This window comes from Mirounga angustirostris, unplaced genomic scaffold (assembly GCF_029215605.1).
Source record: "Mirounga angustirostris isolate CCGP_5_RB_7025 unplaced genomic scaffold, mMirAng1.0.hap1 SCAF_5, whole genome shotgun sequence".
Lineage (NCBI taxonomy): Eukaryota > Metazoa > Chordata > Mammalia > Carnivora > Phocidae > Mirounga > Mirounga angustirostris.
In genome coordinates, this window is record NW_026991713.1 from 64,438,917 (window position 1) to 64,511,005 (window position 72,089).

The 72,089-nt window shown below is 38.7% G+C and overlaps 1 protein-coding gene and 1 pseudogene across 1 annotated transcript; one reads left to right on the top strand and one right to left on the bottom strand.

Annotated features, from left to right (window-relative positions):
- Window positions 1–4,683: 4,683 nt before the first annotated feature.
- On the bottom strand, window positions 4,684–42,057 carry LOC123839588 (glutamate dehydrogenase 1, mitochondrial-like; annotated as a pseudogene).
- Window positions 42,058–67,097: 25,040 nt separating this feature from the next.
- On the top strand, window positions 67,098–68,015 carry LOC123839100 (olfactory receptor 8S1-like). The gene has a single exon (XM_045868484.1). The coding sequence runs from the start codon at window positions 67,098–67,100 to the stop codon at window positions 68,013–68,015; it is 918 nt and encodes a 305-aa protein (XP_045724440.1).
- Window positions 68,016–72,089: the final 4,074 nt, after the last annotated feature.

The window sequence follows — 72,089 nt, forward strand, 5'->3', positions numbered from 1 at the left end:
ATATATATATATAGTGGATGTATATATTGGAATATACATACATATATGTATGTAAAAAAGAATGAAATCTTGCCGTTTGCAACAACATGGATGGAGCTAGAGAGTATAAAGCTAAGCAAAATGAGTCAGAGAAAGACAAATACCATATGATTTTACTCATATGTGGAATTTAAGAAACAAAACAAATGAGCAAAGGAAAAAAGAGACAAACCAAGAATCAGACTCTTTTTTTAAAAAGACTTATTTATTTATTTGAGAGAGAGAGAGAGCAAGTGTGGGGGGACAAAGGGCAGAGGGAGAGGGAGAGGGAGAGAATCTCCAGCAGACTCCCCACTGAGTGAGCAGCCTGATGCAGGGCTCAATCCCAGGACCCTGAGATCATGACCTGAGCCAAAATCAAGAGTTGGGATGCTTAAGTGACTGAGCCACCCAGACACCCCAAGAAACATACTCAACTATAGAGAACAAACTAATGGTTACCAGAGGGGAGGTGGGTGGGGGGATGTGTGAAATAGCTGAAGGGGATTAACATGATGAGCACTGAGTAATGTATAGAATTACTGAATCACTATATTTCACACCTGAAACTAATGTAATGCTGTATGTTAACTATACTGGAATTAAATTTTAAAAAAAGGAAAAGGCACAGGTAATTTTGCAGAATGGGCTGAACTGAAAGCAGCGCATACAGTAATACAAAAAGAACTAAATCTTGCTCTAGAACAAAGTCCTAACTAGTATAAAATGCTACATTAAAAAAGTGTGGGTATCACAAATTCTTAGTCCAGAGCCAATGGCCCAAGGGTATAGCTGATAAATGTTTAATGAATGAACAGGTAAAGACTACTGTAGGCGAGGAACACAACTGTGAAAGGTCTGTGGAATTTTATTTTATTATTTTTTTTAAGATATATTTATTTAGAGACAGCAAAAGCGAGTGGGGTCGGGAGGGGCAGAGGGAGAGCGAGAGAGAGAATCCCAAGCAGACACCCCACTGAGCATGGAGCCCAACAGGGGCTCAATCTCACGACCCTGAGATCACAACCCGAACCCAAACCAAGTCAGACACTTAACTGACTGCCCCACCCAGGCATGCTGGTCTGTGGAATTTTAGAAAGAAAATTAAAGTAGATCATATGGATGCTCACCAAAAAGAACCCAGTTACTGTCTCAGAGGAGAATCAGAATGCCAAGATGATGCCTTGGTCCACTGCCTGTAGGTAACCACTTGGATACATGAAATGAGCAGGCATGGTAGTGGCCAAACCATACAACAATGAATTTACAAAAACATATTCCACTGCCAACTACCAGTCACTAATGTGGAAATTACAAATGTAATTTCCTGAATGTTATCAAGAGAAAAACTACCTGAAATTGGCCTTGGGAAAATCCCCCAAGAACAAAGACTGACCCAAACCTGACAGGTGACTGACACAGGGATTAATGTCTCTGAAGGATTCAAAAGGATTTTAACAAAAATGACATACTTTCAGAAGACACTTACTCTTTCAGAAACAGCAGCTGAAACACCATCAAGGTCCTAGAAATAGGCATTTTATGTCAATTTGGAGCCATAACCAATATCTCATTGGATCAAGGAACATATTTCAAAACACATTAAAAAATGGGTTAAAAGAACCCTGAAAACCTATGGAGCAGTGACCTAATTGAACAATTAGAATGGGAAATTTAAATATTTTTATTGAAGACATGGTAAGATCATGAAGGGCTTCCTAGCTCATTTGGGTGAATGTATGCTTCACAAGAAAATGAAGAGTGGTAAATGTGGGAACCCCCCTTAAAAAAAAAAGATTTTATTTATTTATTTGTGTGATATAGAGTGAGTGAGAGAGAGCAGGAACAAGGGGCGGGGGTGGGGGTGGGGGTGGGCAGAGGCAGAGGGAGAAGCAGACTCCCTGACATGGGAGTCAATTCCAGGACTCAAGGATCATGACCTGAGCCGAAGGCAAATGCTTAATTGACTGAGCCACCCAGGTGTCCCAATAAAGAGATTTCTGGACATTGGAGGTTTTTGTTGTTTGTCGTGGTTCTTGTTATCAGCTCTGTATTCCAGGCCTGGGACTACATTTGCAAGTTTGAGTTAAAGGAAATGTGGCTTCTCAAAATACTATCTCTATTCTTTTGAATTAGACTGTATTTATTCCTGAGGCACCTCTGGGTTGAATATTGACCTTGCCTTATGCAGCCAAACTAGAATTGATTATAAGTGCCACCCTATGCTAATCTTATTATGGTCTACTTCCCCAACTCTAACATCTCTCTCTGGGAATGGACAAAGGAGAGGTGCTGACAAGGTTTCCATTGGCACTTTATGAGCTTTCGTTTTTCTTTTTTATCATTTATAAGATGGAACATGTCCTATCCTTTTACTGTCAACCTTTCTGTACCTGATATTTAAGGTATAATTCTTTTAAGTAGCATTTAGTTGATAAACTCTTAGTCAAAGAATTTAGTCTATTTACATTTAACATAACTACTGATGTAGTTGGATTTAACTTCCCACCTCACCACTGCCACACCTGTTCTATATTCCCTTTTTTCCCCTTTCTTGCCTTCTTTTGGATTAATCTTTTTTTAAAATCACTTCATTCTTTCCTTTCTATTAGGAGGCGATCTTTTATTCTTATTTTAGCTATTACCCTGGATATTACCACATGCATCCTATAAATTAGTACTTTTACCACTTCCTGGGCGATATAAGGATTTTAGCATAGTTTTAATGCTTTTTACCCCTCTCCAACTTTTTGTGCTGTTATTGTCATGTATTTTGATTATATATATGTGTGTATATACATATATACATGTATATATTTGTATGTGTATGTATAATCCTCAAGACATTATTTTACTATACAGATCAACATTCACTTAAACTTATATGATGGGTATTAAGGAGGGCACATAATGAGCACTGGGTGTTATGTTATATGCAACTAATGAATCATTGAACACTACATCAAAAACTAATGATGTACTATATGTTGGCTAATTGAACTTAATAAAAAAGATACAAATAAAAAATAAACTTACATGTTCAAACTTTTAGTTGCTCTTAATTCATCCCTCTATTTCAATGTTTCCATTTAGGAACATATTCCCTCTATATAAGGAAATCCTTTCAGTATTTCTGTTATGAAAGTACACTGGTGCTAAATGTCCTTAGCTGCTATTTGTCTGAAAATATTTCCCTTTCAATTTTTTTTTGAAAAGGCAGACTTTTAATAACTTTTTATTACCAGGTTAAGTCATGAAGTTACAAAGTAATTAGAATTGCTGAAAGAGTATTATTGTTTTTTAAAAAAGACTCATTCATTACATACCTAATGTCTAGTATTTCATTGGTATACCACTGTTCAAAAGGTCCTGGCCAAAAGAAAAAAATCTCAAACAAAACACTCAATCCAATGCTTTAAGCCCCACTTTGTTAATTAAGCTTGTGTGAATTTGAGCCCTCCAAAACAAAAGGGACATGGAATTAGGCAGGGCTGGAGACGTTGGCAATGCTTAAGCGGTCAGCCAGACTCCGCACAGCAAGACCAATAGTTTTTTTCTGGGCTACTCTACTTGAATTATTGTTCAATTACTCAGCATAATACATCTTTGAAGAAAGAAAAATTAACATGATAAGGAGGTTACTGCATTATTTGCACTACATGTCAGAATTATATTTAGCAAATTCAGATAGCCACAATAAAAATAGCCTCCATCATCTGTAGTTATGAAGATAATGATTATCCATCTGGCTTTTTATCTTTGCTGAACAATAATACAGAACTGATAAGCTATAAATGATACTATTTTATGTCATAAAATACGAGATTTTTTTTCATTTATTTATTTTTTTAAGATTTTATTTATTTATTTGACAGAGACAGTGAGAGCAGGAACACAAGCAGGGAGAGTGGGAGAGGGAGAAGCAGGCTTCCCGCTGAGCAGGGAGCCGGATGCAGGCCTCGATCCCAGGACCCTGGGATCATGACCTGAGCTGAAGGCAGCCGCTTAACGACTGAGCCACCCAGGCGCCCCTTTTTCATTTATGTTTATAAGCACTAACTGCTTGAGTCAAGGTTAGGCTTGTTAAATGATTAAAGGCAATTTTATTATAGCAACATGTACTTCTATCATTCTAAAAAATAAAATGCATATAAGAAACAGCTTTCATTTTTGTTTGCAACCTGGGAAATTGAGTTATTTTGCTGATGTGAAATAATAATAACTAATTTTAGGACAATACTACCTTCTGAAAATACCCCACACCTACTTCTTAAATGCATCAAATTTATAGCATGTCCCATCTCAGACTTGGCCAGAGCAAAATTATGCAAATGACTGATTGCTAAGCTGAAACAAAAGGTAATTAACATGTTGGGAACAGGCAAGGGAGCAAGGGAGCATATTGCTAGATAAAAAGACTTTTTATTTAAAGGCAAAAAATCCCAAGTGGCCCTCTGGCACAGGCAATTTCTACTTTCACACTCACCAACGTGTATGTGATCTCCCACCCTTAATTTCTTTGGACCCTTTATTTCTTTGATTTGGACAGACTTACTGAGAACGATGTCCATAAGAGAAAAATCTTTCTGTGGTTAAATTTAACATGTGATAAGTTTGCAGAAGTTACAGGTAAAGAGGATAGTGAAGAAGTCAGCTATGATCCATTTATTTGAAGGTCAAACCAGCTTCATTGTACACTCCGAAGACTTTCTCAGTGGTGCTTACATAGGTAGCTGTTCTCAGGTCCAAACCTAGGTTATACTTTCTGGCTGTGTACATGATTTGCCTGGTAGAAAACTCCATAGGGTAAGCGAAACCAGAAAGCACAATGTCTTTCTTGGATATTCTGTTTTGGAACCCTGCTGTGGATATAATGGGAGAAGTTTGACGGTGTTTTCTAAATTTTTTTTCCAAACTATCTTGAACAGACATGAGAAAACGGTGGTTAGAATCTCTTTCATACTTGAAGGTCAAATAGCCATAGCTGACATGATTTATACTCTTTAGCCACTCAAAGTAAGATACTATCACTCCCTCAGCATTCAAATATAGATCAGGAATAACCATAATGTTCCTCTTCAGAAAAATCTTATCAACTTCATTGGCAGTTTCAGCAATGATCTTGGCTTTGACTCTGGGTGCACTGGATTTGGTCACCTGCTTCTCATTGGCAATAGGGATGAATATGCCAGTTTGCTTGCAGGATGCTTCTTTCCGAGGGCTTTGCCTTGGAGAAATTCAGGATTGATCCATGTTGCAATCTGAATTCCATATGCTCCCATTAGATTCAGCAACACCAACACATTTAGCAAAATTACAATGTAAATATAGACTGCGAAATTGCCCAATCCCTAAAAAACATATTTTATCTCCAAACCCTGGTGTCATTCCTAAAATGCTCATGAAAGAGGCTTCATTAAGGAAGTTTTCAATCCCATGCAAAACACTACAGCCAGTAGCAGGGAGATGTGGGTGGATGCGACCCAGACTAATGGATTTACCAGGATGGCAGGCACGTGCATTAATTTACATGCCCTATGGTGCTGTTATAGGTGTCAGCAATCTAGGACATATCTTGCTCGCATGTGCCCATGCCTGGGGAAGGCACATCAACGCCAGCACCAATAAAACCCTTTTTTGTGAGTTCCATGGTGAATCCCCTTGTGATCTTTTCCAATTTATTACTGGTGTAATTCTTGGTATTAACACCAGCATTAGCACCCCAAATGGCACATCAACCACAGCACATTTAGACGTCACAAGGGAAGCCAAAACTTTTACTTACTTTACATTCACATCTTTGCTGTAACGGGAGCGTGCAGTGCCGGCTGTGCTGGGCCCCATAGCCCCGGATGACCTCCCTGGCGCTGCTGTCCTGCGGGATGGGGAAGCTCAGGCTCAGCAAGTGGTTGCAGGGCTTGAGGATTCGCAGGATGCCACGCACCCCGTTCCGCTTCTGCTCCTCACTCTCGCCGTTCTGGACGTGTGCCGCCAACTTGCCCTCCAGGATGCTGGCCGCGTGGTCGAAGCAGCTTTCCACCACCTTGAAGAAGAAGGGGCTGTCCTCCCAGCCCGCCGCCGCCCTGCTGTCCCGTGGCCAGGTTCCAGCGGCAGTGGCATTTCGTCCAGGCGGCGCCCGCTCTTGGAGGCCCTGAGGAGGGCTGCCTTTTAAACTTCGCGCCTTCCCCGCAGTCTTCTACCCTCACGCCACCCGCCACCTGATTGGGAACAGTCGGCTGCGCCGCCCAACGCCGTCTGGGACCGCCAGGCAGTACCGGCATCCCTTGCGCACCTGCGCACGGACGTCCTCTATGCCCCGCGCGGGGCGCGAGGTGCGGGGCGGCGGTGGAGCTCTCTCTCTGTTTTTGAGGTACATTTTCTTTAATTCTAAAGTATTTTTTGAGGTATAGAACTCTTGTCTGCATTTATTTTTCTTTCATCATTTCCAGAATATCAGCCCGTTGCCTTAAGGCTTCCGTCACGTCTGTTGGGAAGTTTTCAGTCAACTGGTTGTTCTTTCGAAGGCAGTCTCGCCCCTACTTCCTTCTCAGGCCACAAAACGGAGGCCCTTGACCCAAAGTTCTTTTTCTTTCTTTCTTTCTTTCTTTCTTTCTTTCTTTCTTTCTTTCTTTCGTTCTTTCTTTCGTTCTTTCTTTCGTTCTTTCGTTCTTTCTTTCGTTCTTTCTTTCTTCCGTTCTTTCTTTCTTTCTTTCTTTCTTTCTTTCTTTCTTTCTTTCTTTCTTTTCTTTCTTCTTTCCTTTCTTTCTTTCTTTCTTCTTTCTTTCTTTCTTTCTTTCTTCTTTCTTTCTTTCTTTTCTTTCTTCTTTTCTTTCTTTCTTTCTTTCTTTCTTCTTTCTTTCTTTCTTTCTTTCTTTCTTCTTTCTTTCTTTCTTTCTTTTTCTTTCTTTCTTTCTTTCTTTCTTCTTTCTTTCTTCTTTCTTTCTTTCTTTCCTTTCTTTCTTTCTCCTTTCTTTCTTTCTTTCTTTCTTTTTTCCTTTCCTTTCTTCTTTCCTTTCTTTCCTTTCTTCTTTTCTTTCTTTCTTTCTTTCTTCTTTCTTTCTTTCTTCTTTCTTCTTTCTTTCTTCCTTCCTTCCTTTCTTTCTTTTCTTTCTTTCTTTCTTCTTTCTTTCTAGATTTTATTTATTTATTTTTTGAGAGAGAGAGAATGAGAGACAGAGAGCAGGAGAGGGAGGAGGGTCAGAGGGAGAAGCAGACTCCCTGCCGAGCAGGGAGCCTGATGTGGGACTCGATCCCGGGACTCCAGGATCATGACCTGAGCCGAAGGCAGTCGCCAAGGTCCTTTCTTGTCCCACCTTTGGGTCGTTCCTGAATGGAGAGGGTGTCTGCATGCTTAAGGAATTCGGCCGGCACTGGCACGCTCCGGGCACACTCAGGCCTGGGGCGCGCACTCCGGCGGAAAGAGGGCTGTGCGGGCTGGAGGTGGACCCGAGGCTCTGTGGGCAGGGAATTCGAGGCCCCAGATGTTTGGACCCCAAGTTACAGAGTGTGCTGGCTGCGGGTGGGCGTATCAGCCAGACTGCAGGCCCCTCACCCTGTGGAGAGTGACAGGTGGGAAGGAAGCCAAACACGAACCCCCAAAGCACAAGTCCAGGCCAGGACCACAGTTGCGTGTGCCTAAAGGTGGTGCTGTTTAAAGGTATTTGTCTTTTGTCTCTGTCTGTTTTTAAATTTTTCTCTTTGTCTTTGGTTTTCAGTAGTTTATTATGAAGTGGTGAGCTGTGCTTTCTTTTGTATTTATCCTGCTGGAGGTTCATAGTTATTAAGCAGCTCTTCATCTTCAAACCCACCATTATGCTTTGTGATGCGCGGGTTCTGGGAAGTATATTTGGCAGCCGACTTCTCTTATGTTCTGGCACTAAAGGGATACTACTTGCTGTTTCTGTTAGCACCCCAGCAATAGGGTGCTATTTTTAGTGTACTATTTTAGGGTACTTTCCAGCTTTCTCTTAGCACTCCCAGAACTCTAGTCCCCTTATGCCCTCTTAGACATGGCAGCATCAAGAAAGTACCCCTTCTGGAAATCGGAGGGGGAGATGAACCATGAGAGACTATGGACTCTGAGAAACAAACAGGGTTTTAGAGGGGAGGAGGGATTGGTTAGCCTGGTGATGGCTATTAAGGAGGGCACGTACTGCATGGAGCACTGGGTGTTATGCACAAACAATGAATCATGGAACACTACATCAAAAACTAATGATATAATGTATGGTGATTAACATAACATAATTTTAAAAAATGGTTAAGATGGTAAAAAAAAAAAAAAAGAAGAAAGTTCCCCTTCCCAGTTCCACAGGGTCCCTCTTCTGAACTCCTCTGATAGCAACACAGATGTGCATCGTGCCTCTTCAGGGATCTGAGTCCCAGCTCACAGAGAATCTCCTGCAGGCTTCTAGTGGCTGGCCATCCAAATTCATCTTTTTGTTCCCCTAGCCCTAAGGATGGTAGCTACTTCCTGTAATTACTACCTCTACATCACCATAATGCCCCCTTTCTGCTTTTCGAATTTTTAAAAAAAATTCTTATTTAAATTCAATTAGTTAACATAGTGTATTATTAGTTTCAGAGGTAGAATTTAGTGATTCATCAATTGCATTCAATACCCAGTGCTCATATTATCAAGTGCCCTCTTTAATGCTCATCACCCAGTTACCTAATCCGTCACCCACCTCCCCTCCAGAAACTTCATCAAGGGAACAAACTGATTGGGACTTCATCAGTTTGTTCCCTATAATTATGAGTTTCTTATGGTTTGCCTCCCTCTCTGTTTTCATCTTATTTTATTTTTCCTTCCCTTCCCCGTTTCTTAAATTCCACATATTAGTGAAATCATATGGTATTTGTCTTTCTCTGACTGACTTTATTCTCTTAGCATAATACCATCTAGTTCCATCCACGTTGTTGCAAATGACAAGATTTCATTCTTTTGGGTGGCTGAGTAATACTCCATTGAATATATGTATACCATTTCATCTGTTGATGGACATCTGGGCTCTTTCCATATTGGCTATTGTGGACATTGGGGTGCATGTGCCCCTTTGAATCACTATGTTTGTAACCTTTGGAGAAATACCTAGTACTGCAATTGCTGGGTCGTAGGGTAGTTCTATTTTTAACTTTTTGAGGAACCTCCATACTGTACTCCAGAGTAGCTGCACCAGCTTGCATTCCCACTAACAGTGTAAGAGGTTTCCCCTTTCTTCACATCCTTGCCAACATCTTTTGTTTCCTGAGTGGTTAATTTTAGCCATTCTGACTGGTGTGAGGTGGTATCTCATTGTGGTTTTGATTTGTATTTCCCTGATGCCAAGTGATGTGGAGCATTTTTTCATGTAAATCTTCATTGGAGAAATGTCTGTTCATGTCTTCTGCCCATTTCTTGACTAAATTTTTTGTTTTGGGGGTGTTGAGTTTGATAAGTTCTTTGTACATCTTGGTTACTAGCCCTCTATCTGATAAGACATTTGCAAATATCTCCTCCCATTCTTCTGGTTGTCCTTTGGTTTTGTTGACTGTTTCCTCTGCTATGCAAAAAGCTTTTTATCTTTTTTTTTTTTTTTTTTAAAGATTTTGTTTATTTATTTGACAGAGGGAGAGACACAGCGAGAGAGAGAACACAAGCAGGGGGAGTGGGAGAGGGAGAAGCAGGCTTCCCGCAGAGCAGGGAGCCCGATGCGGGGCTCGATCCCAGGACCCCGGGATCATGACCTGAGCCGAAGGCAGACGCTTAATGACTGAGCCACCCAGGCGCCACCGCAAAAGCTTTTTACCTTGATGAAGTCCCAATAGTTCATTTTTGCTTTTGTTTCCCTTGCCTTTGGAAATGTGTCTTGCAAGAAGAAGTTGTTGTGACCGAGGTCAAAGAAATTGCTGCCTATGTTCTCCTGATGGATTCTGATGGATTCCTGTCTCACAGTTAGGTCTTTGATCCATTTTGAGTTTATTTTTGTGTATGGTGTAAGAAAGTGGTCCGGTTTCATTCTTCTGCACAGGGCTGTCCAATTTTCGCAGCACCATTTGTTGAAGAGACTGTCTTTTTTCCATTAGTTATTCTTTCCTGCTTTGTTGAAGATTAATTGACCATATAGTTGTGGGTTCATTTCTGGGTTTTCTGTTCTGTTCCATTGAAATATATGTCTATTTTTGTGCCAGTACCATGCTGTCTTGATGATTACAGCTTTGTAATACAGCTTGATGTCTGGAATTGTGATACCTCCAGCTTTGGTTTTCTTTTTCAACATTACATTGGCTATTCAGGGCCTTTTCTGACCTGAATACAAATTTTAGGATTGCTTTTCGAATTTTTCAACTTTTGTTTAACTATGTTTTCATATTAAATTATACTGCTCTGTCCCATTCTCTCCTTTCTTTCTGTGACTCTAAACATATGTTAGATCTTACCATTTCCCACAAGATTTTAATGATTTTATGCTGTATTTCCCATTTTTTGTCTGTATTTCAGTGAGAATATTTTCTATTGACCTCATACTAGTTTATTGTTTGTTCTGTTCCTAATGTGTTTAATCTTGGTTATTATATTTTTCAATTTTATCATTTATGTTTGATTCTATTTTATAGATTCCAGTTCTCTAGAGAAATTCTCCATTTTGCCATCTATTTACTTGAACACATTAATCAAAGTCATTTTAAAATGTATGTCTAAAGAGATCACAAGTGTTGCCAAGGATGTGGAGAAAAGAGAATCCTTGTGCACTGTTGGTGGGAATGTAAATAAGTACAGCCATTATAGAAAACAGTATGGGGAGTCATTAAAAAATTAAAAATAGAACTGACATATCCAGCAGTCCCACTTCTGGGTGTGTATTCAAAGGAATGAAATCACTACCTTGAAGAGATATGTGCACCCTCATGTTCATTGCAGCATTATTCACAATAGCTAAGACAAGGAAGCGACCTAAGTGTCTATCAACAAATGCATGGATATATATATATATATACACACATACAATGGAATAATGTTCAGCCATAAAAAAGAAGGAAATCCTGCCATTTGTGACAACATGGATGACCCCATGCTAAGTGGACAGACAGAAAAAGACAAATGCTGTATGATCTCACTTATGTGTAGAATCTAGAAAAGCCAAACTCATAGAAATAGAGACTAGATTGGTGGTTGCCAGGGGCTAGGGGTTGGGGAAAATGAAGAGATCTTGGTCAAAGAGTACAAACTTCCAATTATACATGAATAGTTCTGGGGATCTAATGTACAGCATGCTAACTATATTTAGCAATACTGTATTATATACTTTAAATTTGCTAAGACAGTAGACCATTAATGTTTTTACCACACACACAAAATGGTAACTATGTGAGGTGATGGATATGTTAACTAGCCTTCTTGTGATAATTATTTCACGAGATATACATATATCAAATCATCTTGTACACTTCAACTCACACAATTATCACGGTTATCACACAGTTCAATTATATCTTAACAAAGCTCGAGAAAGGCAAATGTTTGTTGAATAAATGCATGAATGAATGGATATGAGAAAAAGTTAAAATGCATATTTAATAACTTCAATATGTAGATCACCCATGAATATGTTTCTGTGGTCTTTTTTCTTCTTTTTTTGGGTCATTTGACATTTTTAGAAATAAAATTGAGACTCTGGCTGGTTTGATCTTACTCTAGAAAGAATGACTTTTGCTTTGTGTAGGCAGAGGCAAATTATCTTAATCCAATCTAGGATTGAGCTGTTTCAAAATTGTGTTGTGAGGACTGGTCTATTTCTTGTTCAATATTACTTCCTGAGTGTAGTGTTCCGTGACCTTCCATAGCTCTAACTAGAGAAGTCATTACCACTCACCTTGACAGACCCTGAGCTCCAATTTTGAACTACAGATCTTCTTGACTTCTCAGCCTCATAGGCACTACTTTTTGCTCATCTTCTTATATTCTTGTTATGTGCTACTTAGGAAATGGCAAATATCTCACGGGAAGAATTGATGCAGAACGTTAGCCTCACCTTAAAGCATTTTGCTTTTTCTGGGGATCTTGGCCCAACAAGTCCTGGCTGCCTTGGTAGCCCTGAATTTCAAGTTTTGTGTCTATATATCTATGAACTGTCAAAAGCTCAGCTGAGGTTCTCAGCCTCTTAGCTATCAGTTTCTGCTTGGCCATGCACCACTTACAAATAGACAAAGGCCTTGAGGATAACATAGAATAATACAGAATATCAAGCTCATTTCAGTACACTTCTCTTCCCTCTGAGGTTTTGGTCTCTGACTCTTGACACCCTTGTTAGACATTCCGGTACCTTGAAACAGATGCTTTTTCCATTTTATCTATCTTCTTCTAGTTCTCAAGAGAAATGTTGATCAGATATAAGCCAATCCTACATGATCAGAAGCGAGATGTCTATATTTTTTATGACTAAGAAAAAGTGAGATTTCTAGAATGATGGCCTAACTTTGAGGGTAAAGCTTTTACTTTCCAAAATGTCTTAGTGTGGGCTGTCTCAAATATTTCTCTAGCATTTGGCTCTTGATAATCTTTCTCTGGATGCTCTACCTTCATCTCAATGATATTTAGGTATTGTTATTTTATTGTTTTAAAGATTGATTTATTTATTTGGGAGAGAGAAAGTGTGTGTGTGTGTGTGTGTGTGTGTGTGTGTGTGTGTGAGCGGGGTGGGGGAAGGGCAGAGGGAGAGAGGAGAGAATCTTCAAGCGGACTCCCTGCTGAGCATGGAATCCGATGTGGGGTTCCATCCCAGGACCCTGAGATCATGACATGAGCCAAAATCAAGAGTCAGACACTTAACCAGATGAGCCACCCAGGCACCCCTAGGCATTGTTATTTTAATTTGCAGTTCCCAAATGACATTGATGTTGAGCATCTTTTCATATGCTTGTTATCTGTATATCATCATTAGTGAGGAATCTGTTATTTTGCCCATTTTTACTTTGGTGGTTCATTTTCTTATTGTTGATTTTTAAAGAGTTCTTTGTACATTTTGGTTTATCTGATGAATCTTTGTAAATATTTTCTTCCAATCCATGACTTGTCTTACTTTCTTGACTTTGAGAAGTAAAACTTTGAAGGTAACTCAATCAGTACCTTTTTTATTTTTTGGAAGTTTTGCCAATTCTAGATGTATTTTGCTATCTGTCAACCTCTATACATTTCTTACTGGAATTTTATATTTAACTGTTTTTGGAACTGGCAAAACCACTGAAAGTGGTTTTTAAAGATTTATTTATTTATTTGAAAGAGAGCAAGAGTGAGGGGGTTAGCTGAGGGAGAGGGAGAGAAATCCTCAAGCAGACTCCCCGCTGAGCACAGAGCCTGACATGGGGTTCAATCTCAGGACCCTGAGATCATAACTTTAGCTGAAATCAAGAGTCGACGTTTAACTGACTGAGTCACCCAGGTGCCCCCACTGAAGTGTTTTTAATACTGTTAACATGAAAATAGAAAGCATCCTTGTGTAGTTTTGTTTTCAGTACAACTCAAAAATCATGTGAAAAAAACTCCATTACTTTTGTAAAGTCTTAATTAAAAAATCAAAATTTGTGGGGCACCTGGCTAGCTTAGTTGGTAGAGCATGCAACTCATGATCTTGGGGTTCTGAGTTCAAGCCCCATGTTGGGTGTAGAGCTTACTTAAAAAAAAAAAATCAAAATTTGTATTTTAACACGTACCAAATCAACATCTAATGAGGTGATGGGTTTTTTAAAAAACATATTTTGTTGCTATAATGCATTCTGCTTATTTTATTGGTGTTATGATTAGTTTTCACTCCTGGGGTTAAATTCTGTTGTATAGTTTTTAGTATGTTATGTTCAGTTGTTTAGATTTTGTCTAGAAGGGAAAGAATTAAAAACTACTTTCCCTGTCATGTAATATGTGCATTTTTAAGTTCAAAGGTCACCATCTTTGATAAAATCCTAAATATTCCTTCCTTGTAGGAAATATTTTTGGATGAAATGGCTTTTTCACAGACTGGAGAATAGCTTTATGTTGGAATTGTAGACTGTAAGAATATTTAGATCACAGGATAATAAAAATGAAAGAAGCCTTAAGTATTTTCCAGTTATGCCTCATTATTTACAGGGGAGGAAACTGAGGCCCACAAAACAGAATAACTTAGACAAAGTCAAAATGGGTTTGTGATTTTATAATCCATATCTTTTCTTAATCTACAGTGCTGTTTTATGAACCAAACTTGGACATCCTTTTTTTTTTTTTTTAAAGACTTATTTATTTGACAGAGCGAGGGAGGCAACACAAGCAGGGGGAGTGGGAGAGGGAAAAGCAGGCTTCCTGTGGAGCAGGGAGCCCGATGTGGGGCTCGATCCCAGCCACCCCGGCGCGCCCAAACTTGGACATCCAATCACTATATTCTACTACTCAGTAAGAATCAATAAAGTAAATGTCTTTTATATCACATTTATTTTTATCAGTTGTTTGTTTGCTGGTTTCTTTGCTTGGCAGTTGTGATGTGCTTGGGGCTCATTCGATTTCCTGGTTCCCAGGTGCAGCCACAGATCCTGGTATCTCTGTCTATGAGTATCACTTTCTCTTCTGGGCAGTGGTGATGTCTGCCTAGTAACTTCTCTTTTTCAGGCAACCAAAGCTGTGCCCTAGATGTCATAGTCACATGAATAGAAATAAAAGAAATTTGGTTCACTAGGCAGGTGGCACTGCCTTCATGACCCTATCCCAAGATATCCAACATCAAGTAAGAGAGGAGATATGCTGGCTGTATACCATCTTTCTATGTAGTGTTCACTCTTTGCTATCCTACACTGCTGCCTATGTTGTATGAAGAGAAAAGAAGCTCCCTGCCTTAAATTCTGAACCAAATTGAATTTTGAATGATGACAGAGGTTTTGTAAATATATCTGTTCTTTCAGAAAGCTGTAATCTTTTTGCCAAAATATTGGAACATTTTGTGAATTTTGCTACTATATTGGGAATAAATAGGGGATAAAATATTTGAAAGGGGACTGTTCAAGAAAATACACAGTTACTGTACTTAGACACATGCAGATGAGCCCGCTTTTCTTCATCACCCATCACTCAGACTCTGTCTTGAAAGGAATTCCCAGTAAGTCGTAGGTCAGGCCATATAGAGAGTATGGCTAGCTTAGTATATGCCACAGGTGAGCACCTGAGACAGTCTTTTTTATATGGTATTAGGTGTCAGACAGAACTAGAGAGTAGGAAACTTTGTCATATACAAATGTCACTCAAGCAGTGCCTTTGAGGGCAGCACGCTCAAGTACTTTATTAATGAAAATCTTGACAATGGAGTCTATTATGGACCTACTGTGTTTAACTCTTGAGTCTGAATTAAGCCCCAAAGGTAATTTTCAAGTTTCCAGAGCACTTTCCAGAAGGGAATAATGGTCCTCACATTTCTTAGTGTGTTTTTAAACTTTCCTACCTTTCCATCTCTTTACCCCATACTTGTCTCTCCATGATTTTCCCTATATGGAACCATCCACACCTGACATACTCTGGCTCTTTGTATTGATCAAAGAGACCAAGAAATCATGGCTTGGCTCTGCCCTCAGCCTTCCACTCTCTTACGCCTTGACCCTTGTATTGGAGCACACCTGCTTGGTCTAGTGCTGCTGTTCCATGTTAGAGTGGGGACTCATGAGGCTTGGTTTCCTGACTATGGGCAGGGTGGAGCTCATGGGAAGGGCCATGTGGCTAAAACACCTGGCAGAAGCAGAAGAGGCCTTCCTCTCTTGGTTGTAGGGTTAGGGTCCAGGGTAGCAAGCTGATCAATCAGAGAACTATCTTCTTAGGTTGTGGGGCTGGACCCTTGATGGCTGCTCTCCAGTGCTTCTCAAATTTAGAGCCATCCCAGAATCTGGAGGCCTGACGCTTCTGTACCAAATAAGAGAAGGTTGTGAATATATGAAGGAGAGAGATCCATCCTCTCCCACCCTCCCTGCCCTGGCCTCCACTGTCCTTAAGGATTTTATTATCACATTCCACCAGGAATGGGCATCACTAGCTCTGGAAGTTGCAAATCTCTGATGATCATGTGGCCCACAGGAAATAGCCCTTGCTAGGTCTTAGGAAATGTAGTATCGTAGCTTATCAGAGCTTGTGTCTTCATCAGGAAGGTCAGGACAATTCCTCATGCTTGCCTCAGAGTAATATTAAAATTAGTAAAATCTTAGGTCGAATATGTTTTTTTTAAAGATTTATTTATTTGAGGGGTGCCTGGGTGGCTCAGTCATTAAGCGTCTGCCTTCGGCTCAGGTCATGATCCCAGGGTCCTGGGATCGAGCCCAGCATCGGGCTCCCTGCTCGGCAGGAGGCCTGCTTCTCCCTCTTCCACCCCCTCTGCTTGTGTTCCCTCTCTTGCTGTGTCTCTCTCTGTCTTTTTTAAAAAGATTTATTTATTAGAGAGAGAGAAAGAAAGAGAGAGACAGCGTATGGGGAGAGGCAGAGGAAGAGGGAGAGAAACAGACTCCACTAAGCGGGGAGCTCAGTGTAGGGCTTAATCCCATGACCCTGAGATCATGACCTGGGCCTAAACCAAAGTTCGGTGCCCAACCAACTGAGCCACCCCAAATATGGTTTTGACAAAACTAAAATGCTCCTCATATGTAAAGGTTTACAATAATTACATTTAAAATGTATGTAAGGAGGCGCCTGGGTGGCTCAATCATTAAGCATCTGCCTTTGGCTCAGGTTATGATGCCGGGGTCCTGGGATTGAGCCCTGCATTGGGTTCCCTGATCAGCGGGAAGCCTGCTTCTCCCTCTCCCACTCCCCCTGCTTGTGTTCCCTCTCTTGTGTTCTCTCTCTGTCAAATAAATAAAATCTTTAAAAAAATAAAAAATAAAATGTAAGTATGAGATTACCTGTCAGTTACTCCTTTCATGGTTTTAGCACTGATCAGTTTAAAGTATAATGATCTATCTCTTTAAGAGGAATTGTTTTTATTTCACTACAGCCAGCTGTCTAAAAAAGGACCAAAATAGTTCAAACAGGGATCAGCGAGGGAGTTCAGCTTCATTTCCTGGTTCATGAAGGACCATATCTGAAACGTATCAAACTGACTTTTAAAAAAGTATCTCTGAAGTCCTCTACAGAATATGATGCTGCCATCTTTCTTGACTATCCAGTCCTTTGTTTCTTAGTTGTCATTATTGGAGTTATTCCTACTGTCTAAGTTAAATCTCTGATATTGTTACCTGATCTTTTTTACCCCTAGACTTTTGTTTTTTCATCATGATAAGTGTAGTCTTTAATCCCCATTACCTGTTTCACCCATCCCCCATCTACCTGCCCTCTGGTAACCTTCAGTTTTTTTCTCTATAGTTAAGAATCAGATTCTTGGTTTGTCTTTCTCTCTCTCTCTTTTTTCCTTTGCTTGTTTGTTTTGTTTCTTAAATTCCATAGATGAGTGAAATCATATGGTATTTGTCTTTCTCTGACTTATTTTGCTTAGTATTATACTCTCTAGCTCCATCCATGTTGTTGCAAATAGCAAGATTTTATTCTTTTTGATGGCTTAGTAATATTCCATTGTATATATATACCACATCTTCTTTATCCAATCATCAGTCGATGGACATTTGGGCTCTTTCCATAATTTGGCTATTGTTGGTAATACTGCTTTAAACATCAGGTGCATTTGCCACTTTGAATCTGTATTTGGGTCCTTTGGGTAAATACCTAGCAGTGCAGTTGCTGGATTGTAGGGTAGTTCTATTTTTAGCTTTTTGAGGAACCTCCATCCTATTTTCCAGAGTGGCTGCACCAGTTTGCATTCCAACCAACAGTGTAAGAGGGTTCCCCTTTCTCTACATCCTCACCAACACCTGTTGTTTCTTGTGTTGTTGATTTTAGCCATTCTGATAGGTGTGAGGTGGTATCTCATTGTAGTTTTTTTATTAAATTTTTATTTAAATTCAATTTAATTAATATATACTGTATTATTAGTTTCAGAGGTAGAATTTAGTGATTCCTCAGTTGCATACAACACCCAGTGCTCATTACTTCAAGTGCCCTCCTTAATGCCCATCACCCAGTTACCCCAATCCCCTATTCACCTTCCCTCTAGTAACCCTGTTTGTTTCCTATAGTTAAGTCTCTTACGGTTTGCCTCCCTCTCTGTTTTCGTCTTATTTTATATTTCCTTCCCTTCCCTTATGTTCATCTGTTTTGTTTCTTAAATTCCACGTATGAGTGAAATCATATGGTATTTGTCTTTCTCTGACTGACTTATTTCTCTTAACATAATACCCTCTAGTTCCATCAACGTGGTTGCAAATGGCAAGATTTCATTCTTTTTGATGGTTGAGTAATATTCCATTATCTATATATGTATACCACATCTTTATCCATTCATCTGTTGATGGACATCTGGGCTCTTTCCATATTTTGGCTATTGTGGACATTGCTGCTATAAACATTGGGGTGCATGTGCCCCTTTGAATCACTGTTTGTATCCTTTGGATAAATACCTACTACTGCAATTGCTGGGTCAGGAAGCCTGCACACTGTTTTCCGGAGTAGCTGAACCGGTTTGTATTCCCACCAACAGTGTAAGAGGATTCCCCTTTCTCCACATCCTTGCCAACATCTGTTGTTTCTTGAGTTGTTAATTTTAGAGCTTTTCCCCTAAGGTCAGGAACACATCAGGAATGTCCACTCTCACCACTGTTGTTCAACATAGTACTGGAAGTCCTAGCCTCAGTGATCAGACAACAAAAAGAAATAAAAGGCATCCAGATCGACAGAGAAGTAGTCAAACTTTCACTCTTTGTGGACTACATGATACTTCATGTAGGAAACCCAAAAGACTCCTCCCAGAAATTGCTAGAACTGATACAAGAATTTAGCAAAGTTGCAGGCTATAAAATCAATACACAGAAGTCAGTTGCATTTCTGTACACTAACAATGAGGCAGAACTAAGAGAAATCAAGGAATTGATCCCACTTCAAATTGCACCAAAAACCCTAAGATACCTAGGAATAAACCTAACTGAAGAGGTAAAGGATCTGTACTCATCATAGTTTTGATTTGTATTTCCCTGATGATGAGTGATGTTGAGCATCTTTTCATGTGTCTGTTAGGCATCTGTATGTCTTCTTTGGAGAACTGTCTGTTCATGTCTTCTGTCCATTTTTAAATTGGATTATTTTGTTTTTGGGTATTGAGTTGTATTAGTTCTTTACATATTTTAGATAGTAACCCTTTATTGGATATGTCATATGCAAATATCTTCTCTCATTCCATAGGTTGCCTTTTAGTTTTATTGTTTCCTTTTTTGTGCAGAAACTTTGTATTTTGATGTAGTCATGATAGTTTATTTTTGCTTTTATTTTCCTTGCCTCAGGAGACATATCTAGAAAAATGTTGCTATGACCCATGTCAGAGAAGTTAGTGCCTTTGCTCTCTTCAAGGATTTTTGTGGTTTTGGGTCTCACATTTAGGTTTCTAATCTATTTTAGTGGGAGCAGAAGAAGAGGGAGAGAGAGAATCTTAAGCAGGCTCCATGCTGGGTGTGGGGCTCAGTCTCACAACCCTGAGATGATTACCTGAGCTAAAATCAAAAGTTGGATGCTTAACTGACTGAGCCATCCAGGTGCCCCATAGGTCTTTAATTCATTTTGAGTTTATTTTTGTGTATGGTGAAAGAAAGTGGTCCAGTTTCATTCTTTTGGATATAGCTGTCCAGTTTTCTCAACACCGTTTGTTAAAGAGACTTTTTCCTATTATATATTCATTCCTCCTTTGTTGAAGATTAATTGCCCATATAATTGTAGGTTTATTTCTGGATTTTCTATTCTATTAATCCATGTGTCTATTTTTGTTCCAGTACCATACTCTTTTGATTACTGCAGCTTTTTAATTTAACGTGAAGTCTGGAATTGTGATGCTCCCAGCATTGCTTTTCTTTTTCAAGATTGTTTTGGCTATTTGGGGTCTTTTGTGATTCCATACCAATTTTAGGATTGTTTGTTCTAGTTCTGTGAAAAATGCTGTTGGCATTTTGATAGGCATTGCATTAAATGTGTAGATTAAATGTGTAGAATTTTAACAATATTCTTTCTTCTAACCCGTGAGCATGGAATGTCTTTCCATTTCTTTGTGTCATCTTGAATTTCTTTCATCAATGTTTTATAGTTTTCAGAGTGCAGGTTTTTCATCTCTTTGGTTAAGTTTATTCCTAGATATTTTATTGGTTTTTGTGCGGTTGTAAAGGGGATATTTTTTTTCTTTTTTCTTTTTTTTAAAGATTATTTATTTATTTATTTGAGAGAGAGAATGAGATAGAGAGAGAGAACATGAGAGGGGGAAGGGTCAGAGGGAGAAGCAGACTCCTGGCTGAGCGGGGAGCCTGATGTGGGACTCGATCCTGGGACTCCAGGATCATGACCTGAGCCGAAGGCAGTCGCCTAACCAACTGAGCCACCCAGGTGCCTGGGATATTTTTTTTCTTAATTTCTCTTTCTGTTGCTTCATTTTTAGTGTATAGGAATGCAACAGATTTTTGTACATTGATTTTATATCCTGAGACTTTATTGAATTCCTGTTATCAGTTCTACTATTTTTTTGGTGGAGTCTTTCTTTCTATATAGTATCCTGTCATCTACAAATAGTGAAAATTTTACTTCTTCCTTAGAAATCTGGATACCTTTTATTTCTTTTTTTTTTTAAAGATTTTATTTATTTTTTTGACAGAGAGAGATACAGCGAGAGAGGGAACACAAGCAGGGGGAGTGGGAGAGGGAGAAGCAGGCTTCCCACCGAGCAGGGAGCCCGATGCGGGGCTCGATCCCAGGACTCTGGGATCATGACCTGAGCCGAAGGCAGACACTTAACGACTGAGCCACCCAGGCGCCCCACCTTTTATTTCTTTTTTTGTCTAATTGCTATGGCTAGGACGTCCAGTACTATGTTGAATAGAAGTGGTAAGAATGGATATTTTTGTCTTGTTCCTGACCTTAGGGGAAAAGCTCCCAGTTTTATCACCATTGAGTATGATGTTGCTGTGGGTTTTTTATATAAGGACTTTATTATGTTGAGGTATGTTCCCTCTAGACCTGCTTTGTGGAGGGTTTTTGTCATGAATGGATGTTATATTTCATCAAATGCTTTTTCTGCATCTGTTGAAATGATATGATTTTTATCCTTTCTTACTGATGTGACATACCACGTTGATTGTTTTGTGAATATTGAACCTTGCATCCTGGGAATAAATCCCACCAGATCATGGTGTATGATTTTTTTTTTTTTTGGTGTATTGTTGGATCAGTTTGCTAATATTTTATTGAGGATTTTTGCATCTATATTCATGAGAGATATCTGCCTGTATTTTTCTTTTTTTGTGGTGTTTTTATCTGGTTTTGGTATCAGGGTGATACTGGCCTCTTGGAATGAATTTGGAAGTTTTCCTTACTCTTCTATTTTTTGGAAGAGTTGAAGAATAGTTATCAACTCTTCTTTGAGTATTTGGTGGAATTCTCCTGTAAAGGCATCTGTTCCTAGAATTTTGTTTTTGGGGAGTTTTTTGATTACTGATTCAGTTTCATTGATGATAATTGGTCTGTTCAAATTTTCTATTTCTTTCTGCTTTAGTTTTGGTAGGTTATGTGTTTCTAGGAATTTATCCATTTCTTCTAAGTTGTCCATTTTATTGGCATATAGGTTTTCATAATATTCTCTTAAAATTGCTTGTTTTTCTGAGGGGTTGGTTGTTATTTCTCCTCTTTCATTAGTGATTTTGTTTATTTGGGTCCTCTCTTTTTGAGCAGCCTGGCGAGAGGTCTATCAATTTTGTTGATCTTTTCAAAGAATCAGCTCCTGGTTTCCTTGATCTGTTCTGTTTTTTTTTTTTTTTTCAGTTTCTGTATCGTTTGTTTCTCCTCTAATCTTTATTATTTCTTTCTTTATGCTGGTTTTAGGTTTTCTTTGTTGTCCTTGTTCTAGCTCCTTTAGGTGCAAGGTTAGGTTGTTTATTTGAGATTTTTCTTGCTTCTTGAGGTAGGCCTGTATTGCTATAAACTTCCCTTCTAGAACTGCTTTTGCTGCATCCCAGAGGTTTTTGACTATTGTGTTTTCATTTTCATTTGTTTCCATGTGTTTTTGGATTTCTTCTTTGATTTCTTGGTTAACCCATTCATTGGTAGTATGTTGCTTAACATCCATGTTTTTGTGGTCTTTCACTTGTGGTTGATTTTTAGTTTCATAGCATTGTGGTCAGAAAAATGTGCATGGTATGACTTTGATCTTTTTGAATTTGTTGAGACTTGTTTTGTGGCCTAATGTGTGATGTATGTTCTGGAAAATGTTCCATGTGCACTTGAAAAGAATGCATATTCTGCTGTTTTTGAATGGAATGTTCTGAATATGTCTGTTAAATCCATTTGGTTTAGTGTCATTCAAAACCACTGTCTTCTTGTTGATGTTCTGTTTGGATGATCTGTCCATCAGTGTAAGTGGGGTGTTAAAGTCCCCTACTATCACTGTATTACTATTATTTCCTTTATTTTTGTTATTAACTGTTTTATGTCTTTGGGTACGCTCACGTTGGGTGCCTAAATATTTACAAAGGTTGTATCTTCTTGTTGGATTGTCCTCTTTATTATTATATAGTGTCCTTCTTTGTCTCTTATTAGTCTTTGTTTTATTTTTTATTTTTTCTTATTTTTTCATTAAGTTGCCCCATTTTATTTTATTTGTTTTTTTCCTGGTGTAGGACTTTTTATTAATTAATTAATTAATTAATTTCGTTCAGTTAGCCAGCATATAGCACATCATTAAATTTTGGTGTAGTGTTCAATGATCCCCCATTAGGTGTGTATAATACCCAGTGCTCATCACAACATGTGCCTCCTTGATACCCATCACTGCCCTCCCTTCTATAACCCTCAGTTTGTTTCCAGAGTCCAGCGTCTCTCATGGTTTGTCTCCCTCTCTGATTTCTTCCCATTCAGTTTTCCCTCCCTTGCCCTGTGGTCCTCTGCACTATTCCTTATGTTCCACATATGAGTGAAACCATAAGATAATTGTCTTTCTCTGCTTGACTTACTTCACTTAGCATAATCCCCTCCAGGTCCACCCATGTCAATGCAAATGGTAGGTGTTCTTCCTTTCTGATGGCTGAGTAATATTCCATTGTATATATGGACCACATCTTCTTTATCCATTCATCTGTTGAAGGGCATCTCAGTTCTTTCCACAGTTTGACTATTGTGGACATTGCTGCTATGAACATTGGGGTGCACATGGCCCTTCTAAAAAACAGGAGTCCAGGGCCTGATGGATTCCCTGGGGAATTCTACCAAACATTCAAAGAAGAAATAATACCTATTCTACTGAAGCTGTTTCAAAAAATAGAAACAGAAGGAAAGCTTCCAGACTCATTCTATGAGGCCAGCATTACCTTAATCCCCAAACCAGGCAAAGAACCCTTCAAAAAGGAGAATTTCAGACCGATATCCCTGATGAATATGGATTCCAAAATTCTCAACAAAATCCTAGCTAATAGGATCCAACAATACATTAAAAGGATCATCCACCACGACCAAGTGGGATTTATCCCCAGGATGCAAGAGTGGTTCAACATTCACAAATCAATCAATGTGATAGAACACATTAATAAGAGGAGAGAGAAGAACCATATGGTGACTCAATTGATGCAGAAAAAGCATTTGACAAAATACAGCATCCTTTCCTAATTAAAACTCTTCAGAGTATAGGGATAGAGGGAACATTCCTCAAATTCATAAAGTCCATCTATGAAAAACCCACAGCGGGCGCCTGGGTGGCTCAGTCAGTTAAGCGGCTGCCTTCAGCTCAGGTCATGATCCTGGAGTCCCGGGATCGAGTCCTGCATCGGGCTCCCTGCTCAGTGGGGAGTCTGCTTCTCCCTCTGACCCTCCCCTCTCTCATGCTCTCTGTCTCATTCTCTCTCTCAAATAAATAAATAAAATCTTAAAAAAAAAATTAAAAAAAAAAAAAGAAAAACCCACAGTGACTATCATTCTCAATGGGGAAAAGCTAAGAGCCTTTCCCCTAAGATCAGGAACACGTCAAGGATGCCCACTCTCACCACTATTGTTCAACATAGTACTAGAAGTCCTGGCAACAGCAATCAGACAACAAAAAGAAATAAAAGGTAATCAAATTGGCAAAGAAGAAGTCAAACTCTCTCTTCACAGATGACATGATACTTTATGTGGAAAATCCAAAAGACTCCACCCCCAAATTACTAGAACTCATATAGCAATTCAGTAATATGGCAGGATACAAAGTCTATGCACAGAAATCAGTTGCTTTCTTGTACACTAACAGTATAACTGTAGAAAGAAATTAGAGAAACTATTCCATTTACAGTAGCACGAAAAACCATGATACCTTGGAATAAATCTAACTAAAGAGGTAAAGGATCTATACTCTAGGAACTACAGAACACTCATGAAAGAAATTGAAGAAGACACAAAAAGATGGAAAAACATTCCATGCTCATGGGTCGGAAGAATAAACATTGTTAAAATGTCTATGCTACCCAGAGCAATCTATACCTTCAATGCCATCCCAATCAAAGTTCCAATGACATTTTTCAAAGTGCTGGAACAACCAATCCTAAAATTTGTATGGAATCAGAAAAGACCCCCGAATCGCCAAGGAAATGTTGAAAAAGAGAAAGCTGGGGGCATCCCGTTGCCTGATTTCAAGCTATATTACAAAGCTGTGATCACAAGACAGTGTGGTACTGGCACAAAAACAAACGTATAGACCAATGGAACAGAATAGAGAGCCCAGATATGGACTCTCAACTCTATGGTCAAATAATTTTTGACAAAGCAGGAAAAAATATGCAATGGAAAAAAGCTAGTCTTTTCAATAAATGGTGCTGGGAAAATTGGATGGCTATATACAGAAGAATGAAACTTGACCATTCTCTAACACCATACACAAAGATAAACTCAAAATGGATGAAAGACCTCAATGTGAGACAGGAATCCATCAAAATCCTAGAGGAAAACATAGGCAGTAACCTCTTTGACATTGGCCACGGCAACGTCTTTCAATATACATCTCCAAAGGCTAGTGAAACAAAAGCAAAAATGAACTTTGGGACTTCATCAAGATAAAAAACTTTCGCACAGCAAAGGAAACAGTCAACAAAACCAAGAGGCAACCCACAGAATGGGAGAAGATATTTGCAAATGACATTACAGATAAAGGACTGGTGTCCAAAATCTATAAAGAACTCCTCAAACTCAACACCCAAAAAACAAATAATCAAGTCAAAAAATGGGCAGAAGACATGAACAGACACTTCTCAAAGGAAGACCTACAATTGGCTAACAGACAAATCAAAAAATGTTCATCATCATTAGCCATCAGGGAAATTCAAATCAAAACCACATTGCGATACCACTTTATACCAGTTAGAATGGCAAAAATGGACAAGGCAAGAAACAAATGTTGGAGAAGTTGTGGAGAATGGGGAACCCTCTTACACTGTTGATGGGAATGCAAGTTGGTACAGCCACTTTGGAAAACAGTGTGGAGGTGCCTCAAAAAATTAAAAATAGAGCTATCCTATTACCCAGAAATTGCACTACTGTGTATTTATTCCAAAGACATAGATGGGTAGCTCTGTTTTCAACGTCTTGAGGAAACTCCATACCATTTTCCAGAGTGGCTATACTCCTCAGCAATCAGATGACAAAAAGAGATGAAAGGCATTCAGATTGGCAAAGAAGATCTTTTGGCAGATGATATGATACTTTATGTGGAAAACCCAAAAGGCTCCACCCCCAAGTTAATAGAACTCATGCAGCAATTCAGCAACATGGCAGGATACAAAATCAATGCACAGAAATCAGTTACATTTCTATGCACTAACAATGTGACTGAAGAAAGAGAAATTAAGGAATCAATTCCATTTACAACAGCTCCAAAAAGCATAAGATACCTAGGAATAAGCCTAACCAAAAAGGTAAAGGATCTATACTCTAGAAACTACAGAACACTTATGAAAGAAATTGAGGAAGACACAAAGAGATGGAAAACATTCCATGCTCATGGTTTGGAAAAATAAACATTGTTAAAATGTCTATGCTGCCCAGAGCAATTTACACGTTCTATGCATTCCCTATCAAAATACCATTGACATTTTTCACAGAGCTTGAACAAACAATTCTAAAATTTGTATGGCACCAAGGCACCTGGGTGGCTCAGTCATTAAGCATCTGCCTTTGGCTCAGATCATGATCCCAGGGTCCTGGGATCGAGCCCCGCATTGGGCTCTCTGCTCAGCAGGAAGCCTGCTTCTCCCTCTCCCACTCCCCCTGCTTGTGTTCCTGCTCTCACTATCTCTCTCTGTCAAATAAATAAAATCTTTAAAAAAAATAAAATTTGTATGGAACAAGAAAAGACCCCAAATTGCCAGGGGAATGTGGAAAAAGAAAACCAAAGCTGGAGGCATCACAATGCCTGACTTCAAGCTATATTACAAAGCTGCAGGCATCAAGACAGTATGGTACTGGCACAAAAACAGACACATAGATCAATGGAACATGATAGAGAACCCAGAAATGGACCTTCAACTCTATGGTCAACTAATCTTTGACAATGCAGGAAAGAATATCCAATGGAAAAAAGACAGTCTCTTCAGTAAATGGTGCTGGGAAAACTGGACAACCACATGCAGAAGAATGAAACTAGATCATTCTCTTATACCATACACAAAGATAAACGCAAAATGGATGAAAGACCTCAATATGAGACAGGAATCCATCAAAATCTTAGAGGAGAACACAGGCAGTAACCTCTTCGACATTGGCCACAGCAAGTTCTTTCAAGACATGTCTCTAAAGGCAAGGGAAACAAAAATGAAAATGAACTTTTGGGACTTCATCAAGATAAAAAGCTTTTGCACAGTAAAGAAACAGTCAATAAAACTAAGAGGGAACCCACAGAATGGGAGAAGGTATTTGCAAATGACACTACAAACAAAGCGCTGATTTCTGAGATCTATAAAGAACTCCTCAAACTCAACACCCAAAAAACAAATAATTAAGTCAAAAAATGGGCAGAAGACATGAACAGACACTTCTCAAAAGAAGACCTACAAATGGCTAACAGACAAATAAAAAAATGTTCATCATCATTAGCCATCAGGGAAATTCATATCAAAACCACAATGAGATACCACCTTATACCAGTTAGAATGGCAAAAATTAACAAGACAGGAAACAAATGTTGGGGACAATGTGGAGAAAGGGGAACCCTCTTACACTGTTGGTGGGAATACAGTATTTGTTTTAAAGTCTAGTTTGTCCAATATAAGTATTGCTACCTAGGCTTTCTTTTCACTTCCATTTGCATGATAAATGTTTCTCCATCCCCTTAATTTAAATCTGCAGGTGTCTTTTGGTCTGAAATGAGTCTCTTCTAAGGAGCATATATATGGGTCTTGTTTTTTTTTTTATCTACTCTGTCACCCTATGTCTTTTGATGGGAGCATTTAGTCCATTTACATTCAAAGTAATTATTGATAGATACGTATTTGTTGCTATTTTGTTACTTGTTTTGTGGTTGTTTCTATAGATTTACTCTGATCCTTTCTTCTCTTGTTTTCTTTCATGGTTTGTTGGCATTCTGTAGTGATATACTTGGATTTCTTTCTCTTTATTCTTTGCATATCTATTACTGGCTTTTGATTTGTGGTTACCATTAAGTTTGTATATAACATCTTTTGCATATAGCAGTCTATATTAAGTTGATGGTTGTTTAAGTTTGAACCCATTCTCCCAGGGTCCTGGGCTTGAGCCCCACGTGGGGTTACCTGCTCAGCAGAGAGCCTGCTCTCCCTCTCCATCTGCCCCTCCCCCTGCTTCTGCTTTCTTGCTCTCAAATAAATAAGTAAAATATTTTATTTTATTTTTTCCCACAGTTTATTTTATTTTGTTATGTTAATCACTGTACATTACATCATAAGTTTTTGATGTAGTGTTCCATGATTCATTGTTTGTGTATAACACCCAGTGCTCCATTTAGTACATGCCCTCTTTAATACCCATCACCAGGCTAGCCCATCCCCTCCACCCCCTCCTCTCTAGAACCCTCAGTTTGTTTCTCAGAGTCCGTAGTCTCTCATGATTCATCTCCCCCTCTGATTTCTCCCCCTTAATTTTTCCCTTCCTGCTATCTTCTTCTTCTTTTTTTAACGTATAATGTTTTATTTGTTTCAGAGGTACAGATCTGTGATTCAACAGTCTTACACAATTCACAGCACTCACCATAGCACATACCCTCCCCAATGTCTATCGCCAGCCACCCCATCCCTCCCATCCCCCACCACTCCAGCAACTCTCAGTTTGTTTCCTGAGATTAAGAATTCCTCATATCAGTGAGATCATATGATACATGTCTTTCTCTGATTGACTTATTTCGCTCAGCATAATACCCTCCAGTTCCATCCATGTCATTGCAAATGTCAAGATTTCATTCCTTTTGATGGCTGCATAATATTCCATTGTGTGTGTGTGTGTGTGTGTGTGTGTGTGTGTGTATACACCACCTCTTTATCCACTCATCTGTTGATGGACATCTTGGCTCTTTCCATAGTTTGGCTATTGTCGACATTGCTGCTATAAACATTGGGGTGCACATACCCCTTTGGATCACTACATTTGTATCTTTGGGGTAAATACCCAGTAGTGCAATTGCTGGGTCGTAGGGTAGCTCTATTTTCAACTTTTTGAGGAACCTCCATACTATTTTCCAGAGTGGCTGCACCAGCTTGCATTCCCACCAACAGTGTAGGAGGGTTCCCCTTTCTCCGCATCCCCGCCAACATCTGTCGTTTCCTCACTTGTTAATTTTAGTCATTCTGACTGGCGTGAGGTGGTAACTCATTGAGGTTTTGATTTGGATTTCCCTGATGCCGAGTGATGTTGAGCACTTTTTCATGTGTCTGTTGGCCAATTGGATGTCTTCTTTGGAAAAATGTCTGTTCATGTCTTCTGCCCATTTCTTGAGTGGATCATTTGTTCTTTGGGTGTTGAGTTTGATAAGTTCTTTATAGATTTTGGATACTAGCCCTTTATCTGATATGTCATTTGCAAATATCTTCTCTCATTCTGTCGGTTGTCTTTTGGTTTTGTTGACTGTTTCCTTTGCTGTGCAAAAGCTTTTTATCTTGATGAAGTCCCAATAGTTCATTTTTGCCCCTGCTTCCCTTGCCTTTGGCAATGTTTCTAGGAAAGAGTTGCTGCGGCTGAGGTCGAAGAGGTTGCTGCTTGTGTTCTCCTTTAGGATTTTGATGGACTCCTGTCTCACATTTAGGTCTTTCATCCATTTTGAGTCTATTTTTGTGTGTGGTGTAAGGAAATGGTCCAGTTTCATTCTTCTGCATGTGGCTGTCCAATTTTCCCAACACCATTTGTTGAAGAGACTGTCTTTTTTCCATTGGACATTCTTTCCTGCTTTGTTGAAGATTAGTTGACCATAGAGTTGAGGGTCCATTTCTGGGCTCTCTATTCTGTTCCATTGATCTGTCTGTTTTTGTGCCAGTACCATACTGTCTTGATGATTACAGCTTTGTAATAGAGCTTGAAGTCCGGAATTGTGATGGCCCCAGCTTTGCTTTTCAATAAATAAAATGTTTTAAAAGAAAGTTTGAACCCATTCTTCACTCCCCTGCCCCACCATGTCTTAGGTATATGGTGTCATATTTTACATCCTTTTATTTTATGCATCCCTTGACTGATTTTTACAGAAAAACTTATTTCACTGCTTTTGGGTTTTTTACTTTTCATTCTCTCACTTCTGGTCTTTCCACTCAAAGAGTCCTCTTTAATATTTCTTGTAGGGCTGGTTTAGAGGTCACGAACTCCTTTATTTTTTGTTTGTCTGAGAAACTCTTTATCTCTCCTTCTATTCTGAATGATAGCCTTGCTGGAGAGAGTATTCTTGGCTGTAGATTTTTTCCTTCAGCACTTTGAATAGATTATGTTACTTCCTTCTGTCTTGGAAGGTTTCTGCTGAAAAATCTGCTTATAGCTTTATGGGGTTTCCTTTGTATGTAACTATCTTCTTTTATCATGCTCCTTTGTCTATTTTTATTTTTTTTTAAATTTTATTATGTTATGTTAGTCACCATACAGTACATCATTAGTTTTTGATGTGATCCACGATCTATTGTTTTCGTATAACACCCAGTGCTCCATGCAGTACATGCCCTCCTTAATACCCATCACTGGGCTAACCAATCCCTCCCTCCCTCCTCCCCTCTAAAACCCTGTTTGTTTCTCAGAGTCCATAGTCTCTTATGGTTCATCTCTCCCTCCGATTTCCCCCCCTTTCATTTTTCCCTTCCTTCTCTTAATGTCCTCCATGCTATTCCTTATGTTCCACAAATAAGTGAAACCATATGATAATTGACTTTCTCTGCTTGACTTATTTCACTTAGCATAATCTCCAGTCCCATCCATGTTGATGTAAAAGTTGGGTATTCATCCTTTCTGATGGCTGAGTAATATTCCATTGTATATATGGACCACATCTTCTTTATCCATTCATCTGTTGAAGGGCATCTCGGCTCTTTCCACAGTTTGGCTATTGCAGACATTGCTGCTATGAACATTGGGGTGCATATGGCCCTTCTTTTCACTACATCTGTGTCTTTGGGGTAAATACCCAGTAGTGCAATTGCTGGGTCATAGGGTAGCTCTATTTTTAAATTTTTGAGGAACCTCCACACTGTTTTCCAAACTGGCTGTATCAACTTGCATTCCCACCAACAGTGTAAGAGGGTTCCCCTTTCTCCACAACCTCTCCAACATTTGTTGTTTCTTTCCCTGTCCATTTGTGCCATTCTAACTGGTGTAAGGTGGTATCTCAATGTGGTTTTGATTTGAATTTCCCTGATGGCTAATGATGATAAACATTTTTTCATGTGTGTTAGCCATTTGTATGTCTTCTTTTGAGAAGTGTCTGTTCATGTCTTCTGCCCATTTTTTGACTTGATTATTTGTTTTTTGGGTGTTGAGTTTGAGGAGTTCTTTATAGATTTTGGATACCAGTCCTTTATCTGTAATGTCATTTGCAAATATCTCCTCCCATTCTGTGGGTTGCCTCTTTGTTTTGTTGACTGTTTCCTTTGCTGTGCAGAAGCTTTTTATCTTGATGAAGTCTCAAAAGTTCATTTTTGCTTTTGTTTCCCTTGCCTTTGGAGATGTATCTTGAAGGAAGTTGCTGTGGCCAATGTCGAAGAGGTTACTGCCTATGTTCTCCTCTAGGATTTGGATGGATTCCTGTCTCACATTGAGGTCTTTCATCCATTTTGAGTTTATCTTTGTGTATGGTGTAAGAGAAAGATCGAGTTTCATTCTTCTGTATATAGCTGTCCAATTTTCCCAGCACCATTTGTTGAAGAGACTGTCTTTTTTCCGTTGCATGTTTTTTCCTGCTTTGTTGAAAATTATTTCACCATAGAGTTGAGGGTCCATATATGGGCTCTCTATTCTGTTTCATTGGTCTATATGTCTGTTTTTGTGCCAGTACCATGCTGTCTTGGTGATCACAGCCTTGTAATATAGCTTGAAATCAGGCAACGTGATACCCCCAGCTTTGTTTTTCTTTTTCAACATTTCCTTGGCGATTCAGTGTCTTTTCTGATTCCATACAAATTTTAGGATTGGTTGTTTCAGCACTGAAAAATGTCATTGGAATTTTGATCAGGATGGCATTGAAGGTATAGATTGCTCTGGGGTAGCATAGACATTTTAACAATGTTTATTCTTCTGATCCATGAGCATGGAATTTTTTTTCCATCTTTTTGTGTCTTCTTCAATTTCTTTCATGAGTGTTCTGTAGTTCCTAGAGTATAGATCCTTTCTCCTTTAAAATATTTTTTCTTTATAACTACGTTTTGCCATTTTAATTACTTTTTGTCTTGGTGTGGCTCTCTTTGGGTTGAATGTTTGGAGAACCTCTGTGCTTCCTGGATCTAGATATTTGTTTCCTTCCCCAGGTTAGGGAAGTTTTCAGCTGCTGTTTCTTCAAAAAAAATTTCTGTCCCTTTTCTCCTTTCTTCTTCTGAGATCCCTATAATTTGAATGTTATTACACTTGATGGAGTCACTGAGTTCTCTAAGACTATTCTCAATTTGCATAATTTTCTTTCCTCTCCTTTGCTTAGTTATGTTACTTTTCATTATTATGTCTTCCAGGTCATGAATTTGTTCCTCTGCTCCATCTAGGCTGCTATTTATTCTGTCAAGTGGTATTTTAAATTTCATTTATTGTGTTCTTGATCTCTGATTGGTTCTTTTTTTTTTTAATCTTTGTTAAGGGTATCAGTGCTGTCCTGCACTCTTTTCTCAAATCCAGTGAGTATCTTTATGATCATTACCCTATATTCTTTATCAGGCATATAACTTATATCTGTTTCCCTTAGGTCTCTTGCTGTGGTTTGGTCCTGTTATTTCATTTGGGACTTATTTCTTAGTCTCTTTTTGTCTAACTCTTTGTGTTTGTTTCTATGTTAGGAAAGTCAGCTATTTCTCTTGCTCTTAATGATAATAGCTCTATGAAGAAGACCTGTAGTACCCTGCAATGCCGTGTCCCATTTCCCCAGGGCTTGGCATTTCAGGGAATGTCTCCTATGGCATATGCTCTGCTGTTGAGTCTTGGCCTCTTTTTCCTTCAGTCCAGTTGTCTGCAGAGGCTCTCTTTGCCTATTGTGGACAGTGTTTGGTTCCCAGCAGAGTTGGTGTTGGGGGGGGGGCGTGTTTTAACATGTCTGGTGATCTGCTTGTGAAATGAGACCTGCCCTGCCAATGGAACTGAGATCCCTCAGAATGCACAGATGTGTTCTACTGGTCTTCTGGGGAAGGGGTCTTGGAGCGATGGGACTAATGGTAGTGTGACTGGGAAGTGTGGATCTGCTGAAGCTTGGGGTTGAGGGGCTTGATGCAAGCAAGTTAGGTAACCAGTATTGGCGCCAATGCTGGTTCCCACAGGTGGCTGTTGTTTGTGCAGGGGGGTGGGGGAGGGAAATGGAGCATGACAGCTCCTTTGTTTCTGAAGGGGTCTCTGTGGGATCTCTGTCTCTGTGGGCCATGCTCTGGAATGAACAAATTGCTCTCCCTCTCTTCTGCCCTGGCATTTTTCAAACTGATGGTTCTACACTATATCTGTACAGCCTGTTTGTCATGTTGTCTCTTTAAGAACTCAGCTTCCTAACATCCTCTGGGCTGTCCCAGAGCCTAGTTGGCTGATTTTTTAAATTCCAGGCTTTAAGTCCTGCTGGTTATGAGAACTCAAGAAATTCAGCCCCTCTTGCTTTCAAAGGCAAATGTTATGGGAATTTGTCCTCCCCATTCCTGGCTCCCTGGTGTTTTCTACCCTTCTTCACACCATCAGCTCCCTCCCCACCTTGACAGGTATGGTCTTTGTCACTCCCAAACTGTGTCTTAACCCTTCCTACCTTCTTTGATGTGGCCTCTTCTCTACCTTTAGCTGTGGAGTTTGTTCTGCCAGTCTTCAGAGCATTTTCTGGGTTATTTATGCTAATATGAGTGTTATCTAATTCATGAGACAAGGTGAGCTTAGGGTTCTCCTACTCTGCCATCTTCCCAGCCAACCAATCCTAGTCTTTTTCTTTTGGAAAAGAAATTGACATCTCCCAGTGTTGGGGCATTGGCCTTTCAAATTTTTATTAATTTTCTTCTTCTAAGTCCTTCTTCTAACTAATTTTTTATTCCTTTTTCATGGCTTTCTTTTCTTATCTGACATTCTTTCTGTGTTCCCTTATACCCTCAAATGAATGATGAGAATCTCCCCATATCTATTATGGTGCAGTCCAGGACTGATCCTAAGATTACATTTCTGATGGGGCTGAGGATGGAGGAAGAAGCCCTGGTTCTGTAGTTCACCATTAGTTGAGAGTGGTGGGGGGCCACCTCTTGCCCCTATAGGAGAGTTGTATATTGGAAGTACAGGCTTCTGAAAGCTTAAGGCTCAGAGCCAGCTATATTCCTAGCCACTGTACCCATATCTTGGTGGTTGCCATCTCCTTTGGGAATGATCATAAGAGAGCTACTTACCCAGTCCTAGATGTAGATGACCTGGGTGTTGTGGAGCAGTTGCTCATCCCTGAGGTGGACACATGGAGGAGTCATTCTGTTAAAGGGGTCTAGAAATGTTTCCCTGAGAGCCCTGAGCCCTGCTCACATCTTTACTTTGGACTGTAGCCAAAGAAGGAGAGGTTAGAACTTAAACTAAACTAAAAACCTACAGGCCTGTCAGAGAGGCAGTTGCAGAATGTGGCACCAGACATCTGGTCACTTGCAAAGCATAGTGAATTATGGCCATCAGATCTCTGTTTAATCAGGGCTGGGCATTAGGAATTATCAAAATGTCTCAGTCCCAGGGCACTGCCACTGGAGCCCAGGTCCGTGATTTCTCACTTCTTGTCTCCTTTTTTGTTTGGGAAATGGACACAAAGAGGCTTGAATTCTCATCCTATTCTGAATCTATTTCCGCCCTCCCCCCCCCCCCTTTTAGGAAGCAGAAACCTGGTAACAGCAATAATTAGGATCATAAGTCAACATTTTTACATTCTAGGTCATCAGGTAGTTATTCCCAGAGCCCTGCAGTGACCTCTTTGAAAGTCAACTGTCCTTAGATAAAGGAGAGTATCCTTCAAGCTGAGGTAAGCTTGGCTTTTTTGGCCTGTTGACCTTTAGGGATCAGCAGCCAAGAAATATTTTCTCTGTATCTCATGATGGATGCTGCTTATTCATATTTCCTTACTTTCTGGAATGGAGGTGATTAACCAGGCTTGGAGAAAGATCAGGGGAGTTCTCTCTGGACTGGTCCAAAACCAAGAAGTTTTGGACTCTTATGAGCTCTGTTTTGGGGAGGGGCTAGAAAAGCATAGGGTAGCTTTGATTCCCAGAGAGACCTCTAAACTAGTCAGATTCTCCTTTTGATTTCCTCCTCCCTCTGATTCCTCCACCCACTTGGCTCCAGTTATTTATATCCTCCATACTGGTGAATGAATCAGCAGTTTTGGAATCACAACATAGCCTGTTAGAAATATAGAATCTCAGGTCCATGGTAGACCTACTGAATCAGAATCAACTTTCTAACAAGGTATACAGGTGATTTGTATATGTGCACAAAATAATGAAGTTTGAAAAGCCCTGATTTATAAATTCCTTCTTGGGTGGGTGAAGGAAGGAGCTCCAGATATGGCTTTTATGCTGTAATTCTAGGCTTCTGGGTGTTTTGAATATTTTCCTTAAACACTAGAATTTGCATCTGGTCATTTGAGAACTATAATTTGACCACTCTGAGTAAGCATTCTGCTCTGACCTCCTCACTGTTTAATCCCAATGCCAGCCCTGCTAAGCCCATAAAGGGGAACTGGGAAGCTGCTCACCTCTATACTTGCTGTCTCTCCTCTACTGAAAAAAGCCATGTCTTACTGAGGGCTGAAAGTATCCTCAGATCCTCTGCAGGAATCCCATGGGAGGAGCATGTCCAGCTAATTGGGTTGGACAGAGGAGAGACTAGCAGTGCTCATGGGAGTTCAAGGAAAGGCAGTGTTTCACTTGGCCGAAGGCCGGGGGCGGTTAAGAAAAGAGCACCTCAACTCCAGCTCTTAGCCAAATAAATGCAAGATGAGACTTTGGGTTAAACTCCTTGTTCCCTCCCACCACTCTTGGCTTATCCAAACCTTGGAATAGTGTTCTTTTACCTCGAATCCGAGCATCTTCCTGCAGCTGAAAAATAATGAGAATTCAGAGAGAGTACTTAGAGGCCAGTCTCCTCTGAAAATTTGGGATAACAGCTGTACACTTGGTCAAATGTAGTGATGTCTATGTGGGAAATACGGGCTTTTAAGGAATGGAATTAAATTCTAAGTTTCCTAAAAGCAGAATTTGTATTGTTTTTGTGTCCCTCATACCAAACCACTTAACATAATACCCTGCATGTGGCATCACTCAAAAAATGTTTGTTGAATAATGAATAAATAAATAGGATGAGATGTGGCCTCTTTAGGGGTGGGGGACACACAATTCATTACTTATGGTCATAATTGCTCATTTAGTGGTCTCTCCTTTTTTATTTTTTCCAACCTTTTTGCTCTCCCTTTTCTGGCCCCTTTTACCCTCTCTGCATCTCCAGTGGTTCTCTGAGGAGAACCTTTAAATAATCTCACTGATATGAGGAATTGTTAATCTCAGGAAACAAACTGAGGGTTGCTGGAGTGGTGGGGGGTGGGAGGGATGGGGTGGCTGGGTGATAGACATCGGGGAGGGTATGTGCTATGGTGAGTGCTGTGAATTGTGTAAGACTGTTGAATCACAGACCTGTACCTCTGAAACAAATAATACATTATATGTTAAAAAAAAAAAGAAGATAGTAGGAAGGGAGAAATGAAGGGGGGTAAATCGGTGGGGGAGACGAACCATGAGAGACTACGGACTCTGAGAAACAAACTGAGGGTTCTAGAGGGGAGGGGGTGGGGGGGTGGGTTAGCCTGGTAATGGGTATTAAAGAGGGCACGTACTGCATGGAGCACTGGGTGTTACACGCAAACAATGAATCATGGAGCACTACATCAAAAACTAATGATGTAATGTATGGTGATTAACATAACATAATAAAAGAAAATAAAAAAATACTGAAAATAAATAAATATCTATGAAAGACTTCCAAAAAATCCTTCTTACCCATCCTAGAGTAAACAGCTGCTGATGATATATACTTTGGGACCCCTGAGCAAACAGGGGTCTGGTAGATCATCTCTCTACATAACAGTGCTCTAGGCATGGGTCCTAATTTTTGTCCAATCAAAAAGATAGTACATTCTAATTCTATCTCTCCCTGATATCTTTTGCTTGACATTATTCTCTCAGTATTTAAGTACAAAAATTTTTCTTAATAAGTCTGTGACTAGGGTGTCTATTTTTTTTTTTTTTAAGATTTTATTTATTTGAGAGAGAGAGAGAGAGAAACAGCATGAGAGGGGATAGGGTCAGAGGGAGAAGCAGGCTCCCCGCTGAGCCGGGAGCCCGATGTGGGACTCGATCCCGGGACTCCAGGATCATGACCTGAGCCGAAGGCAGTCGCTCAACCAACTGAGCCACCCAGGCGCCCTAGGGTGTCTGTTTTGTCCGTACCAGCCTGGAGGATCTTTGAGAGCAGGGATTTCTCTGGTGGACCCCATGAGAAAGCACAAGAAGAGAGCTTCAGCATAGAACACATCAGATGGGACTTCTAGCTTCATATGTAGGCCCTGAGAGGATGGAGATCAACACACACAAGTCCCACTTATAGACAGGCTTCCTCCCCTTACTAGCTGAAGTGCTATCTGGAGGAGGTGCAGGCCTCAGGGAACTAAAGTTCTAAGTAGGGTGGAGGTCCTCTGACCCTAAGGTAAAACTTGGGTAAAAATACCAAGTTTCTGATCTCTACCCAGTACCCCCTTTTACTTGCAGCCAGATGGAGGAGGCAAAGACTGCTATAATTTTCCCTAGAGTAAGTCCCAGGCATAGCAGCAGGATAAAAAGGCATAGCTTCTTGGGACTATAGAATAGTTTCAGTTCTAAGGCCAAGAGTGGTTCAGATAGTGAATTAGAGGAAGTTTATTTTCAGTGCCTTCTCAATTAATTTATACATCACCTCTTGCCAACTAGGAAGAGAGAACTGTTTTTAAGATCATGGTAGGCTCATATTATACTTAGATGATAATTTTAATGATACTGTATCTTTAGTCAGATAAACAAAAGTTAAAACATCTGTCTAAAAGTTTCCCATTTACCTTGGTTTTATAATATTAGTACTTGTTCTAAGTTATGTGTTTACTTATATAAATAGTGATAAGAAATTGTGTAGATAGTGCCTGTTTTTCTCCACTGTACCAGACAGAAAAAAAAAGGTCAGAGAGCAGGCTTGGTAGGACCCACATATATCAACATCTTGAGCAAGCTAATATAATAACCCAGTGTCTGGAACAGGCCAATAATATAGTGCATGTTTGACTATATTTTTTCAATATTGATCAGTATATAGAAAAAAGACTGAAACCTGTGGAGGAAGAGCAGAAGAGGAGGAATGTTTCTATCTGGAGAAGACATTTACTCTGGCTTCTAATTTTCACTTCCCTACAGTTAGTAGACATACTTGCCCAATAAGGAAATTTACCATGTCAGTTGGGGACTCCTTCGAACTCAGTCACTTGTCAGTGTTTTGTATAACTACACAGAGTGTTTTTGCTGAGAGAAGTTCTGGTCGATACAATTTTCTCTGTTATCATATTTCCACAAGGGGGTTGTTAAGCCTCTTCTTCCCTTAGCTTCCTGAACTGACAAGTCAGTGCTACTCTTTAAAGGGAGAAATCACTAGATAAAGGAAAGAAACTAAAACCTTGATCAGGGTCAACATCACAGTAGGGTATAGTAAAAATGGAAGCAAGGGAGAATGATATGGCCAGGGAATTTAGAGAATTGAAATTTAATCTCACCTCCTTTTGTATATCCCTAAAAGCCATTAACACCTGAAAGAAGACACAAAAATTATAAAAAAATAATGTTATAGGCTTTCTTACAAAGGAATTTTATATATAGAATCTTCCAGCTATTAGGCTATAGGGTGTGAATGCCAAGAGGACTATGGCTTCCTAGCTTTAGCAATAAATCCCACTGACTTCTACTCTCTATATATTTCTGGGCCACCATTTCTCCATTTGGTAAATGGGTGAAATGCAGGAAGTTATTTAAAGAAGACTGAGTTGTGAGAGGAATGTAGATGAAACCCACTACTACATTTATTTAATTGGTCCTTGTTCTGAAGCTAAGCATAGCTGTTAAAATCAACACATATTTGTATTTAGATTATAATACATAGGACAACACCAAATATTGGTGAGGATACAGAACAGCTAGAACTCATACAATGTTGGAAGGAGTATAGAATTGTACAATCACTTTGGAAAAAGCTCTGGCAGTTCTTATGAAACTAAATATGTACCTTCATTTGCACCAAGCTATGGATGGATATAATGATTGTTGGAAATCTGAGTTGCCTCATTTTGGGGAAAGGATGAAGACTTTGAGATAGATGTATGTTTTTTGGTGGAAATATAGATTTGTTTTTGTTGATACTCAGGAGTTTAAACATGTGTGTATGGATGCATATGGAAGCTGAATAGTCAATGGGGTGAGCTATGCCAGTTATCAATTTACTGCCTTTGTTTACTCTTTGTTGTATCACATTCATCCTTTTCTATGTCATAGGTATTCATTTATGTACTGGTTCCCAACAAGATGGTTTTCTGATGCTTACATAAGCAACTCACTCTTTAGCTAATACAATAATTGTAAGAATATTAAATAGTTATCCTACCCATTTTAATTAAGATTACTTTCTTCTGTAAAACTTATAGGAAGAGGCATTGAAAATCATGGAGAATAAAAAAGTTGATCACATTACTCATTTCATACAATATTGTTCAATGTGAGCTTGCAGGAGAGGCTGTGGAGACTTTTACTCATTTTTAATAAAAAATCCAGAGTCATTAATTTGATAGTCTTTTCTTGCTTGGCTCCATAGGGAAACTTATATTATAGGTTCAAAGTGATCAATTGTCCTCTAATTCCCATCTCTATCTAAGAATTTAAGTGTACATGCAACTAAAATGTCAAGATTGGGAAGCTGAAGTAGTTGATATTTTTGGGAAGTCATCAGAAACTCCAAATAATATCTGTGTTCTATGAATATTCACAACAGCTTGCTCTGGCTATCTAATGGGCAGAGTTAGCTTCTGCACTGATATACCATTCAAATATAAAGTGAAATATGGCATTTTCATCTTTGAGAATTGGCCACCCTATATTTTTGTATAGCTGGGAAACCAAGAACATTTTGTGAAAATGGAAAAGACATCAGTTTTTATAGAATTAAAAGAATTAAAAGAAGCTCCTCTCAAATTCATTAACTTTAAGTCTATTGTAAAGCAATTTCAAAATCAGGGCTGAATAATGTGGATTTTGAGACGTGCTGCTCATGGCATTGCTTTAGTTAGAAGACTGAAGACAACAAATTTACATTGGTGACCTAATGGACCTATTTTTTATTTTCAACTCATAGTTGTCAGATTCCAAAACACAGTCTTAATTGGATTCAACAATTTATTAACAAACATTTGATTTAACAAAGGAAGACTTTTTTTGACTAGATCTCTTTAAATAAATTTAAGTGATTTAATCTCATTTCATTGAAATGAGATTCAGATATTTTTTTCTAACCACAAAAATGGCAATTATTCTTCACATCTAAAGTACAGACTCATATTCTTTTACTTCTCAACACTTTAGAAGTCTTCAACAAAAAGCAGGTCTGAGTCTCTCAAATCTAATAAATTTGAAGGACAGAAAGCTCCAGGCATAGTTTTCTATTGTTAGCCATTATTCTCATTTAAACTATTGTCAATAAATTTGGGAATGTGTAGGACATTTTGAAGCATTAAAAATTTTTTGTTAGCAACCTCTGATCCCATGGAATGAATCTAGTATTTGTGCTCCTCCAGAATCTTTATTAAAATACTCTAAAAAAATTCACAACAGATAGAAATGCCTTAGTAATAAACAGTTTCCTATTGTAAATAATTCAAAGCAGAATGGTGTCCCAAATATTGAAATTACATTGAAATTATATCTGAATGACAGTCCAATTTTGATGTCTTTTAGTGTCTTGATATAGACCTGCCAGCCATAGCCACTGGGAGGGAGAAAACAATCCTCCTCTGTGCTAATGACAAAGTCCCAATCATGTTCCAGGCAAGACCTCTAGAAGCAATGGGACCACTTGGCATGTTACTCTGTGAAACTCACTAGCAATTATATGAAAATTAATCATTTTTAATGGAGTTAATTTTGCATTCAAATGGATAAAACTGAACACCTCTACTCTTCAGGTTGAGTCATTTATTTTTTGAGAGGTTTATTTTGAAGCGAATTCATTCTGGAGGGGCCAGATGTTTCAGAAAATTATGTTTTATGATATAGGAATCGGGCCACAGTCAATTATTTGTTAGACAATTTGAGTAGCTCCAAAGGTAAAATAACTTTCTTTTGAATCAGAAATAGAATTAAGATCTTTAATTTTCATAATAAAATGGTAACTTTGCCTTCTTCTCATCCAAGGTTTAAAGTATATGGATTTCTCAAGTGGGTATGGATTTCTTGCTAGTGGATGAGATTTATTCATTTTGTAGTTCTTATTAAAAGGCTGGCAGAGAAAACATATTTGAGAGGGATTATCTAATGGACAGGTGAATATCTAGAAGGTGCTGAGGTACACAAAGATGAGCCTTGTGAGGATTTGGGACTGGATGAGTAATAGAACAAGACAGGAGAGAGCATGAGAATCCTTCACTATCAGTCAGCAGTTACTCAGGGGGAAAGGAAGAAGTTTGCTCTTTTCTTAAGTCCTCTCTCCCTTCTCCCACTTCTCACCATGCTGTCAAAAATGACCCCTTTGTACTCACTTGGTCCCACAGGGCTTCAGTGATTGTTAGCTGTATTTCCTGTTGAAATAAGAGACACATTTTGGTAACATTACCCTAACTCTCCCAGAATCTGAATAGATACATCATGAAACTGATAGAATATAGGGTATTTTTTTTTTTTGGAATTGAGATGGACTTGAAGTCACCCTATTTTTCAGACAACCCAAAGTATCCTCCAGCCCTACTGAATCATTTTTAGGCTGTATCTCTTGTCATCTCTTGACCTAGCTGGTGGGTGACAGGTATAAACAGACTCATATTTTACCCTTATAAATACCCGCATAGGCTGCCTGCCCCTGGAGTTATCTAGTGCAGTAGTAGCATTGAAAGTATTACCTAGTCTTGGTAGACTGTGATCCACCAGTTGGTTAAGAGTACCCTGAACAACAATGCCAAAGTCCTCCAAGATATGGTCCTTACTAGGCAGCTTTCTGCCTCCTGGCTGCAGTCCCTTCTTCTCCATTTTCCTCAGGAACCATGAGCCCCAAAGGAAACAGTCTATTTGGAAGTCTTACCCACCTTTGGTTTCATTGTGTCATCAGTGGATTTTCTGGAAAGAAAGAATGATATAAATCTGATGAGGCACTGGGTAGGTGATGTCAGCAAGATGGCAGAAAAGGAGATTCCAGTCCTCATACCCCCCACACAAACATCAACTTTGATAACAATCATGGATGGGAATACCTCTGTGGGAAACCAGGAGTCCAGTGAAAAGATTCCAGCACCTCACTGGAGCAAATTATCCATAAATAGGTGCATTGCAGAGGGTAAGAAAAACAGCTTCACTTTACCTATGTCACCCCTCCCCAAGAGTAGCATAGCTCAGTGCCAGGAGAGATCGTCTCAGCCTGTGATTTCTCCCATGGGGGAAAATGAAAGTGGAATGAGCACCCTGTTTCCCCAGCCTTGTGAGACATTGCGCAAGAAGCCAACTTCTGTTTCACCCCACCCAGGTCACTGAGGTGATCCGCACAGCTAAATAGTTTGGGGGGATCTGGGAACAGAGAAAGGGAGTGGGCATTCACAGGAGCCACCATATGGATCTCAAAAATCAGCTACAGATCCTACTAGCTGGTTTGTGGACTCTATCAAGAGACTCACCCATGAGCTCCATGGGACTCCTTATCTGCAGTTGCCCCCAACCCCCTCAACTGGCTGACAAATGCCCCTAGCACTCTGTATACATCCTGAAGTGATGCATAAAAGCCTTTGCAGATGGCAAGTGCAAGCATCTGCATAGTATGTAGATATCAGCTGCTAGCTCAATTGTGTAAGAATGAGAGAGGGCATACAATCTTGAATGTTCCAGGGCACTGTCCTGGAGAAAATAAACAGGAGGCTTTCAGTACCCAGACTGACTTTATGCTCCCGAAGAAGGAACAATAAGATAGGGGTGAGTGCATCCATAAAAAAGTCCTGAGAAACCCCCCACATTTTTAGCTGGGCTGATTGGTGAAGGTCTTTCACTCTCAAAGCCAGTCAGTAAAGATTGGCAGTGGGGACCGCTTCTTCAAATGCAAAGACAGCAATGGAAGAATTCAAGGAACATGAAGAATAAGGAAAACAGTGTCACCAAAGGAACAAAATAAAGCTCCAGTGGTGGGCCCCAAAGAAATGGAAATCTAGGAATTGCCTGGAAAATTATTCAAAATAATCATCTTATTGGTGGGAATGCAAGCTGGTGCAGCCACTCTGGAAAACAGTATGGAGGTTCCTCCAAAAGTTGAAAATAGAGCCACCCTACGACCCAGCAATTGCACTACTGGGTATTTACCCCAAAGATACAAATGTAGTGATCTGAAGGGGCACCTGCACCCCAATGTTTATAGCAGCAATGTCCACAATAGCCAAACTATGGAAAGAGCCCAGATTTCCATCGACAGATGAATGGATAAAGAAGATGTGGTACTATATATAATGGAATATTATGCAGCCATCAAAAAACACAAAATCTTGCTATTTGCTACAACGTGGATGGAACTCGAGGGTATTATGCTAAGCAAAATAAGTCAATCAGAGAAAGACAAGTATCATATGATCTCACTGATATGAGAATTCTTTTTTTATTATTATTATGTTAATCACCATACATTACATCATTAGGTTTTGATGTAGTGTTCCATGATTCATTGTTTGCGTATAACACTGAGTGCTCCATGCAGAATGTGTCCTCTTTAATACCCATCACCATGCTAACCCATCCTCCCACGCCCCTCCCCTCTAGAACCCTCAGTTTGTTTTCCAGAGTCCATCGTCTCTCATGGTTGATATGAGGAATTCTTAATCTCAGGAAACAAACAGGGTTGCTGGAGTGGTGGGGGGTGGGAGGGATGGGGTGGCTGGGTGATAGACATTGGGGAGGGTATGTGCTATGGTGAGCGCTGTGAATTGTGTAAGACTGATGAATCACAAACCTGTACCTCTGAAACAAATAATACATTATATGTTTAAAAAAAAAGAGTAGGAAGGGAAAAATGAAGGGGGGCGGAATTGGAGGGGGAGATGAACCATGAGAGACTATGGACTCTGAGAAATACACTGAGGGTTTTAGAGGGGAGGGGGTGGGGGAATGGGTTAGCCCGGTGATGGGTATTAAGGAGGGCATGTATTGCATGGAGCACTGGGTGTTATATGCAAACAATGAATCATGGAACACTACATCAAAAACTAATGATGTAATGTATGGTGATTAACATAACATAATAAAATTAAATAAAAATACTAATCCAGTGCTCAGATTCTGAGTTGACAAATAAAAATGAAGTTATAAAGCCATAAAAAAAATCATATTAAAGAAGCTCAGTGAGCTACAAGAGGGCACAGACAGCTAGTGGAAATCAGGAAAGCAATGCATAAACAAAAGGAGAAGTTCAACAAAGAGATAAAAAACATAAAAAAAGAACCCAACAATTTCTGGAGCTGAAGAATACAGTGACTTCACTGAAGAATTCAATAAAGAGCTTCAATAGCAGACTCAAGAAGAGAGAATCATTGAACTTGACAGATAATTTGAAATCCAAACAGGAACAAAAAGAAAAAACAATTCAAAAGAGTGAAGAAAACCTATGTAACTTATGGGATACCATCAAAGGATACAATATAGACATTTTGAGAACCTCAGAAAGAACAGGGAAAGAGAAAGGGGCAGAAAAATTATTTAATAAAATAATGCCAGAAAAATCCCTAAATCCAGGGAAGGAAATACACATCCTGATTCATGATGCTCAAAATCTCAAAAGAGGCTGAACATTGAGAGATCCTCACTGAGACATTATAATCAAATTGTCTAAAGGCAAAAGACAAAGAGAATTTGGAAAGCAGCAAGGAAAAGTGAATTGCTACATACAAGGCTACTCCCAAAAGACTATAACAGACTTCTCAGCAGACACCTTGCAGGCCAGGAGGGAGTAGGATGAAGTAGCCAAAGTATTAAAAGAAAAAACCTGCTAACCAAGAATACTTTACCTGGTAACACTATCCTTCAGAAATGAATGAGAGGTAGATTTTCCCAGACAAACAAAAGCTAAGCAAGTTCATCACCACTAGACTTGGTGTACAATAAATGCTAAAGAGATTTCATCAAGTTGAAATGAAAGGATGTTAAACAGCAGAATGAAAACATGAAAGTGTAAATCTCCCTGGAAAAAATAAGTATGTAGTCTAATTCAGAATACTTCAATACTGTAATGGTGGTGCTTAAGTCATTTTTAATGCTAGTATAAAAGTTAAAACCCAAGAATACTAAAAGTAACTGTAGCTACAATAATTGGTTAATGGATACACATTACAGAAAGATGTATATATCGAGACACATGGTTGGCTCAGTTGGTAGAGCATGTGACTCTTGGTCTTGGGCATCATAATCCCTGATTTCAAGCTATATTACAAAGGTATAGTTATCAAACATTATGGTATTATCATATAAACAGACGCATAAACCAGTGTAACACAGTAGAGAGACCAGAAATTAACACATATATATACAGTTAGCTAATCTTTGACTAGGGAACTAAGGATACAAAATGGGAAAAAGATGGTCTTTTCAAAAAAACTGTGTTGAGGAAACAGGATATCCACATGCAAAAGAATGAAATTGAACCCTTATTTTACAACATGCATAAAAATCAAACCAGCATTGATTAAAGACTTAAACATAAGACCTCAAACTGTAAAGCTCCTAGAAGAAAACAAAGGGAAAAGCTCCTTGACGTTGTTTTTGGCAATGGTTTTTTGGATATGGCACCATAAGCCCAGGCAATAAAAACAAAAATAAACAAGTGGGACTATATCAAACTAATAAGTTTCTGCACAACAACAAAAAAATCAACAAAATGAAAAGGCAACCTCTGGAATGAGAGAAAATACTTGCAATCCATACATTTGATAAGGGGCTAATATCCAAAATACATAAGGAACTCATACAACTCAATATCAAAAAGGCAAATAACCCATTTGAAAAATGGGCAAAGGACCTGAATAGACATTGTTTCAAAGAAGACATACGAATAGCCAACAGATACATGAAAAATGCTCAACTTCATTAATCATCAGGGAAATGCAAATCAAAACCACAATGAGAATGGTCATACATGTTAAAATGATTATCAAAAAGGCAAGAAATAACAAGTGTTGGTAAGGTTGTAGAGAAAAGGGAACACTTGAGCACTGTTGGTGGGAATGTAAATTGGTGTAGCCACAATGGAAGACAGTATGGAGGTTCCTCAAAAAATTAAAAATAGAACCACCATATGAGCTAGCAATTCTACTTCTTAATATTTATCCGAAGAAAATGAAAACACTTCTGTGTATAGCTGTATACAGAAGAATGAAACTTGACCATTCTCTTACACCATACACAAAGATAAACTCAAAATGGATGAAAGACCTCAATGTGAGACAGGAATCCATCAAAATCCTAGAGGAGAACACAGGCAGTAACCTCTTCGACATTGGCCACAGCAACTTCTTTTAAGACACATCTCCAAAGGCAAGGGAAACAAAAGCAAAAATGAACTTTTGGGACTTCATCAAGATAAAAAGCTTCTGCACAGCAAAGGAAACAGTCAACAAAACCAAGAGGCAATCCACAGAATGGGAGATTTTTGCAAATGACACTACAGACAAAGGGCTGATATCCAAGATCTATAAAGAACTTCTCAAACTCAATACCCAAAAAACAAATAATCAAGCCAAAAAATGGGCAGAAGACATGAACAGACACTTGTCAAAAGAAGACCTATAAATGGCTAACAGACACATGAAAAAATGTTCATCATCATTAGCCATCAGGGAAATTCAAATCAAAACCACAATGAGATACCACCTTAAACCAGTTAGAATGGCAAAAATTGACAAGGCAAGAAACAACAAATGTTGGACAGGTTGTGGAGAAAGGAAACCCTCTTACACTGTTGGTGGGAATGCAAGTTGATACAGCCAGTTTGGAAAACAGTGTGGAGGTGCCTCAAAACATTAAAAATAGAGCTACCCTATGACCCAGCAATTGCACTACTGGGTATTTACCCCAAAGACACAGATGTAGTGAAAAGAAGGGCCATGTGCACCCCAGTGTTCATAGCAGCGATGTCCACAATAGCCAAACTGTGGAAAGAGCCGAGATGCCCTTCAACAGATGAATGGATAAAGAAGATGTGGTCCATATATACAATGGAATATTACTCAGCCATCAGAAAGGATGAATACTCAACTTTTGCATGGAACTGGAGGAGATTATGCTAAGTGAAATAAGTCAAGCAGAGAAAGTCAATTATCATATGGTTTCACTTATTTGTGGAACATAAGGAACAGCATGGAGGACATTAGGAGAAGGAAGAGAAAAATGAAGGGGGGGGAATTGGAGGGGGAGATGAATCATGAAAGACTGTGGATTCCGAGAAACAAACTGAGGGTTTTAGAGGAAAGGGAGGTGGAGGGATGGGTTAGCCCGGTGATGGGTATTAAGGAGGACACGTATTGCATGGAGCACTGGGTGTTGTACGCAAACAATGAATCATGGAACACTACATCAAAAACCAATGATGTGCAGCCATCAAAAGGAATGAGATCTTGACATTTGCAACGACATGGATGGAACTGGAGGGTGTTATGCTGAGCAAAATAAGTCAATCAGAGAAAGACGTATCATATGATCTCACTGATATGAGGAATTGTTAATCTCAGGAAACAAACTGAGGGTTGCTGGAGTGGGGGGTGGGGTGGGAGGGATGGGGTGGCTGGGTGATAGACACTGGGGAGGGTATGTGCTATGGTGAGCGCTGTGAATTGTGCAAGACTGTTGAATCACAGATCTGTACCTCTGAAACAATGCAATATATGTTAAGGAAAAAAAAAAAAGAAGATAGCAGGAGGGGAAGAATGAAGGGGGGGAATCGGAGGGGGAGATGAACCATGAGAGACGATAGACTCTGAAAAACAAACTGAGGGTTCTAGAGGGGAGGGGGTGGGGGGATGGGTTAGCCTGGTGATGGGTATTAAAGAGGGCACATTCTGCATGGAGCACTGGGTGTTATGCACAAACAATGAATCATGGAACACTACATCAAAAACTAATGATGTAATGTATGGTGATTAACATAACAATAAAAATTAAAAAAAACCAATGATGTACTGTATGGTGACTAACATAACATAATTAAATAAATTAAAAAAACAAAACAAAAACAAATGTCTACCTTAAGTTTTAAGTATGTCACTTTTAAAGTAAAAAGATGGAAAAACAGATAATAGTAATGTATTAGCAAAATAGCTAGTATATAGGAAAAAAGAAAATGAAAACACTAACTTGAAAGGATATATGCACCTCCATGTTCACTGTAGCATTATTTACAGTAGTCAAGATATGGAAACAATGTAAGTGTCCATCAATGGACGAATGGATAATGAAAATGTGATCTATATTGATATAGATTATCTACAACTATATAAATCTATACAATGAAATATTATTCAGTCAGAAAAAAGAAGGAAATCTTGCATTTGTGACATGGATGGAACTTGAGGACATTATGATACATGAAATAAGTTAGAAAAAGACTGATTCCAGCTAATGAATCATGAACAGTACATGAGAAACTAATGATGTACTATATGTTGGCTAATTGAACTTTATTTTTTTAAAGATTTTATTTATTTACTTGACAGAGAGAGACACAGCGAGAGGGGGAACACAAGCAGGCAAGCAGGGGGAGTGGGAGAAGGAGAAGCAGGCTTCCCGCCGAGCAGGGAGCCTGATGCAGGGCTCGATCCCAGGGCCCTGAGATCCTGACCTGAGCCAAAGGCAGATGCTTAATGACTGAGCCACCCAGGCATCCCATAACTGAACTTAATTTTTAAAAAAGACAGATACCATATAATCTCACTTATCTGTGGAATCTCTCTCACCCACAAAAAACCCCCCAAAACTGAATTCATAGATATAGAGAACAGATTGGTGATTGCCAGAGTGGGGGAAGATGGTGGGTGAAATGGGCGAAGGGGCCAAAAGGTCCAAACTTGCAGTTATAAAATAAGTCATGGGGATATAATGTACAGCATAGTGACTATAGTTAATAATACTGTATTGCATATTTGGAAGCTGCTGAGAGAGTAGATCTTAAAAGTTCTCATCACGGGGCGCCTGGGTGGCTCAGTTGGTTAAGCGACTGCCTTCGGCTCAGGTCATGATCCTGGAGTCCCTGGATCGAGTCCCGCATCGGGCTCCCTGCTTGGCGGGGAGCCTGCTTCTCCCTCTGACCCTCCCCCCTCTCATGTGCTCTCTCTCTCTCATTCTCTCTGTCTCAAATAAATAAATAAAATCTTTAAAAAAAAAAAAAAGTTCTCATCACAAGGAAAAACATTTTGTAACTATGTATGGTGTCATGTTAATTAGACATATTGTGGCAATTATTTTACAATATATAAAATACCAAATCATTTTGTTGTACGCCTGAAACCAATATAACGTCATGTTGATTATACATCAATTTTGAAAAAAAGTATCAAGTGTTGGTGAAGATGTAGATAAAAGGGAACCTTGGTACACTGTTGGTGGGAATGTAAATTGGTACAGACATAGTTAACAGTATTAAAAAATTTTTAATGGAATTACCATGTGAGCCAGCAGTTCCACTATTGGGTATATATACAAAGGAACTGAAATTATTGTTCTTTAATGGATACCTGCACTCCTATGTTCCTTGCAGCATTATTTATAATAGCTAAGATATGGAAACAACCTATTGTCTATGATGGATGAGTGATTAAAGAAAATGTGGCATATACATACAATCAGATATTAGTTAGCCTTGAAAAACAAGGAAATTCTGTCATTTATGACAACATGGATGGACCTGGAGGACATTATGCTAAGTGAAATAAGCCAGACAGGGAAAGGGAAGTATTATGTAATCTATATTATACGTGGAATCTAAAATTGTCAAACTCATAGAAGCAGAGGGTAGATGGTTGTTATCTGGGGCTTGGGTAAGAGGGAAATGAAGAGATGTTGGCTAAGGGTAGTTTCAGTAATGCAAGATGAATAAATTCCATAGATCTAATGTATAGCATATTGCCTATAGATAACAATGCTGTACTATATACTTGAAATTTGCTAAGAGGGTAGTTTGGGGTTGGATTATATGAAAGCCTTTTAACTGTAAAGTTCATTGTAAATATTGTTATTACTATTTTTCAGTGTCTTGCTCACTCCCACTGACAAAACATCTATTTGTCAGCAGAAAAATGAAGTCTCTGGTATGGTTTATGTGCTTTCTCATATACTCATATATTTCTCAGAGACACTAATATCTACTCATTATTTTCTCCTTAGAATCCTACAGCTGTCTGCCAGAGACTTCATACCCTTAGAACAGGTTTCCATCTTCCTACAAGTTTCAGGCCTCAAGCTTCTCACTGGCTCTCAGACTTGAGGTCTAGTTAACTATTCTAAGCACTTTAATCAAAGATAGGCAGCTTAGAAACCTTGAAGACACTTTGACTCTCTCCCTGAATTTCTACAAACTCTTATCTCAAAACATTTGCATACTTTAAAAGCTCAAGCCAAGTCCTAATTCCTTTCTGAAGCTTTCTGGACCCCTAAGCTCACTGCAGGCCTCCTTCCTTCCAACTTTATGGATAACATTGCCTGGCTCTCATACTCAGTTTCATGGGGGCAGATTCTGGCCCTCCTCTCCACCCTGGTCCAAGGGAAGCATGGTTTTGGATGGCTGGCCTTGATTTACACCATAGATGACGTAAGGACTTCTACCAAAAGTTTATCCTGGGATAAATAAATGTACGTTGTATGCCCAGCTAACTCCTAGAGGTATTTCAGATTGATGCCCACTCTCTAAATTGAAATGACAAAGATCTAATGTTCCTTCCATTGAGGAGGTGGAGAACAGAGAGGACACATGAAAATTCCCACCTTCCTCTATCGGGAAAGAGGTGCAGCCAGAAGGGGGTTGGGAGACAGGTAACCCTGGTTCATGTCCCATACAGCATTTCTAAAGACTTTTGAAGATCATCATTAGCTCCGTTTACCTATTCTGCTGCCTGGAGGTCCTTTGTTCTTGATCTTGGAAGATATGCTGTGCCATTTGTCCTTGAACAGAAACCAGAAACTCTGGAGCTGAAGATGGAGATAGCTCTAGGCCCTGGGAAGGCACAAATGATAGGGGGAGAAGGCAGGTGTATAGTGAGAAGAGAAGCATTTACTTAACTAGAGAACTACCAGGACAGAGGTCTCCGTAGTTCTTGAAGCATCTGTGTTTTGAATGGGTCAGTGTGTCTCTGAAAAAGTAGGTGAAGAAAGAGGAGCAACCTGAGTAAAAAATAATAGCCGGCTGAGATTGAGGCTGAGGAGCTGGCTAGAGGCTCTTTCAGGTGAAGGTGGGCTCAAAAGCAAGGATAGGAAGTAGTGTATAATGAATTCAAGATAGGAAAATTCCCTATCTCACTACCCCACAGTCAGAATCTTCATGGTCAACTAAGGGTAGCACTACAGGCTGGAAGTCTATCAGCTCCAGCCTTCAAGTGCTTTGTAGAGGAGGAGGGAAACCTCATAGTTGATGGTGTCAAAAATACATGGAGCTGAGAGGCTAAAGTAGTGACCTAGACAAAAGTTAAACGCTCCTCTGAAAATTGGCCTCCCAGTTTCCCCCTCTCGTCCTTCCCCACCTCCAAACCCAAGTCAGAACTAGGCCAGTTATGCCCAGAAAGTTACCCAGCTGGGCTTCCCAAGTTGTACTTCACCCCACCCCTTTCCCCCTAGAATTTTTCCTCTTTGAGCCCCATCACAACAACCCCATGTCATCTGCTCCTTATCTACCTTGCCCTTTTCAACTCTCTGTGACTTCAGCTGTGACATCATAGATCTCAGACAGTTGGCTCTCCCCTCCCACCCTCAGCCCAGGCTCCATTCAGTCCAAATGATAATAATAAAATAATGAGATATTATGAAATTTGAGTTTTAATTTGTAAGATTTTTTGCTGCTTCATTGCCTTCCACCCATTGTATTAAACATCCAGTGCTTCTGAGGGACAGTAGGAATGAGCTTAGAGGAATCCACCTTTAACTCTGAATTTCAAAACAAGGTCTGAAAAATTTGGCTTTCAATTTCTTAAAAAACTTTTTAAAATTCCAGTATACTTAACATACAGTGTTATATTAGTTTCAGGTGTACAATATAGTGATTCAACAATTCTATACATTACTCAGTGCTCATCAAGATAAGTGTACTCTTAAACTTCTTCACCTATTTCACCCTTTCCCTCGCCATGTCCCCTCAGGCAACTGCTAGTTTATTCTCTATGTTTAAGAGTGTTTTTTTGGTCTCTTTTTTCTTTGTTCATTTGTTTTATTTCTTAAATTCCACATATGAGTGAAGTCATATGGTATTTGTCTTTCTCTGTCTGACTTATTTCACTTAGCATAATACCCTGTAGATCCATCCATGTTGTTACTAATGGCAAGATTTCATTCTTTTTATGGATGAGTAATATTCCATTGTTTGTATATACACCACCTCTTCTTTATCCATTCATCTATTGATGGACACTTAGGTTGCTTCCATATCTTGGCTATTATAAATAATGCTGCAATAAACATATGGATGCATGTATCACTAAATTAGTGTTTTCATTTTGGAATCCTTGTGTACCTTGTGCCCTCAGGCAATTCCACTGGGAGGCAATAGCTGGAAGCTTGTGCTTGGTTTCTCCTGGATTTTGCCACATGTGCTTTTTCCCTTTGCTTTTTCCCTAACCCTGTAATAAACTGTAACCATAATTAGGACAGCTTCCGAGTCCTGTGAGTCTTTCTGGTGAGTCATCAAGCCTGAGGGTATTCTTGGGACTCTCAACATAACGTCCCAAATCTCAGCAGCTTAAAACTGGGAAGGTTTGTTTTTTGTTCACATTACATGTCCTTTCTTGGTGGTGGTGGTGGGGGCTTAGGGGAAGTGCTCTGCTCTATATCATCCTCACTCAGGTAATCAAGCTGAGGCAGTTTCTTCTTCATGCTTCAGCAATTTCTGACATAGGAAAACAAAAACATGACGAATCATGCCTGTTTTAAAAACAGTTTCCTTAAACTGACATGTAACCTCCACTCATATTTCATTGGTCCAAATAAGACATATAGGCACACTTAGCTTTGAGGTGGCTCAGAAGTTCTCTCCCATCATGGGGTCAGACAGAGAACTGGAGTATCGGTGAATAGCATTGCTAATTACCTCCGCATCTACAAGCTCTGAAAGTCCTGGCTTGAGACATCTACCATTTAGAAAAGGATCTATTATGCAGAGAAAAAAAATTACATAAGGAAACTGGGAAAGTACAGTTTCATAACATTTAAGGAACTATAGAAATCAGAGAAGAAAGAGGCAGTTCAGATTTGTCAAGAATAAGATTTTGGTGCACGAACAATGCAGTTCCTGAAGAGGAAGAGAGATGGAAGCCAGCTTACAGGGAAAGTGGGGTTTAAGAAAAGAATTGATGGATAGGAAGTAATGTCAGTATAACTGGACATGCTGTTAAAAAGCACAGCAGCAGAAATAAGAGAAAAGATTTGATAAGTTTTACTAAACTGCTTAAAATCTATGTTTGAAAACCTACGTAAAAGATTTACATGTTTTGGTGAAGATAAAAGTATATGAGTCTGTTCATCCAATGCTGAGACATTTCAATCTTCTTTCTAAAATGAGAAGTATCACCAGGATAGGGGTTTTGTAAAAAAGAAAAAAAGCAATGAGGTATCCTCATGGAAAGGGTATATCAGGGATGAAACAATAATGAAGAGAGATCAAGAAGTTGATGTTAGCATCAATTTATTTTATTTTGTGAATGTTTGTTAAGCACCTGCTGTGTCTTGAGAACTAGGATGGAAACAGTGAAATAGCTGGAGGAGGTGGTCCCAGTCCTTGAGTGGCCCTTTTATAGTTAAGCAGTAATGTTTGGGTGAGCTATGCAGTAATTGACAATATTAATCAGGGAGGAGGTCAACAGAGTGGTCACTGTTACAGTAACAAAGCAGTAGAAAGGATGTGTGAACAATTACGGAAAGGAGGACTCTATTCTATCCAAACATCCCAATAATAAAATGCCATGAATGTTTAATTATTTGAGTTATGTGTTTTAAATGTTTACAGTTCAGGATTTTAACTGATGTAATCCCTCTCCTGTAGCAGTCAACTAATATTTTCTAAATCCAGCTAGCTTCTGAACAGTTCTAGTGAGTGAGGCTGAAGACAATTTATGCTTGCAATTGGCTGTAGCAGATCAGGCTGGAGCTTACTAGGAAAGCCTCAAGGGTATCCCCTTTCTTTTTTGCATTTCTGATACTTTTGCTGAGAAGAAGCTGAAGACAAAGTGGGTATCTGGTCAATTTCTTCAGAAGTCTTTAGATGAGGGAGGCTAAAGTTGTTGCCCAAGCAGTTGTTCTTGAGGTTGGACCCTGGGGACCTGTTTCCACAATTTTCCTCAGCTAAGCTTCCTATGATCTGTCAGAGGCAGAAGCTGCTGGAGCCTGAAGAGATCAGTGTAGTTTGCAGTAACAAGACCCCGAGATACCTGGCAGAATCTTACTTCCCATTCTTCTCGCCCTGTGGCTAATACTGCTCAATGGGATCACAGTTGCTTCTCCCCAGGATAATATTTTAATGTCATTGTGGATGTAGAGAATGCCAAACAAAAGGAAGAGCGAAAGCCAGAGAAGGCAGCTGACTGGAGAGGCTCACAGTCTTTTGGGCATTGAGGCCGACTTACCCAACCCACTAGAGAGAAAGTCAGATGAGCCAAGGGCCTTTCAGAATAATTGTCCCTGCCTGAGGCTCTGGAGGGTCAGTTTCCTCTAGTCATTCTCAAAGTGTAGTCCTCAGACCAGATGCATCATCAGTACTGGCCTGCAAAGTTTAACAAGTCAAGTTCATGGGCTCCAGCCCTGTACCTACTGAATCAGAAGGTCTTGGGGGTGGGTCAGCAATCTGTTTTAATACGATTCAGAGGCACTCCAGAGTTTGTTAACCACTGATGTAGTTGGGTTTTTGTTTTTTGGGGTTTTTTTTTTCGTTTGTTTTGATTTGATTTTTTTTTTTTTTTTTTTGGTAGGATTACCAAGCACACAGTGGGAGGAGGTGAGCTATCTATCCGCTATTAGGTTCAGGCAAAAACTGCATTTTTTGTATTTATTTTGTACTGATCTTATGGCTTATTCATCTTCGAGTTCTAGAATGAGACCCTGATGATCACCTCTCACAGGCTGGTCAGATTCCATTTAATTCCATACTCTTTGGAATGTCCTCTATTTGCTGAGGACATGTTAGAGACCACATGAGACAGAAAGTTAACATTAACCTTAATGTGTGATTTAAGAACTACAAACAAAATACCTAGAAACCACCAAGAAGGGAAGGATTTTAACAGTAGTCTCAAATATGAATATTCAGGGTAGCATTGAAGATTCTTTGCAGACTGGTTGTTATAATTATGATAATGTATATTCCTTGATTCAAAGATGCACATTTTTCATAATTTAGTGTTTCTGAAATTCAAATGCATCTTACAGTTGATCTGTATCTTTAACATGATTTATTCTGCTTGACAAAAATATTAGCAATTAATAGGTGGTTTACCTTTTTCAGCAAATGACAACTTAGAGGCAAATATATTAATAACCCAGCACTAATGGGCTAGACAATGTGCTAAATGTTATGTGCACATCTCACTTAATTCTCACAACCAAGCTATGATAGCATGCAATTGTTAGATCCATTTTCTAGGCAAGAAAACAGGAGAAAGAGAAGTAGACTGCCCAGAGTAACAAGGCAGGTGAAGAGCAGAGCTGGGATTTGAATTCAGCTGTGTTTAATTCCAGAGTCCATCCTTTTAATCTCAAATATTACACCATGTTCACATCTCTCTCCCTTTACTAAACTGTTTCTTCTGCCTGGAAATTTTTTTCTCTTCTCTTCCTAAAACTTGGTAATCTAGACGAGGCAAAGTCAAAGTATCTTTCCTGTGAAGATTTCCATGACCATTTGATAAAGAATGTTTTTCTCCTCAGAACTCCCATAGCAATCTTGTCACACTGTTATAATATAAATTATTATGTTGCATTATAGCTGTTAATACAACTTTCTTCTACACAATGTAAGTGTCTTAAAGGAAGGGACTCTGTCTTACTCATCTTTATAACCCCAGAGCCCAGTACAGTGCCTGGACAACAAGCCTTTTGGCTGAATTGCTTAAACAAGTGTGTTCCTCCTACTTTACTGAGATATAGAGAAAGCTTTACAGACTTAAAATATCATTTATTAAATACAAACTGCTGACATAGTATTAGCTAAGAGCTTTACATGCTTTATAAATGTCTTGAGATAACTAAGGTAGAGTAAAATATTTAAAATCGCCTGTGGTACATGGTAAAGACTCAATCGTGCTATTATTTTTATTATTACTATTTTTAACTGCAAAACTCACTAAACTGACTTGCAAAAACTCACTGAAATAGTTACTATGATTGTCACTACAGATAAGTAAACTAAATAATAGAGGGCTAAGTAATTTATTCACAGACAAATATACAATAAAATATAAATATATTTGTATATATACAAATATGTACAATAAGTACAGGACATTTTGAACCTGGGTCTTTATATATTTATAAAGAAAGACCCAGGTTTTATATATATATAAATGTATTATTTATATATAAATTATTTATTTATAAATAATTGTTTATTATAAATATATTATTTGTAAATATATAATTATAAATTATATATAAATATATATTTCATAAATTTACATAATACATAAAAGAGCAGTGCCTGTAATGTAGACTTGATTTCAGTGTCTGTTAGTTTTTCTGTGCAGTCATGCTCTGGTGCATGCTATTCTGGAACTGCTCAACTCCAGGTTGTCTTATTACTCAAGTCTTTTTCAACCTTTCTGCCCCCATTCCTGGGAGACCTGAAAGAAAAACCTGGATAACTTTCTCTGGTTAGGTCTCTGTTCAGAAATGCTATTCTTCTCATGTCTTTCTGGGATCTTTAACAACTCTGTCTCTACTCCAGGCCATGGCTTCTGTGACACTGGCTGTGAAAACTGAAACAAGCAAAAACTTCCAAGAATCATAACTTGTCATTCTGGAATTGTGCCACAAGGAGGCATGGTGTCTTAATCATTAGGTCTGAACCAACTAGCTTATTTACTCAATTTATAACCTTGAGTTTTGCAGATTTCATTTACAAAAAGATGCAAATCTGTTTATAGTTACTCAAACACCATTTTAAAGGTATATTTGGAATCAATGCTAAAAAGGAAAAATTTAGATTTTATTAAAAAGGAAGTAAAGGTGTAATTTTGTATTTTTTCTCTTAACTCTTAGCTTATCCTAAATAACTTTAATTTTAGATTGCATTAAAAGAAGAATAAAAGAGGAAGAGGGATAGGAAGGGAAAAAGTAGCCCACAGGCTCTATTTTCAGCCATCAGACTTGCTCAGCCAAACTCCACATCTCCTACACCTTCCTAATATGCCTCCAGTTTGTGATCATCTCTATCTTGTTTCTATCTCACGTAAAAATGACTATGCCACCTGTAGGATCTGATTAATTTAATTAAAGGAATTGTCTTAATTTTGTTTCCTGTAACTTAGAGCCCCAGCTTTATTTCTCAGCAATATGAGGAGTTCCCTGACCTCATAATGCCATTATGCTTCAGGGTTACAGGAGCCTCTAATTCCAATTTATCTAAATCAAAATAGGCATTTCTCTTTTCAGTTCAATGGAGGAATGAAGTAGCACCTTCCCTTTTTTCCCCCAAGGACAGAGTAAATGAGCTACAAATGATGTGTGTGTGTGTGTGTGTGTGTGTAGATGCACAGATAGATGAAGAGAGAGAGAGATGGATAAAGAGGTATATATTTCACTTATATGTTTCGTATATAATGGTGTGTGTGTTTGAAACAGGCAACATGAAGAGTATATTAGATTTAAATAAACTTTAATCCTTGTTCTTCACTACCTTTAAATCTCTAGTTGCAAGGTTTGGGCAAATTAATTTATTTGAAGCTTGGAATATGAATATATTTAGAAGGCATTGTTTCATCTCCATTCCTCTAGTTTTTTTTCTTTTATTATTATGTTATATTAATCACCATACATTACATCATTAGTTTTTGATGTAGTGCTCCATGATTTCCATTCCTCTAGTTTTAAAGTGGTTGGATTTTTACCATAAATGCAAAAATTTTCTGATTCAAGCTTTAAAAAATATTTTATTTAAGTCCACTAATTGAAATTTTAAGTGAAAAAATTCCATGCTATCTCCATAGATGCAAAAAGATATCCAATAAAATTCAGCATTTACTCATTTATAAAGGTCTTTGCAAACTGGGGATAGTAGGGAACTTTCTTAACAGTTCATAGCATCTATCAAACTAAAGGAGGGAATAAAAATAGTTGTATAAAGAGGTATCTAGTCACAGGTAGGAAAATAGGTGAAAATGTTCTTATATATTGGTTACCAAAAAAAGATGCACACAATGAAATATCTAAGTTCTTAATCTCTAGCAAAGAGCAAAGTAAGGATATCATTGAGAATTCTGGTATATCACAGCAAAGACATTCAAAATTAGGAAGCAAAGAAACATGCCACATGGGTGGACACTGTTGCTTACCTATTTCATGGTTATTTTACCTTTTTACTTACTAACAACTCTAATTTAGATACCCAACACCAGGGAATGATTTATTATTGTCTAAATCATTCGTGAAATTCCACTCACCTTGGCTGGATGCTCAGTTTCCCAGTCTTCTTTGCAACTAAGGGTAGCCAGGTGATACAGAATTAGCCAGTGAGTCTAAAGGGAATGCAAACAATGAATCATGGAACACTACATTAAAAACTAATGAGGGGCGCCTGGGTGGCTCAGATGGTTAAGCGTCTGCCTTCGGCTCAGGCCATGATCTCAGGGTCCTGGGATCGAGTCCTGCATCGGGCTCCCTGTTCCTTGGGAGCCTGCTTCTCCCTCTGCCTTTCTCTCTCACTCTGTCTCTCATGAATAAAAAAACAAAACAAAACAAAACTAATAATGTACTGTATGGTGACTAACATAATAAAATAAATAAATAAAGGGAAACTTTGGTGGAATAATCTTTGCTCTTCTCTCAATTTGGACATGATGTCTGAGAAGATGTTGCTAGAAGCTACAGGAGCTGTAAGGAGACTATGAGGGAAAGGGAAAAAAATCACAGTCACATTTAACCAGTAATTTGACTTATCATGGAAATGCTGAACCAAACACAAAATCTCATACCCCCCTCAGAGTTCTTGAGTAACATTAAACATTCTTACGGTTTAAACTATGGCTATTTAGGTTATCTTTTATTTTCATCCAAATGCATCCTAACTGATACACAGTGCAAAGATAGAGGCAGTAATCAGGGAGCAAAATAAGCTAAAAAAATCCTCAAATTCTTTGCATATGGTTCTGTTGATAGTAGTATGTAATAAGAACATTCATTTCTTTAAAAAAAGGTAGGGATGGGCGCCTGGGTGGCTCAGTTGGTTAAGTGACTGCCTTCGGCTCAGGTCATGATCCTGGAGTCCCGGGATCGAGTCCCACATCGGGCTCCCTGCTTGGCAGGGAGTCTGCTTCTCCCTCTGACCCTCTCATGCTCTATCTCATTCTCTCTCTCAAATAAATAAATAAAATCTTTAAAAAAAATAAAAATAAATAAAAATTAAAAAAGGTAGGGAGCAAAGAGCAAATGATAAAAATTGGGGTTAGAGGAAAAGGTAGACAGAAGAGTAAAGTAAACCAAAGAAGGACTAAAAAAATCAGCATTATAAAATATATAAATTAGCAATACCAAATAATAATAATAGAATAGGCATGGACTAAAATAAAATTATCAGGGACTTCCACTTCTGGTAACTACTAACTAGATAACTTGGACTAACACATTGCCAAAACAAAAAAGCTGAAGAACATATTTTTAAATTTTTTATTATTTTTCTTTTTATTTGTGTATAGTTGATACCTTACCTTAGTTTCAGGCATACAACTTAGTGATTTAACAAGTTTATACATTATGCTATATTTGCTACAAGTATAGCTACCATTTGTCCTGTTACATTGCTATCATAATATCGTTGCCTGTATTCCTTACGCTGTACCTTTTATTCCCATCACTTATTCATTCCATAACTGGAAGCCTGTATCTCCCCCTCTCTCCTTCAGCCATTTTGCAGACCCCCCACGCCTCTCCTCTCTGGCAACCATTAGTTTGTCTTCTGTGTTTATAGGTCTGATTCTGCTTTTTGTTTGTTTATTCATTTTGGTGAGCACTGTGAATTTTTTTTTTTAAAGATTTTATTTATTTATTCATGACAGAGAGAGAGAGAGAGAGGGAGGCAGAGGGAGAAGCAGGCTCCCAAGGAGCAGGGAGCCCGATGCAGGACTCGATCCCAGGACCCTGAGATCATGACCTGAGCCGAAGGCAGATGCTTAACCATCTGAGCCACCCAGGTGCCCAAGCGCTGTGAATTTTGTAAGGCTGATGAATCACAGACCTGTACCCCTGAAACAAATAATACATTATATGTTAATAAAAAATAAATAAAAAATGTTCACTTCCCAAAAAAAAAGGATTCCACTTATGAGTGGAACCATATGGTATTTGTCTTTCTTAGTCTGACTTATTTCACTTAGCATAATACTCTATAGGTCCATCCATATTGTCTCAAATGGCATGATCTCATCCTTTTTTATGGCTGTGTAATATTTATATATAAATATAAACACACACACACATGCACGCATGTATATATAGTATACATACCACATCTGCCTTATCCATTTGTCTATTGATGGACAGTTAGGTTGCTTCCATATCTTGCCTATTGTAAAATTAAACATAGGGGTACATATATCTTTTTGAATTAGTGTTTTTGTTTTCTTCAGTAGTAGAATTATTGGATCCTATGGCACTTCTATTTTTAATTTTTTGAGGAACCTCCATGCTATTTTCCACAGTAGCTGTACCAATTTACATTCCTACCAACAGTGCAAGAGGGTTCCTTTTTCTCCACATCCTGGCCAATACTTGTTATTTCTTGTGTTTTTTAATTTTAGCCATTCTGACAGGTGTAAGGTGGTATCTCGTTATGGTTTTGATTTGCATTTCCCTGATGATTAGTGAGTGATGTTGAGAATCTTTTCATGTATCTGTTGGCCATCTGTATGTCTTCTTTGGAAAAATATCTATTCAGGTCCTCTGCCCATTTTTAAATTGAATTGTTTGTTTTTTGGTGTTGAGTTGTATAAGTTCTTTATATATTTTGGATATTAACTATATATATATATATATAACTTTCAAATATCTTCTGCAATTCAGTAGATTGTCTTTTGTTTTGTCGATAGTTTCCTTTGCTGTGCAAAAAGCTTTTTATTTTGATGGAGTCCCAGTAGTTTATTTTTACTTTTGTTTCCCTTGTATTGGGAGACATATCTAGAAAAATATTGCTACAGCCAGTGTCAGAGAAATTACTGCCTGTGCTCTCTTCCAGGATTTTTATGGTTTCAGATCTCACATTTGGATCTTTAATCCATTTTGAATTTATTTTTGTGTATGGTATAAGAAAGTAGTCCAGTTTCATTCTTTTGTATGTAGCTGTCCAGTTTTCCCAGCACTATTTATTGAAGAGACTGTCTTTTCCCCATTTTTGCCTCCTTTGTCAGATTGACCGTATAAGTATGGGTTTATTTCTGGGATCTTTATTTGAAGAGCATATTTTTAATATGTGCTTTGAAGATATTTTAACACTCAGAAAGCAGTGGAGAATTTTGGAACCATCATCCCAAAGAAAAGAAAATCTAGAAAAGCAAGCTCAGCATTTTGGGGTCTGTTATTTCCATAAGGGCATCTTGAAGAGGTGGTTGAGAATGTGAAAAGTTATTTTGACAGTTTCCTGAAGTAAGTGGGAAAAATGGAATTCAGAGGCCACCAAGGGGGTGAGTTGGAGCCTTAAAGGGCAGTACCCTGAAATAAAAGTGGATTGGAAGGAGACCAACTTCATAAGGACTGAAGCCCAGCTTCATCTCAGCCCCTGGAATTACACGAGAATGATCCAGGACTGCAAATATCCATGGCTGTCTGACAGAAGCTAGTGGAAATTTCCTCTAGAGAAAGAGAATACAAGCAAGAGCCATAAATTATTTCCATAATTTTCATAATAACATCCTGTTCTCAGTAGAAAAAATTAAACAACACGGAGAGACAAAAACTAGAGACAGTAGAAACAGATCCAGACACATAACTTTAAAAGAAATAAACTTAAAATATTTGTGGAGATTAAAGATAAGATTGAGAACTTTGGCATAATATTTCTTGAAACTATAAGAAAATCTAAGTGAAAGTTCTAGCAAATTCAGTGGCTGAAACTAAGATTTTAATGGCTGAAACTAAGATTTTAATGGATAAGTTTGAAGGAGATTAGGCAGTATTGAGGAGTATACTAATGAATTATAAGGTAGGTAAGAAGAAAATTTATTCAGTAAGGCACAGACAGAATAAAGAAAAAAACAAGAGAGTATGTAATACATAATGTATAGAATGAGAAGGATAAGGTACATGTATGTGGAGCTACAGAGAAGAGAGAGAGAATGAGGTAGTATATGAAAAAATATGGCAATGAGTAAGATAATGGATAAAAATGTTCCAAACTGAAAAAGTGTATCAACTACAAATGCTAGAAGTCCTATAAATAAATCCCAAGTATGATAAATAAAAAGAAAGTCACTCTTTGTCACATCATAATAAAGTTACTAGAAATCAAAAGAGAAAATATTAAAAGCAGTGAGAGAGGATAAAAAGTACAAATTAACTCCAAAGAAGTACAATTAGATTAATAACTGACTTCTCAAGAGAAGCATTAGACTAACAAGAAGATAGAAGACACTGAGGTAATATCTTCAAAGTACTGAATAAAAAAATAACCTACCCATTAGGATTCTGTGTCCAGTAAAACATCATTTAAGAAAGAGGGTGAGGGACATTTAAGAAAGAGGGTGATTCAGTGGATTAAGCATCTGCCTTTGGCTTGGGTCATGACCCCAGGGTCCTGCTCAGCAGGGAGCCTGCTTCTCCCTCTGCCTGCCCCCCCCCCCGCTTGTGTGCTCACTCTCTCTCTCTCTCTGACAAATAAGTAAATAAAATCTTTTTTAAAAAAAGAATGAAGGTGAAAAAAATATATCACTAGCACTAAATGAAAAATTAAAGGGAGATCTAGGAGAAAGAAAATGCTCACAGGTGGAATTTCTTATTTTCTTCTGTACTATCTTCTGATTCACTAATATCTCTTCAGCTTTGTCATATTTGTGTTAAACTCATCCACTGAAATCTTAGCTGTTGAACTTTTCAATTCTAGATGTAGAAAAAATTGAGCAAAAGAAAGTCAAATATGTAGGTAAATTTAAATTACCTTTGACCATGTGGTAGTAGTGGCAGCAGTAGTAGTAATGATGTCATATATAATAATTCTGTATTGAGTACATGTAATTAAATACATGAAAACACTAAGGAGGATGATCTAAAGGTACACTGTGAATCACTTAACTTTAATGGAAATTCTCAAAGGGATCACTCAGTAACCATTTTTAGGTAATGAGTCCAAAGTAAGCTTCAGGCTGAACTTTCCAGCAATCAGGACAGACCCACAATGTCCCCTGGGCTCTCAGGTCATCATAATTTGCCATCTCATTGGCCACCTTAACCCACAATAACTTCTGAAGGGCTAGACCTGAGCCTCCTTTGTCAGGATGGTGCTCTTAGCAATATATTAGCAGTCATACAGAGGGATATATGCAGAAATGATGGTGTAATTATGCTAGGAGAAATATGAAAGAAATTGCTTTATTACTTGTTAGGAATTTGAAGTTTTCAAGTTTTCCTTTGTCACTTTCTGGAGTCATTAAGGGATAAGTTTAAAAATGCTGTCAAAGTTTAGAAGAGTTTCCTGAAGTCTTCATTTGCAGAGACTTTTGAGGACAGAGCTTACATATTTCTCTTTATGCACAAAAAGTCTTTTAAATAGATAATGCAATGCCAGTTCATGTGACTGGACAGTTGTGGCACATTTTCTCTCTTGTACACTTCTCCTGAGATCTGTGGCATATGTACCAACTCAGAAAAACAGGATGTATTCTGCACCAGGAAAACCCAGAAATATGGTAATATTTTTCTTGTGTTCTCTGATGGGTTTCTCTGTTCCTGTGCTCCCTGTGTAGAATCCTTTCTGCCTCAATTCCTGCCACTTGTTATTTCCTCATCAGGCACTTCCTTTTTCTTTAACTTCTCTCATCTCATCTCTGTTTCCCTGGGCTGGACGTCATGGTCTCCCTGTTTCTCTCTGACATGGCATTCATTTCTGTGACCTGAAATGTTTTGGTCTGCTCCTCAAAATCACCTCTCTTCCTCCTTTTGGGAAAATTAAACACTTGCATTGGGCATGAAGAAAAGAGAATCTAATGATTCTTTAGCATTCAAGATTCTTAAGTCATTACACGTTTTCAAGTAATTATTTTTAGCATTCATTTTACGTATGAGACAACTGAGACAAGATCTTTTTTATATCTTGTTATATTCATTGTTTCTGGTGCTAAAACACTACGTTATACCAGAAAACTGGAAGTTCAGGGAGACTAATACCTGAGAGCTGTCTGTAAAAGGCGAGATGGGGATAGGACATCAATGATACACTTTGAGTACTCTGTGACTCACAAATAACCAACCCTCTTCAAATACTCCAAATGCACAGGGTCCAGAAACTAATTACATCTTTAATTATAGGTATTCTCTACAATTATGTACCCTGAGATATGTGGAAGTTCAGGGCATGGAACACTACATTGAGGCAAACCTTTCCAGTTGGCAAAATTTTTCAGTACCCTTTATACATCTGCTTTCATGCAAGCCCCAAGTGTCCAAATTCCTTACTGGTTCCTAATCAGATCTGTTCCCTGTAAGTAGTAAAGCCCTAGACTATTCTTCTGAGTTTCATTCATTTACTTACTCATTCACTCATTCATGTATTCATCTTTATTTTTAAATAATACTTCTTGAGCAATTCCTTTGGGCCAGTTATAGTGCTAGGTACTCTTGTGTGTCTCATCTTAAAAGAAACTCTTCTTAGGCAGCTTTTCTTTGGAAATTACCTAGTCAGCTAACTCCGCCTAATTGTGATAATAAATGAAAAATAGTGGTAATGTTTTCAGAGCTGTTTCCATTCTAAATTTGGACTCACAGGCTGAATAACCAAAGCATTGAGAATAATGAAATTGCAGCACCAGGTAAAAATATAAGTGATTTTATTTACTTATGTGACCACTAAAATAACTCTAATATAGTAAGTCTATACCTTTGAGGAAGTATGACCCCTGATAGAGTACAATTTCCAGGTTTGTCTTTCATGAAAATGTCCTTTGGTCTCTATTTCTAAGAGAGAAAATTTCCCCAAAGTTTAAGGAATTTCTAGTGCTAGTAAGTGGGGCCCCATTTGGAGATGAGCAACCTTTTTTTTTTGCTGCCCTCCAAAATTATAATGGGTGGTTCTCTGTCTGCATTTCATGGTTTGATTCCTTGCTTTTCTAGCATCTTCTGCCAATGGTGTAATATTCTCAGGATAAATCCAGGTTGCTATAGCTAGAGCTACAGTGGTGAACAATAGAAAAAAAGTATTAGCATGGAAAATGCAATCCCTACATGACTTGAAGTATTTAGGTTTTTAGAAATAATACACACAATTTAGCCTTCTATTTCATCTTTTAGAAATCAAGGGAGAGGTCTATATCCAACAGAAATTTTCAAACGCTACCTTAACAGCAAATTCTCACACTGATATTCAAACTTGTCTTCTGGATCACTGAATTTGAAGTTTTTCTTTAATTCTGTGCTAGTTATTGTTCAGCTAGGTGAGAAGGAGAGGTAATGTGGACTTGCTTACTAAGAATAGCTTTAATTCTGGGTGTTGTTTGGATAAATAATGGGAGAGAAATCATAAGTCCTTTGAGAAATTGAATGTGCCCATCTTGCAGTATGAATGGAAGAGATAGAGGAGGACGTGAAGGGACAAGATGGTATAGTCAGTGGTGTTGAGTTATTTTGAGTCTATGGTTATATGGGTTGTCAGCACAAAGTAGGGAAAAAAAGGCTAAGCTTTGGAAAGTTAGTAGATAGTCTATATTTGCAAATGGCATAAGGGCACAGACAAGAGCTGAATCTGAATAGACGACACAAACTGGAGATAGAGATCATGACCAGTGTATGTTCCCATATTGGTCAACAGTTTCTCTTGATGAGTTATATAGCATCTGGGATATCTCTATGCTGCCTTCTTTCTAACTCATCCCCTTTCTCCTCACTCTGCAAATGTCCAGCCACCACTCCTCTTCAGATTGCATTAATGACCCCATTTAAATATTTATTGAAAAAATAAAAGCCATTACGTGGGAACTGCTTCCTTCCCAACATCACATCTATGCATGTTTGATGGATGAAGTAAACTTGCTCCCAACTAATGGCATGCTCTGCTTCTGCTCTGCAGCCCAGCTGTCTCACAGGTACTATTTCTGCAATTTTCTCGTATTTCTCCTGCAATTTCTCCCTCTCTACTGGATTATTATCAAGAGTTTACAAAACATCCTCCAGTTGCTTTAATAATAAAACAACAACAACAAAATAAATTCTAAGACATTAAAGAAAGAACAATAAAAGTGGACAGGAAGTTGATCTAGGGTTGGAATCCTATAGAAAAGATTATTGCAGATTTTAGGAAATCTAGAGACTTAGGGAAGTTTATAATTTCAGAACATGAATTTTTGAGTAGGCATGAAACTTTGTGAATAGAGAAGAATGTTGAAACCCTTGAATATTTGTTAGACATAAGAAGAGGCTTTATCTGATTTATTTCTTATAGTCCAAAGAAGATATTGAAGGCAATGAGAAACCACAGTGTTGTTTCGGAGTTCATCCTCCTTGGGCTGTCTGCTGACCCCCAGATCCAGGTTCTGCTCTTTGTGCTGTTCCTTGTTATTTACCTCCTGACCCTGATGGGGAACCTGATGCTCCTGCTGGTGATCAGGGCTGATTCACACCTCCACACCCCCATGTACTTCTTCCTGGGACAGTTGTCCTTCCTGGATCTCTGCCACTCCTCTGTCACTGTGCCCAAGCTGTTGGAGAACCTTCTGTCTGAGAAGAAAACCATCTCAGTAAAGGGCTGCCTGGCTCAGGTCTTCTTTGTGTTTGCCACTGGGGGCACTGAATCCTGCCTGCTTACTGTCATGGCCTATGACCGCTATGTTGCCATCAGCTCCCCTCTGCTCTATGGCCAGATGATAAACAGACAGCTGTGTATGGGGCTGGTGTGGGGCTCATGGAGCTTGGCTTTTCTGGATGCTCTTATCAATATCCTTGTAGCTCTCAATTTAGACTTCTGTGAGGCTCCGAATATACACCACTTCAGCTGTGAGCTGCCGTCTCTCTACCCTTTGTCTTGCTCTGATGTGTCTGCAAGTTTTACTGCCCTGCTCTGCTCCAGCCTCCTGCATTTCTTTGGAAATTTCCTCCTGATATTTTTCTCCTATGTTCGCATTTTATCCACCATCCTGAGAATTAGCTCCACCACAGGCAGAAGCAAGGCCTTCTCCACCTGCTCCTCCCACCTCACTGCAGTGATCTTCTTTTATGGCTCAGGGTTACTCCGCTATCTCATGCCAAATTCAGGATCCACTCAAGAGTTAATCTTCTCCTTGCAGTATAGCGTGGTCACTCCTATGCTGAATCCTCTCATCTACAGCCTGAAGAACAAAGAGGTGAAGGCAGCTGTGAGAAGAATTTTGAGAAAATGTGTCTAGTGTTACAAGTAATAGATTACAAAATCAGAATGATGAGGGGAGAAACTAAATAGAACTGCAGTAAGTAGCGCCTGAATATTAAGGAGAATTTTCTGATATCAGGATCTGCAACATACCTTACATCTTTTCTTTAAAATGGTTAAGAAAAGGTGGAGCTATTTCCCTGGTATGATAGTTCTGTCCTAGTCAGAGGAAAATGGATGGATGAACCTCTTGTCTTACAATTTTTCTTATAAAAATATTTAATTTATAACAGACAGTATGGTAGACTTTGTTATTGCTTGCTTATGTTATCTTTACTATTCTTCCAGTAACTAAATTCCATGTGTTCAGTATAGTTCCAGAGAGACTGTTAATCATGGTGTCCCCAAATCCTCTTTCCTCCCCCACTCATTATTCACTCATTCTTCCTGGCACAGTGGCTGGTATAGGAATGAGCATATGGTCAGTGCCAGACCTTCCACTCCCTTAGGAATTTTAATCTTCAGAATAGATTCAGAGAGGCAGAGGTAAGTCTTTCTGTTTGCAGCATTCTGATAGCCTATCCCAGTGCCCCTGCTGATACGATCACTACTGTTATCATAGATTCTGTACTTTCAAGGCAGATTGATAAACATGAATTAAACCTATATCTTTTTTTTTTAAGATTTTATTTATTTATTTGGGAGACAGAGTGAGTGAGAGAGAGAGCAAGAATGAAAGAGAGAGAGAGCACAAGCCAGGGAAGAGGCAAAGGAAGAGGGAGAACCCTCTGGTTCCAACCATGTTGTCCCAAATGGCATGATCTCATCCTTTTTATGGCTGTGTAACATTCCTCTCTCTATATAACTATATACATATATATATATATATTGGAATACACAAACACACCATATCTTCTTTATCCATTCGTCTATTAATGGACACTTAGGTTGCTTCCATATCTTGACTATTATAAATAATGTTGCAGTAAACATAGGGGTACATGTCTTTTTTAAATTCAATTAGCCAACATATAATACATGATTTGTTTTTGATATAATGTTCAACGATTCGTTAGTTGCATATAACACCCAGTGCTCATCACATCATGTGCTCTCCTTAATGCCCATCACCCAGTTACCCTATCCCCTCACCAACCTCCCTTTCTGCAACCTTCAGTTTGTTTTCCAGAGTTAAGAATCTCATATGGTTTATCTCCCTCTCTGATTTCTTCCCGTTCAGTTTTCCCTCCCTTCCCCTATTGTCCTCTGCACTATTCCTTATGTTCCACATATGAGTGAAACCATATGATAATTGTCTTTCTCTGATTGACTTATTTCGCTTAGCATAATACCTTCCAATTCCATCCATGTCGATGTAAATGGTAGATTTATATATCTTTTTGAACTAGTGTTTTCATTTTCTTTTAGATACCCAGTAGTGGAATTATTGGATAATATGGTATTTCTATTTTTAATTTTTTTTCCTGTTTTCAACAGTGGCTGTACCAGTTTATATTCCTACCAACAGTGCACAAAGGTTCCTTTTTCTCCACATCCTTGCCAGCACTTGTTATTTACTGTGTTTTTATTTTAGCCATTCTGACAGATGTAAGGTGGTTATCTCGTTGTGGTTTTGATTTGCATTTCCCTGATAATTAGTGATTTTGAGCATCTTTTCATGTGTATGTTGCCATCTGTATGTCTTCTTTAGAAAAATGTCCTCTGCCCATTTTTTAATCAGTTTGCTCTTTTGGTGCTGAGTTGTATATGTATTTCATTTTTTTTTTAAAGATTTTATTTATTTATTTGACAGAGAGAGACAGCGAGGGAGGGAACACAAGCAGAGGGGTTGGGAGAGGGAGAAGCAGGCTTCCCGCCGAGCAGGATCCTTCCCGCTCGATCCCAGGACCCTGGGATTATGACCTGAGCTGAAGGCAGACGCTTAACGACTGAGCCACCCAGGCGCCCTATGTATTTCATTTTTAAAGTTAATTCAGTGGCCAGAACCTCTTGTACAAACATCTTTTTATTGGGATCAGTAAGAAAGCTTGTGTTTCAACCTTAAGAATGATGTTTGTTTTGTTTTTGATCAATACCTTTAACTTAAGAATTCTCTTCTAATTATTATATTTTGCTAAGAATTGGTGTAAAATTTTATCAAATGCTTTTTCTGTTTCCATTGAGGACCAGGATTCTTTTCTTGCATTTAATAATATATAGTGTCTGTCACATAAGGCATGCAATAAATACATATTGAATAAAAAATAAATTCATTGAAAGAATCATATGGTTTTATTTTTTATTTTTTAAGTTTTTATTTAAATTCCAGTTAATTAACATACAGTGTAATATTAGTTTCAGGTGTAAAATTTAGTGATTCAGCACTTACAAACAACACTCATTGCTCCTCACAACAAGTGCATTCCTTAATCCCCATCAACTATTTCATCCATCTCCCCACCCTCACCCCTCTGGTAACCATTAATTTGTTCTCTGTAGTTGTTTAGGAGTCTGTTTCTTGGTTGGCCTCTCTCTCTCTTTTTTTTTCTTTTCCCTTTGCTCATTTGTTTTGTTTCTTAAATTCCACAGATGAGTGAAATCATATGGTATTTGTCTTTCTCCGGCTGACTTATTTTGCTTAGCATTATACTCTCTAGCTCCATCTGTGTTGTTGCAAATGGCAAGATTTCATTTTTATGGCTGAATAATATTCCATTCTATATATATATCACATCTTCTTTATCCATTCATCTGTCGATGGACACTTGGTCTGCTTCCATAGTTTGGCTATTGTAAATAATGCTGCAATAAATATAGCGATGCATGTATCCCTTTGAATTAGGGTTTTTGTGTTTTTTTGGGTAAATGCCCAGTAGTGTGATTACTGGATTGTAGGGGATGTCCACTCTTACCACTTATATTCAACATAACACTGGAAGTCCTAGCCACAGCAATCAGGCAACAAAAAGAAAAAAGAAGGCATCCAAATTGGCAAGGAAGAAGTTAAACTTTTACTATTTGCAGGTGACATGGTACTCTATATAGAAAATCCAAAAGACTCTACCAAAAAATTGCTAGAACTGATACAGAAATTCAGTGAAGTTGCAGGATACAAAATCAACATACAGAAATCTGTTGCACTTCTGTATACCAATAATGAAGCAGCAGAAAGAGAAATCAAGGAATCAATCTCATTTACCATTGCACCAAAACCCATAAGATACCTAGGAATAAATCTAACCAAAGAGGTAAAAGATCTGACTCTGAAAACTATAAAACACTGATGAGGGAAATTGAAGATGACACAAAGAAATGGAAGAACATTCCATGCTCATGGATTGGAAGAACAAATATTGTTAAAATGTCTATACTACCCAAAGTAATCTACACATTTAATGCAATCCCTATCAAAATATCACCAGCAGTTTTCACAGAGCTAGAACAAACAATCCTAAATTATATATATATATATATATTTAATACTAAATTGTATCAGTAGGGTTTCTGGTGTTGAAGAATTTTTGCATTACTGATATCACCCTGTTTAGGTGGAGTAGTAAAGACTGAATTAACTTTTGCCAGTATTTAACTTAGCAATTTCCATTTATGTTCATAAATGAGATAGTATAATATTTTTCTTACACTCACCTGGTCTTGTCTTTTCAGCAGCTTTATTGAGATTCTGTTTCACACATCACCAAGGTCACCTATTCAAAGCATACAATTCAGGTCACAGTAGTGGGGTATGGACCAAGTCCTGCACCTCATCCTGGGCGCCGGGGGCACCCTCAGGGAAGGACTGCTATCAGGGAAGCTCAGGCACTACTGCTGACCTGGAAACACTCAAGCCTGTGTGGTGAGGAGTGAGGTTCTGCTGAAGAGCTATAGCAGTAGGAGGCCGTGGAGGCCCTGGTGGGGCAGGTGCTACCCATATGTGAGATGGCTCTGCCCTGGAGCTTTGGGCCCTTGCCCGAGCCCCAATGGGACCTGCACAGAGCCAGCCCAGGGATGATTGACATCAGGAAAAAACCCTTGTAGGCTCTTGGGCAGAGCCCACCTTGGAGGGAGACTCCAAGCATGCTACAAAATATAGTTGCCTACATTTGCTTCT

What these genes read in the sequence shown, in the direction of transcription:
- LOC123839100 (XM_045868484.1), top strand. Translation starts at nt 67,098, where the DNA reads ATGAGAAACCACAGTGTTGTTTCGGAGTTCATCCTCCTTGGGCTGTCT.